The following is a 72,089-nucleotide window of genomic DNA, read 5'->3' as shown; positions in this document are numbered from 1 at the left end:
CATATTTTATGCACACAAGAACTAACTAGATTCCTTGGATAACTTGATAAAGTAGACTCTAACATAGAGCATAGCGCTCGATAGATTGATATACCTTTTTTTTCCGAGTATAATGTTTTATTTTTCCTAATGTTACTTTTTGGATTTTACATTCGGAAAAAAAATTATCGATTGTAACCTTTTGGAGGTTACACTCGTAAAACAAATTCCCGAATGTAACCCTGAAGCTTTTCCCGAATGTAACCTCCAGTCCGATGGTGACTTTGCTTGGGATAGTTTACGATACCAATAGTATTAAAAGTAATTTTCATTACAATTCCCTTCAGCAATGCCACGTTAGTCTTTCGTTGCGGGCACTTGACTACTAACGCAGCGACCCGGGTTCGATTCCCTCTGATAGCCTATTTTTTTTTTTCTTTATTTCTTTTTTAAAATATCGATACTTAATTATACTCTTCTTGGTGTGTCATGATAAAAAGAAGGTATAGGGACATTTTTATGTACTCTCAGCATCTTTGATGTGCTCATTCTTTGTTCAGGATCCTGTACATATTTTATGCACACAAGAACTAACTAGATTCCTTGGATAACTTGATTAAGTAGATTCTAACATAGAGCATAGCGCTCGATAGATTGATATACCTTTTTTTCCTAGTATACTGTTTTATTTTTTACTAATGTTACTTTTTGGAATTTACATTCGGAAAAAAATTATCGATTGTAACCTTTTGGAGGTTACACTCGTAAAACAAATTCCCGAATGTAACCCTGAAGCTTTTCCCGAATGTAACCTCCAGTCCGATGGTGACTTTGCTTGGGATAGTTTACGATACCAATAGTATTAAAAGTAATTTTCGTTACAATTCCCTTCAGCAATTCCACGTTAGTCTTTCGTTGCGGGCACTTGACTACTAACGCAGCGACCCGGGTTCGATTCCCGCTGATAGCCTATTTTTGTTTCTTTTTTTTTTTTTAAATATCGATACTTAATTATACTGTTCTTGGTGTGTCATGACATAAAAAGAAGGTATAGGGACATTTTTATGTACTCTCAGCATCTTTGATGTGCTCATGCTTTGTTCAGGATCCTGTACATATTTTATGCACACAAGAACTAACTAGATTCCTTGGATAACTTGATTAAGTAGATTCTAACATAGAGCATAGCGCTCGAAAAATTGATATACCTTTTTTTCCGAGTATACTGTTTTATTTTTCCTAATGTTACTTTTTGGAATTTACATTCGGAAAAAAAATATCGATTGTAACCTTTTGGAGGTTACTCTCGTAAAACAAATTCCCGAATGTAACCCTGAAGCTTTTCCCGAATGTAACCTCCAGTCCGATGGTGACTTTGCTTGGGATAGTTTACGATACCAATAGTATTAAAAGTAATTTTCATTACAATTCCCTTCAGCAAGGCCACATTAGTCTTTCAATGCGGGCACTTGACTACTAACGCAGCGACCCGGGTTCGATTCCCGCTGATAGCCTATTTTTTTTTCTTTTTTTTTTTTTTAAATATCTATACTTAATTATACTGTTCTTGGTGTGTCATGACATAAAAAGAAGGTATAGGGACATTTTTATGTACTCTCAGCATCTTTGATGTGCTCATGCTTTGTTCAGGATCCTGTACATATTTTATGCACACAAGAACTAACTAGATTCCTTGGATAACTTGATTAAGTAGATTCTAACATAGAGCATAGCGCTCGATAGATTGATATACCTTTTTTTTCCGAGTATAATGTTTTATTTTTCCTAATGTTAATTTTTGGATTTTACATTCGGAAAAAAAATTATCGATTGTAACCTTTTGGAGGTTACACTCGTAAAACAAATTCCCGAATGTAACCCTGAAGCTTTTCCCGAATGTAACCTCCAGTCCGATGGTGACTTTGCTTGGGATAGTTTACGATACCAATAGTATTAAAAGTAATTTTCATTACAATTCCCTTCAGCAATGCCACGTTAGTCTTTCGTTGCGGGCACTTGACTACTAACGCAGCGACCCGGGTTCGATTCCCGCTGATAGCCTATTTTTTTTTCTTTATTTCTTTTTTAAAATATCGATACTTAATTATACTGTTCTTGGTGTGTCATGATAAAAAGAAGGTATAGGGACATTTTTATGTACTCTCAGCATCTTTGATGTGCTCATGCTTTGTTCAGGATCCTGTACATATTTTATGCACACAAGAACTAACTAGATTCCTTGGATAACTTGATTAAGTAGATTCTAACATAGAGCATAGCGCTCGATAGATTGATATACCTTTTTTTCCTAGTATACTGTTTTATTTTTTACTAATGTTACTTTTTGGAATTTACATTCGGAAAAAAATTATCGATTGTAACCTTTTGGAGGTTACACTCGTAAAACAAATTCCCGAATGTAACCCTGAAGCTTTTCCCGAATGTAACCTCCAGTCCGATGGTGACTTTGCTTGGGATAGTTTACGATACCAATAGTATTAAAAGTAATTTTCGTTACAATTCTCTTCAGCAATTCCACGTTAGTCTTTCGTTGCGGGCACTTGACTACTAACGCAGCGACCCGGGTTCGATTCCCGCTGATAGCCTATTTTTGTTTCTTTTTTTTTTTTTTAAATATCGATACTTAATTATACTGTTCTTGGTGTGTCATGACATAAAAAGAAGGTATAGGGACATTTTTATGTACTCTCAGCATCTTTGATGTGCTCATGCTTTGTTCAGGATCCTGTACATATTTTATGCACACAAGAACTAACTAGATTCCTTGGATAACTTGATTAAGTAGATTCTAACATAGAGCATAGCGCTCGAAAAATTGATATACCTTTTTTTCCGAGTATACTGTTTTATTTTTCCTAATGTTACTTTTTGGAATTTACATTCGGAAAAAAAAATATCGATTGTAACCTTTTGGAGGTTACACTCGTAAAACAAATTCCCGAATGTAACCCTGAAGCTTTTCCCGAATGTAACCTCCAGTCCGATGGTGACTTTGCTTGGGATAGTTTACGATACCAATAGTATTAAAAGTAATTTTCGTTACAATTCCCTTCAGCAATTCCACGTTAGTCTTTCGTTGCGGGCACTTGACTACTAACGCAGCGACCCGGGTTCGATTCCCGCTGATAGCCTATTTTTGTTTCTTTTTTTTTTTTTAAATATCGATACTTAATTATACTGTTCTTGGTGTGTCATGACATAAAAAGAAGGTATAGGGACATTTTTATGTACTCTCAGCATCTTTGATGTGCTCATGCTTTGTTCAGGATCCTGTACATATTTTATGCACACAAGAACTAACTAGATTCCTTGGATAACTTGATTAAGTAGATTCTAACATAGAGCATAGCGCTCGAAAAATTGATATACCTTTTTTTCCGAGTATACTGTTTTATTTTTCCTAATGTTACTTTTTGGAATTTACATTCGGAAAAAAAAAATATCGATTGTAACCTTTTGGAGGTTACTCTCGTAAAACAAATTCCCGAATGTAACCCTGAAGCTTTTCCCGAATGTAACCTCCAGTCCGATGGTGACTTTGCTTGGGATAGTTTACGATACCAATAGTATTAAAAGTAATTTTCATTACAATTCCCTTCAGCAAGGCCACATTAGTCTTTCGATGCGGGCACTTGACTACTAACGCAGCGACCCGGGTTCGATTCCCGCTGATAGCCTATTTTTTTTTCTTACTTTTTTTTTTTAAATATCGATACTTAATTATACTGTTCTTGGTGTGTCATGACATAAAAAGAAGGTATAGGGACATTTTTATGTACTCTCAGCATCTTTGATGTGCTCATGCTTTGTTCAGGATCCTGTACATATTTTATGCACACCATAACTAACTAGATTCCTTGGATAACTTGATTAAGTAGATTCTAACATAGAGCATAGCGCTCGATAGATTGATATACCTTTTTTTCCGAGTATACTGTTTTATTTTTCCTAATGTTACTTTTTGGAATTTACATTCGGAAAAAAAGTTATCGATTGTAACCTTTTGGAGGTTACACTCGTAAAAACAAATTCCCGAATGTAACCCTGAAGCTTTTCCCGAATGTAACCTCCAGTCCGATGGTGACTTTGCTTGGGATAGTTTACGATACCAATAGTATTAAAAGTAATTTTCATTACAATTCCCTTCAGCAATGCCACGTTAGTCTTTCGTTGCGGGCACTTGACTACTAACGCAGCGACCCGGGTTCGATTCCCGCTGATAGCCTATTTTTTTTTCTTTATTTCTTTTTTAAAATATCGATACTTAATTATACTGTTCTTGGTGTGTCATGACATAAAAAGAAGGTATAGGGACATTTTTATGTACTCTCAGCATCTTTGATGTGCTCATGCTTTGTTCAGGATCCTGTACATATTTTATGCACACCATAACTAACTAGATTCCTTGGATAACTTGATTAAGTAGATTCTAACATAGAGCATAGCGCTCGATAGATTGATATACCTTTTTTTCCGAGTATACTGTTTTATTTTTCCTAATGTTACTTTTTGGAATTTACATTCGGAAAAAAAGTTATCGATTGTAACCTTTTGGAGGTTACACTCGTAAAAACAAATTCCCGAATGTAACCCTGAAGCTTTTCCCGAATGTAACCTCCAGTCTGATGGTGACTTTGCTTGGGATAGTTTACGATACCAATAGTATCAAAAGTAATTTTCATTACAATTCTCTTCAGCAATGCCACGTTAGTCTTTCGTTGCGTTCACTTGACTACTTACGCAGCGACCCGGGTTCGATTCCCGCTGATAGCCTATTTTTTTTTCTTTTTTTTTTTTTAAATATCGATACTTAATTATACTGTTCTTGGTGTGTCATGACATAAAAAGAAGGTATAGGGACATTTTTATGTACTCTCAGCATCTTTGATGTGCTCATGCTTTGTTCAGGATCCTGTACATATTTTATGCACACAAGAACTAACTAGATTCCTTGGATAACTTGATTTAGTAGATTTTAACATAGAGCATAGCGCTCGATAGATTGATATACCTTTTTTTTCCGAGTATAATGTTTTATTTTTCCTAATGTTACTTTTTGGATTTTACATTCGGAAAAAAAATTATCGATTGTAACCTTTTGGAGGTTACACTCGTAAAACAAATTCCCGAATGTAACCCTGAAGCTTTTCCCGAATGTAACCTCCAGTCCGATGGTGACTTTGCTTGGGATAGTTTACGATACCAATAGTATTAAAAGTAATTTTCATTACAATTCCCTTCAGCAAGGCCACATTAGTCTTTCGATGCGGGCACTTGACTACTAACGCAGCGACCCGGGTTCGATTCCCGCTGATAGCCTATTTTTTTTTCTTTCTTTTTTTTTTTAAATATCGATACTTAATTATACTGTTCTTGGTGTGTCATGACATAAAAAGAAGGTATAGGGACATTTTTATGTACTCTCAGCATCTTTGATGTGCTCATGCTTTGTTCAGGATCCTGTACATATTTTATGCACACCATAACTAACTAGATTCCTTGGATAACTTGATTAAGTAGATTCTAACATAGAGCATAGCGCTCGATAGATTGATATACCTTTTTTTCCGAGTATACTGTTTTATTTTTCCTAATGTTACTTTTTGGAATTTACATTCGGAAAAAAAGTTATCGATTGTAACCTTTTGGAGGTTACACTCGTAAAAACAAATTCCCGAATGTAACCCTGAAGCTTTTCCCGAATGTAACCTCCAGTCTGATGGTGACTTTGCTTGGGATAGTTTACGATACCAATAGTATTAAAAGTATTTTTCATTACAATTCCCTTCAGCAATTCCACGTTAGTCTTTCGTTGCGGGCACTTGACTACTAACGCAGCGACCCGGGTTCGATTCCCGCTGATAGCCTATTTTTTTTCTTTATTTCTTTTTTAAAATATCGATACTTAATTATACTGTTCTTGGTGTGTCATGATAAAAAGAAGGTATAGGGACATTTTTATGTACTCTCAGCATCTTTGATGTGCTCATTCTTTGTTCAGGATCCTGTACATATTTTATGCACACAAGAACTAACTAGATTCCTTGGATAACTTGATTAAGTAGATTCTAACATAGAGCATAGCGCTCGATAGATTGATATACCTTTTTTTCCTAGTATACTGTTTTATTTTTTACTAATGTTACTTTTTGGAATTTACATTCGGAAAAAAATTATCGATTGTAACCTTTTGGAGGTTACACTCGTAAAACAAATTCCCGAATGTAACCCTGAAGCTTTTCCCGAATGTAACCTCCAGTCCGATGGTGACTTTGCTTGGGATAGTTTACGATACCAATAGTATTAAAAGTAATTTTCATTACAATTCCCTTCAGCAATACCACGTTAGTCTTTCGTTGCGGGCACTTGACTACTAACGCAGCGACCCGGGTTCGATTCCCGCTGATAGCCTATTTTTTTTTCTTTCTTTTTTTTAAATATCGATACTTAATTATACTGTTCTTGGTGTGTCATGACATAAAAAGAAGGTATAAGGACATTTTTATGTACTCTCAGCATCTTTGATGTGCTCATGCTTTGTTCAGGATCCTGTACATATTTTATGCACACAAGAACTAACTAGATTCCTTGGATAACTTGATTAAGTAGATTCTAAATAGAGCATAGCGCTCGATAGATTGATATACCTTTTTTTCCAAGTATACTGTTTTATTTTTCCTAATGTTACTTTTTGGAATTTACATTCGGAAAAAAAAATTATCGATTGTAACCTTTTGGAGGTTACACTCGTAAAACAAATTCCCGAATGTAACCCTGAAGCTTTTCCCGAATGTAACCTCCAGTCTGATGGTGACTTTGCTTGGGATAGTTTACGATACAAATAGTATTAAAAGTAATTTTCATTACAATTCCCTTCAGCAATGCCACGTTAGTCTTTCGTTGCGGGCACTTGACTACTTACGCAGCGACCCGGGTTCGATTCCCGCTGATAGCCTATTTTTTTTTTCTTTTTTTTTTTTTTTAATATCGATACTTAATTATACTGTTCTTGGTGTGTCATGACATAAAAAGAAGGTATAGGGACATTTTTATGTACTCTCAGCATCTTTGATGTGCTCATGCTTTGTTCAGGATCCTGTACATATTTTATGCACACAAGAACTAACTAGATTCCTTAGATAACTTGATTAAGTAGATTCTAACATAGAGCATAGCGCTCGATAGATTGATATACCTTTTTTTTCCGTGTATAATGTTTTATTTTTCCTAATGTTACTTTTTGGAATTTACAAAAAAAAAATTATCGATTGTAACCTTTTTGAGGTTACTCTCGTAAAACAAATTCCCGAATGTAACCCTGAAGCTTTTCCCGAATGTAACCTCCAGTCCATGGTGACTTTGCTTGGGATAGTTTACGATACCAATAGTATTAAAAGTAATTTTCATTACAATTCCCTTCAGCAATGCCACGTTAGTCTTTCGTTGCGGGCACTTGACTACTAACGCAGCGACCCGGGTTCGATTCCCGCTGATAGCCTATTTTGTTTTATTTATTTTTTAAATATCAATACTTAATTATACTGTTCTTGGTGTGTCATGACATAAAAAGAAGGTATAGGGACATTTTATGTACTCTCAGCATCTTTGATGTGCTCATGCTTTGTTCAGGATCCTGTACATATTTTATGCACACAAGAACTAACTAGATTCCTTGGATAACTTGATTAAGTAGATTCTAACATAGAGCATAGCGCTCGATAGATTGATATACCTTTTTTTTCCGAGTATAATGTTTTATTTTTCCTAATGTTACTTTTTGGAATTTACAAAAAAAAATTATCGATTGTAACCTTTTGGAGGTTACTCTCGTAAAACAAATTCCCGAATGTAACCCTGAAGCTTTTCCCGAATGTAACCTCTAGTCCGATGGTGACTTTGCTTGGGATAGTTTACGATACCAATAGTATTAAAAGTAATTTTCATTACAATTCCCTTCAGCAATGCCACGTTAGTCTTTCGTTGCGGGCAATTGACTACTAACGCAGCGACGCGGGTTCGATTCCCGCTGATAGCCTATTTTTTTTTCTTTATTTTTTTTTTAATTATCGATACTTAATTATACTGTTCTTGGTGTGTCATGACATCAAAAGAAGGTATAGGGACATTTTATGTACTCTCAGCATCTTTGATGTGCTCATGCTTTGTTCAGGATCCAGTACATATTTTATGCACACAAGAACTAACTAGATTCCTTGGATAACTTGATTAAGTAGATTCTAACATAGAGCATAGCGCTCGATAGATTGATATACCTTTTTTTCCAAGTATACTGTTTTATTTTTCCTAATGTTACTTTTTGGAATTTACATTCGGAAAAAAAGTTATCGATTGTAACCTTTTGGAGTTTACACTCGTAAAAACAAATTCCCGAATGTAACCCTGAAGCTTTTCCCGAATGTAACCTCCAGTCTGATGGTGACTTTGCTTGGGATAGTCTACGATACCAATAGTATTAAAAGTAATTTTCATTACAATTCCCTTCAGCAATGCCACGTTAGTCTTTCGTTGCGGGCACTTGACTACTAACGCAGCGACCCGGGTTCGATTCCCGCTGATAGTCTATTTTTTTTTCTTAATTTTTTTTTTTTTAAATATCGATACTTAATTATACTGTTCGTGGTGTGTCATGACATAAAAAGAAGGTATAGGGACATTTTTATGTACTCTCAGCATCTTTGATGTGCTCATGCTTTGTTCAGGATCCTGTACATATTTTATGCACACAAGAACTAACTAGATTCCTTGGATAACTTGATTAAGTAGATTCTAACATAGAGCATAGCGCTCGATAGATTTATATACCTTTTTTTCCGAGTATACTGTTTTATTTTTCCTAATGTTACTTTTTGGAATTTACAAAAAAAAAATATCGATTGTAACCTTTTGGAGGTTACACTCGTAAAACAAATTCCCGAATGTAACCCTGAAGCTTTTCCCGAATATAACCTCCAGTCCGATGGTGACTTTGCTTGGGATAGTTTACGATACCAATAGTATTAAAAGAAATTTTCATTACAATTCCCTTCAGCAATGCCACGTTAGTCTTTCGTTGCGGGCACTTGACTACTAACGCAGCGACCCGGGTTCGATTCCCGCTGATAGCCTATTTTTTTTTTTTTTTTTTTTTTTTTAAATATCGATACTTAATTATACTGTTCTTGGTGTGTCATGACATAAAAAGAAGGTATAGGGACATTTTTATGTACTCTCAGCATCTTTGATGTGCTCATGCTTTGTTCAGGATCCTGTACATATTTTATGCACACAAGAACTAACTAGATTCCTTGGATAACTTGATTAAGTAGATTCTAACATAGAGCATAGCGCTCGATAGATTGATATACCTTTTTTTCCGAGTATACTGTTTTTTTTTTCCTAATGTTACTTTTTGAAATTTACAAAAAAAAATTTATCGATTGTAACCTTTTGGAGGTTACACTCGTAAAACAAATTCCCGAATGTAACCCTGAAGCTTTTCCCGAATGTAACCTCCAGTCTGATGGTGACTTTGCTTGGGATAGTTTACGATACCAATAGTATTAAAAGTAATTTTCGTCACAATTCCCTTCAGCAATTCCACGTTAGTCTTTCGTTGCGGGCACTTGACTACTAACGCAGCGACCCGCGTTCGATTCCCGCTTATAGCCTATTTTTGTTTCTTTTTTTTTTTTTTAAATATCGATACTTAATTATACTGTTCTTGGTGTGTCATGACATAAAAAGAAGGTATAGGGACATTTTTATGTACTCTCAGCATCTTTGATGTGCTCATGCTTTGTTCAGGATCCTGTACATATTTTATGCACACAAGAACTAACTAGATTCCTTGGATAACTTGATTAAGTAGATTCTAACATAGAGCATAGCGCTCGATAGATTGATATACCTTTTTTTCCGAGTATACTGTTTTTTTTTTCCTAATGTTACTTTTTGAAATTTACAAAAAAAAAATTATCGATTGTAACCTTTTGGAGGTTACACTCGTAAAACAAATTCCCGAATGTAACCCTGAAGCTTTTCCCGAATGTAACCTCAAGTCTGATGGTGACTTTGCTTGGGATAGTTTACGATACCAATAGTATTAAAAGTAATTTTCGTCACAATTCCCTTCAGCAATTCCACGTTAGTCTTTCGTTGCGGGCACTTGACTACTAACGCAGCGACCCGCGTTCGATTCCCGCTTATAGCCTATTTTTGTTTCTTTTTTTTTTTTTTAAATATCGATACTTAATTATACTGTTCTTGGTGTGTCATGACATAAAAAGAAGGTATAGGGACATTTTTATGTACTCTCAGCATCTTTGATGTGCTCATGCTTTGTTCAGGATCCTGTACATATTTTATGCACACAAGAACTAACTAGATTCCTTGGATAACTTGATTAAGTAGATTCTAACATAGAGCATAGCGCTGGATAGATTGATATACCTTTTTTTCCGAGTATACTGTTTTATTTTTCCTAATGTTACTTTTTGGAATTTACATTCGGAAAAAAAATTATCGATTGTAACCTTTTGGAGGTTACTCTCGTAAAACAAATTCCCGAATGTAACCCTGAAGTTTTTCCCGAATGTAACCTCCAGTCCGATGGTGACTTTGCTTGGGATAGTTTACGATACCAATAGTATTAAAAGTAATTTTCATTACAATTCCCTTCAGCAAGGCCACGTTAGTCTTTCGTTGCGGGCACTTGACTACTAACCCAGCCACCCGGGTTCGAGTCCCGCTGATAGCCTATTTTTTTTTCTTTTTTTTTTTTTTAAATATCGATACTTAATTATACTGTTCTTGGTGTGTCATGACATAAAAAGAAGGTATAGGGACATTTTTATGTACTCTCAGCATCTTTGATGTGCTCATGCTTTGTTCAGGATCCTGTACATATTTTATTCACACAAGAACTAACTAGATTCCTTGGATAACTTGATTAAGTAGATTCTAACATAGAGCATAGCGCTCGATAGATTGATATACCTTTTTTTCCGAGTATACTGTTTTATTTTTCCTAATGTTACTTTTTGAAATTTACATTCGGAAAAAAAAAATTATCGATTTTAACCTTTTGGAGGTTACACTCGTAAAACAAATTCCCGAATGTAACCCTGAAGCTTTTCCCGAATGTAACCTCCAGTCCGATGGTGACTTTGCTTGGGATAGTTTACGATACCAATAGTATTAAAAGTAATTTTCATTACAATTCCCTTCAGCAATGCCACATTAGTCTTTCGTTGCGGGCACTTGACTACTAACGCAGCCACCCGGGTTCGATTCCCGCTGATAGCCTATTTTTTTTTCTTTATTTTTTTTTTTAAATATCGATACTTAATTATACTGTTCTTGGTGTGTCATGACATAAAAAGAAGGTATAGGGACATTTTTATGTACTCTCAGCATCTTTGATGTGCTCATGCTTTGTTCAGGATCCTGTACATATTTTATTCACACAAGAACTAACTAGATTCCTTGGATAACTTGATTAAGTAGATTCTAACATAGAGCATAGCGCTCGATAGATTGATATACCTTTTTTTCCGAGTATACTGTTTTATTTTTCCTAATGTTACTTTTTGGAATTTACAAAAAAAAAATCATCGATTGTAACCTTTTGGAGGTTACACTCGTAAAACAAATTCCCGAATGTAACCCTGAAGCTTCTCCCGAATGTAACCTCTAGTCCGATGGTGACTTTGCTTGGGATAGTTTACGATACCAATAGTATTAAAAGTAATTTTCATTACAATTCACTTCAGCAATGCCACGTTAGTCTTTCGTTGCGGGCACTTGACTACTAACGCAGCGACCCGGGTTCGATTCCCGCTGATAGCCTATTTTTTTTTTTCTTTCTTTTATTTTTAAATATCGATACTTAATTATACTGTTCTTGGTGTGTCTTGACATAAAAAGAAGGTATAGGGACATTTTTATGTACTCTCAGCATCTTTGATGTGCTCATGCTTTGTTCAGGATCCTGTACATATTTTATGCACACAAGAACTAACTAGATTCCTTGGATAACTTGATTAAGTAGATTCTAACATAGAGCATAGCGCTCGATAGATTGATATACCTTTTTTTCCGAGTATACTGTTTTATTTTTCCTAATGTTACTTTTTGGAATTTACATTCGGAAAAAAAATTATCGATTGTAACCTTTTGGAGGTTACACTCGTAAAACAAATTCCCGAATGTAACACTGAAGCTTTTCCCGAATGTAACCTCCAGTCCGATGGTGACTTTGCTTGGGATAGTTTACGATACCAATAGTATTAAAAGTAATTTTCATTACAATTCCCTTCAGCAATTCCACGTTAGTCTTTCGTTGCGAGCACTTGACTACTAACTCAGCGACCCGTGTTCGATTCCCGCTGATAGCCTATTTTTTTTCTTTATTTTTTTTTAAATATCGATACTTAATTATACTGTTCTTGGTGTGTCATGACATAAAAAGAAGGTATAGGGACAATTTTATGTACTCTCAGCATCTTTGATGTGCTCATGCTTTGTTCAGGATCCTGTACATATTTTATGCACACAAGAACTAACTAGATTCCTTGGATAACTTAATTAAGTAGATTCTAACATAGAGCATAGCGCTCGATAGATTGATATACCTTTTTTTCCGAGTATACTGTTTTATTTTTCCTAATGTTACTTTTTGGAATTTACATTCGAAAAAAAAATTATCGATTGTAACCTTTTGGAGGTTACACTCGTAAAACAAATTCCCGAATGTAACCCTGAAGCTTTTCCCGAATGTAACCTCCAGTCCGATGGTGACTTTGCTTGGGATAGTTTACGATACCAATAGTATTAAAAGTAATTTTCATTACAATACCCTTCAGCAATGCCACGTTAGTCTTTCGTTGCGGGCACTTGACTACTAACGCAGCGACCCGAGTTCGATTCCCGCTGATAGCCTATTTTTTTTTCTTTATTTATTTTTTTTTAAATATCGATACTTAATTATACTGTACTTGGTGTGTCATGACATAAAAAGAAGGTATAGGGACATTTTTATGTACTCTCAGCATCTTTGATGTGCTCATGCTTTGTTCAGGATCCTGTACATATTTTATGCACACAAGAACTAACTAGATTCCTTGGATAACTTGATTAAGTAGATTCTAACATAGAGCATAGCGCTCGATAGATTGATATACCTTTTTTTCCGAGTATACTGTTTTATTTTTCCTAATGTTACTTTTTGGAATTTACATTCGGAAAAAAAATTATCGATTGTAACCTTTTGGAGGTTACACTCGTAAAACAAATTCCCGAATGTAACCCTGAAGCTTTTCCTGAATGTAACCTCCAGTCCGATGGTGAATTTGCTTGGGATAGTTTACGATACCAATAGTATTAAAAGTAATTTTCATTACAATTCCCTTCAGCAATGCCACGATAGTCTTTCGTTGCGGGCACTTGACTACTAACGCAGCGACCCGGGTTCGATTCCTGCTGATAGCCTATTTTTTTTTCTTTCTTTTTTTTTTTTAAATACCGATACTTAATTATACTGTTCTTGGTGTGTCATGACATAAAAAGAAGGTAAAGGGACATTTTTATGTACTCTCAGCATCTTTGATGTGCTCATGCTTTGTTCAGGATCCTGTACATATTTTATGCACACAAGAATTAACTAGATTCCTTGGATAACTTGATTAAGTAGATTCTAACATAGAGCATAGCGCTCGATAGATTGATATACCTTTTTTTTCGAGTATAATTTTTTATTTTTCCTAATGTTACTTTTTGGAATTTACAAAAAAAAAATTATCGATTGTAACCTTTTGGAGGTTACACTCGTAAAACAAATTCCCGAATGTAACCCTGAAGCTTTTCCCGAATGTAACCTCCAGTCCAATGGTGAATTTGCTTGGGATAGTTTACGATACCAATAGTATTAAAAGTAATTTTCATTACAATTCCCTTCAGCAATGCCACGATAGTCTTTCGTTGCGGGCACTTGACTACTAACGCAGCGACCCACGTTCGATTCCCGCTTATAGCCTATTTTTGTTTCTTTTTTTTTTTTTAAATATCGATACTTAATTATACTGTTCTTGGTGTGTCATGACATAAAAAGAAGGTATAGGGACATTTTTATGTACTCTCAGCATCTTTGATGTGCTCATGCTTTGTTCAGGATCCTGTACATATTTTATGCACACAAGAACTAACTAGGTTCCTTGGATAACTTGATTAAGTAGATTTTAACATAGAGCATAGCGCTGGATAGATTGATATACCTTTTTTTCCGAGTATACTGTTTTATTTTTCCTAATGTTACTTTTTGGAATTTACATTCCGAAAAAAAATTATCGATTGTAACCTTTTGGAGGTTACTCTCGTAAAACAAATTCCCGAATGTAACCCTGAAGTTTTTCCCGAATGTAACCTCCAGTCCGATGGTGACTTTGCTTGGGATAGTTTACGATACCAATAGTATTAAAAGTAATTTTCATTACAATTCCCTTCAGCAAGGCCACGTTAGTCTTTCGTTGCGGGCACTTGACTACTAACCCAGCCACCCGGGTTCGAGTCCCGCTGATAGCCTATTTTTTTTTCTTTTTTTTTTTTTTAAATATCGATACTTAATTATACTGTTCTTGGTGTGTCATGACATAAAAAGAAGGTATAGGGACATTTTTATGTACTCTCAGCATCTTTGATGTGCTCATGCTTTGTTCAGGATCCTGTACATATTTTATGCACACAAGAACTAACTAGATTCCTTAGATAACTTGATTAAGTAGATTCTAACATAGAGCATAGCGCTCGAAAAATTGATATACCTTTTTTTCCGAGTATACTGTTTTATTTTTCCTAATGTTACTTTTTGGAATTTACATTCGGAAAAAAAATTATCGATTGTAACCTTTTGGAGGTTACTCTCGTAAAACAAATTCCCGAATGTAACCCTGAAGCTTTTCCCGAATGTAACCTCCAGTCCGATGGTGACTTTGCTTGGGATAGTTTACGATACCAATAGTATTAAAAGTAATTTTCATTACAATTCCCTTCAGCAAGGCCACATTAGTCTTTCGATGCGGGCACTTGACTACTAACGCAGCGACCCGGGTTCGATTCCCGCTGATAGCCTATTTTTTTCTCTTTCTTTTTTTTTTTAAATATCGATACTTAATTATACTGTTCTTGGTGTGTCATGACATAAAAAGAAGGTATAGGGACATTTTTATGTACTCTCAGCATCTTTGATGTGCTCATGCTTTGTTCAGGATCCTGTACATATTTTATGCACACCATAACTAACTAGATTCCTTGGATAACTTGATTAAGTAGATTCTAACATAGAGCATAGCGCTCGATAGATTGATATACCTTTTTTTCCGAGTATACTGTTTTATTTTTCCTAATGTTACTTTTTGGAATTTACAAAAAAAAAATCATCGATTGTAACCTTTTGGAGGTTACACTCGTAAAACAAATTCCCGAATGTAACCCTGAAGCTTCTCCCGAATGTAACCTCTAGTCCGATGGTGACTTTGCTTGGGATAGTTTACGATACCAATAGTATTAAAAGTAATTTTCATTACAATTCACTTCAGCAATGCCACGTTAGTCTTTCGTTGCGGGCACTTGACTACTAACGCAGCGACCCGGGTTCGATTCCCGCTGATAGCCTATTTTTTTTTTTCTTTCTTTTATTTTTAAATATCGATACTTAATTATACTGTTCTTGGTGTGTCTTGACATAAAAAGAAGGTATAGGGACATTTTTATGTACTCTCAGCATCTTTGATGTGCTCATGCTTTGTTCAGGATCCTGTACATATTTTATGCACACAAGAACTAACTAGATTCCTTGGATAACTTGATTAAGTAGATTCTAACATAGAGCATAGCGCTCGATAGATTGATATACCTTTTTTTCCGAGTATACTGTTTTATTTTTCCTAATGTTACTTTTTGGAATTTACATTCGGAAAAAAAATTATCGATTGTAACCTTTTGGAGGTTACACTCGTAAAACAAATTCCCGAATGTAACACTGAAGCTTTTCCCGAATGTAACCTCCAGTCCGATGGTGACTTTGCTTGGGATAGTTTACGATACCAATAGTATTAAAAGTAATTTTCATTACAATTCCCTTCAGCAATTCCACGTTAGTCTTTCGTTGCGGGCACTTGACTACTAACTCAGCGACCCGTGTTCGATTCCCGCTGATAGCCTATTTTTTTTCTTTATTTTTTTTTAAATATCGATACTTAATTATACTGTTCTTGGTGTGTCATGACATAAAAAGAAGGTATAGGGACAATTTTATGTACTCTCAGCATCTTTGATGTGCTCATGCTTTGTTCAGGATCCTGTACATATTTTATGCACACAAGAACTAACTAGATTCCTTGGATAACTTAATTAAGTAGATTCTAACATAGAGCATAGCGCTCGATAGATTGATATACCTTTTTTTCCGAGTATACTGTTTTATTTTTCCTAATGTTACTTTTTGGAATTTACATTCGAAAAAAAAATTATCGATTGTAACCTTTTGGAGGTTACACTCGTAAAACAAATTCCCGAATGTAACCCTGAAGCTTTTCCCGAATGTAACCTCCAGTCCGATGGTGACTTTGCTTGGGATAGTTTACGATACCAATAGTATTAAAAGTAATTTTCATTACAATACCCTTCAGCAATGCCACGTTAGTCTTTCGTTGCGGGCACTTGACTACTAACGCAGCGACCCGAGTTCGATTCCCGCTGATAGCCTATTTTTTTTTCTTTATTTATTTTTTTTTAAATATCGATACTTAATTATACTGTACTTGGTGTGTCATGACATAAAAAGAAGGTATAGGGACATTTTTATGTACTCTCAGCATCTTTGATGTGCTCATGCTTTGTTCAGGATCCTGTACATATTTTATGCACACAAGAACTAACTAGATTCCTTGGATAACTTGATTAAGTAGATTCTAACATAGAGCATAGCGCTCGATAGATTGATATACCTTTTTTTCCGAGTATACTGTTTTATTTTTCCTAATGTTACTTTTTGGAATTTACATTCGGAAAAAAAATTATCGATTGTAACCTTTTGGAGGTTACACTCGTAAAACAAATTCCCGAATGTAACCCTGAAGCTTTTCCTGAATGTAACCTCCAGTCCGATGGTGAATTTGCTTGGGATAGTTTACGATACCAATAGTATTAAAAGTAATTTTCATTACAATTCCCTTCAGCAATGCCACGATAGTCTTTCGTTGCGGGCACTTGACTACTAACGCAGCGACCCGGGTTCGATTCCTGCTGATAGCCTATTTTTTTTTCTTTCTTTTTTTTTTAAATACCGATACTTAATTATACTGTTCTTGGTGTGTCATGACATAAAAAGAAGGTAAAGGGACATTTTTATGTACTCTCAGCATCTTTGATGTGCTCATGCTTTGTTCAGGATCCTGTACATATTTTATGCACACAAGAATTAACTAGATTCCTTGGATAACTTGATTAAGTAGATTCTAACATAGAGCATAGCGCTCGATAGATTGATATACCTTTTTTTTCGAGTATAATTTTTTATTTTTCCTAATGTTACTTTTTGGAATTTACAAAAAAAAAATTATCGATTGTAACCTTTTGGAGGTTACACTCGTAAAACAAATTCCCGAATGTAACCCTGAAGCTTTTCCCGAATGTAACCTCCAGTCCGATGGTGAATTTGCTTGGGATAGTTTACGATACCAATAGTATTAAAAGTAATTTTCATTACAATTCCCTTCAGCAATGCCACGATAGTCTTTCGTTGCGGGCACTTGACTACTAACGCAGCGACCCACGTTCGATTCCCGCTTATAGCCTATTTTTGTTTCTTTTTTTTTTTTTAAATATCGATACTTAATTATACTGTTCTTGGTGTGTCATGACATAAAAAGAAGGTATAGGGACATTTTTATGTACTCTCAGCATCTTTGATGTGCTCATGCTTTGTTCAGGATCCTGTACATATTTTATGCACACAAGAACTAACTAGGTTCCTTGGATAACTTGATTAAGTAGATTTTAACATAGAGCATAGCGCTGGATAGATTGATATACCTTTTTTTCCGAGTATACTGTTTTATTTTTCCTAATGTTACTTTTTGGAATTTACATTCCGAAAAAAAATTATCGATTGTAACCTTTTGGAGGTTACTCTCGTAAAACAAATTCCCGAATGTAACCCTGAAGTTTTTCCCGAATGTAACCTCCAGTCCGATGGTGACTTTGCTTGGGATAGTTTACGATACCAATAGTATTAAAAGTAATTTTCATTACAATTCCCTTCAGCAAGGCCACGTTAGTCTTTCGTTGCGGGCACTTGACTACTAACCCAGCCACCCGGGTTCGAGTCCCGCTGATAGCCTATTTTTTTTTCTTTTTTTTTTTTTTAAATATCGATACTTAATTATACTGTTCTTGGTGTGTCATGACATAAAAAGAAGGTATAGGGACATTTTTATGTACTCTCAGCATCTTTGATGTGCTCATGCTTTGTTCAGGATCCTGTACATATTTTATGCACACAAGAACTAACTAGATTCCTTGGATAACTTGATTAAGTAGATTCTAACATAGAGCATAGCGCTCGAAAAATTGATATACCTTTTTTTCCGAGTATACTGTTTTATTTTTCCTAATGTTACTTTTTGGAATTTACATTCGGAAAAAAAATTATCGATTGTAACCTTTTGGAGGTTACTCTCGTAAAACAAATTCCCGAATGTAACCCTGAAGCTTTTCCCGAATGTAACCTCCAGTCCGATGGTGACTTTGCTTGGGATAGTTTACGATACCAATAGTATTAAAAGTAATTTTCATTACAATTCCCTTCAGCAAGGCCACATTAGTCTTTCGATGCGGGCACTTGACTACTAACGCAGCGACCCGGGTTCGATTCCCGCTGATAGCCTATTTTTTTTTCTTTCTTTTTTTTTTTAAATATCGATACTTAATTATACTGTTCTTGGTGTGTCATGACATAAAAAGAAGGTATAGGGACATTTTTATGTACTCTCAGCATCTTTGATGTGCTCATGCTTTGTTCAGGATCCTGTACATATTTTATGCACACCATAACTAACTAGATTCCTTGGATAACTTGATTAAGTAGATTCTAACATAGAGCATAGCGCTCGATAGATTGATATACCTTTTTTTCCGAGTATACTGTTTTATTTTTCCTAATGTTACTTTTTGGAATTTACATTCGGAAAAAAAGTTATCGATTGTAACCTTTTGGAGGTTACACTCGTAAAAACAAATTCCCGAATGTAACCCTGAAGCTTTTCCCGAATGTAACCTCCAGTCCGATGGTGACTTTGCTTGGGATAGTTTACGATACCAATAGTATTAAAAGTAATTTTCATTACAATTCCCTTCAGCAATGCCACGATAGTCTTTCGTTGCGGGCACTTGACTACTAACGCAGCGACCCGGGTTCGATTCCTGCTGATAGCCTATTTTTTTTTCTTTCTTTTTTTTTTAAATACCGATACTTAATTATACTGTTCTTGGTGTGTCATGACATAAAAAGAAGGTAAAGGGACATTTTTATGTACTCTCAGCATCTTTGATGTGCTCATGCTTTGTTCAGGATCCTGTACATATTTTATGCACACAAGAATTAACTAGATTCCTTGGATAACTTGATTAAGTAGATTCTAACATAGAGCATAGCGCTCGATAGATTGATATACCTTTTTTTTCGAGTATAATTTTTTATTTTTCCTAATGTTACTTTTTGGAATTTACAAAAAAAAAATTATCGATTGTAACCTTTTGGAGGTTACACTCGTAAAACAAATTCCCGAATGTAACCCTGAAGCTTTTCCCGAATGTAACCTCCAGTCCGATGGTGAATTTGCTTGGGATAGTTTACGATACCAATAGTATTAAAAGTAATTTTCATTACAATTCCCTTCAGCAATGCCACGATAGTCTTTCGTTGCGGGCACTTGACTACTAACGCAGCGACCCACGTTCGATTCCCGCTTATAGCCTATTTTTGTTTCTTTTTTTTTTTTTAAATATCGATACTTAATTATACTGTTCTTGGTGTGTCATGACATAAAAAGAAGGTATAGGGACATTTTTATGTACTCTCAGCATCTTTGATGTGCTCATGCTTTGTTCAGGATCCTGTACATATTTTATGCACACAAGAACTAACTAGGTTCCTTGGATAACTTGATTAAGTAGATTTTAACATAGAGCATAGCGCTGGATAGATTGATATACCTTTTTTTCCGAGTATAATGTTTTATTTTTCCTAATGTTACTTTTTGGAATTTACATTCCGAAAAAAAATTATCGATTGTAACCTTTTGGAGGTTACTCTCGTAAAACAAATTCCCGAATGTAACCCTGAAGTTTTTCCCGAATGTAACCTCCAGTCCGATGGTGACTTTGCTTGGGATAGTTTACGATACCAATAGTATTAAAAGTAATTTTCATTACAATTCCCTTCAGCAAGGCCACGTTAGTCTTTCGTTGCGGGCACTTGACTACTAACCCAGCCACCCGGGTTCGAGTCCCGCTGATAGCCTATTTTTTTTTCTTTTTTTTTTTTTTAAATATCGATACTTAATTATACTGTTCTTGGTGTGTCATGACATAAAAAGAAGGTATAGGGACATTTTTATGTACTCTCAGCATCTTTGATGTGCTCATGCTTTGTTCAGGATCCTGTACATATTTTATGCACACAAGAACTAACTAGATTCCTTGGATAACTTGATTAAGTAGATTCTAACATAGAGCATAGCGCTCGAAAAATTGATATACCTTTTTTTCCGAGTATACTGTTTTATTTTTCCTAATGTTACTTTTTGGAATTTACATTCGGAAAAAAAATTATCGATTGTAACCTTTTGGAGGTTACTCTCGTAAAACAAATTCCCGAATGTAACCCTGAAGCTTTTCCCGAATGTAACCTCCAGTCCGATGGTGACTTTGCTTGGGATAGTTTACGATACCAATAGTATTAAAAGTAATTTTCATTACAATTCCCTTCAGCAAGGCCACATTAGTCTTTCGATGCGGGCACTTGACTACTAACGCAGCGACCCGGGTTCGATTCCCGCTGATAGCCTATTTTTTTTTCTTTCTTTTTTTTTTTAAATATCGATACTTAATTATACTGTTCTTGGTGTGTCATGACATAAAAAGAAGGTATAGGGACATTTTTATGTACTCTCAGCATCTTTGATGTGCTCATGCTTTGTTCAGGATCCTGTACATATTTTATGCACACCATAACTAACTAGATTCCTTGGATAACTTGATTAAGTAGATTCTAACATAGAGCATAGCGCTCGATAGATTGATATACCTTTTTTTCCGAGTATACTGTTTTATTTTTCCTAATGTTACTTTTTGGAATTTACATTCGGAAAAAAAGTTATCGATTGTAACCTTTTGGAGGTTACACTCGTAAAAACAAATTCCCGAATGTAACCCTGAAGCTTTTCCCGAATGTAACCTCCAGTCTGATGTTGACTTTGCTTGGGATAGTTTACGATACCAATAGTATCAAAAGTAATTTTCATTACAATTCCCTTCAGCAATGCCACGTTAGTCTTTCGTTGCGGGCACTTGACTACTTACGCAGCGACCCGGGTTCGATTCCCGCTGATAGCCTATTTTTTTTTTCTTTTTTTTTTTTTTTTAAATATCGATACTAAATTATACTGTTCTTGGTGTGTCATGACATAAAAAAAAGGTATAGGGACATTTTTATGTACTCTCAGCATCTTTGATGTGCTCATGCTTTGTTCAGGATCCTGTACATATTTTATGCACACAAGAACTAACTAGATTCCTTGGATAACTTGATTAAGTAGACTCTAACATAGAGCATAGCGCTCGATAGATTGATATACCTTTTTTTTCCGAGTATAATGTTTTATTTTTCCTAATGTTACTTTTTGGATTTTACATTCGGAAAAAAAATTATCGATTGTAACCTTTTGGAGGTTACACTCGTAAAACAAATTCCCGAATGTAACCCTGAAGCTTTTCCCGAATGTAACCTCCAGTCCGATGGTGACTTTGCTTGGGATAGTTTACGATACCAATAGTATTAAAAGTAATTTTCATTACAATTCCCTTCAGCAATGCCACGTTAGTCTTTCGTTGCGGGCACTTGACTACTAACGCAGCGACCCGGGTTCGATTCCCGCTGATAGCCTATTTTTTTTTTTCTTTATTTCTTTTTTAAAATATCGATACTTAATTATACTGTTCTTGGTGTGTCATGATAAAAAGAAGGTATAGGGACATTTTTATGTACTCTCAGCATCTTTGATGTGCTCATTCTTTGTTCAGGATCGTGTACATATTTTATGCACACAAGAACTAACTAGATTCCTTGGATAACTTGATTAAGTAGATTCTAACATAGAGCATAGCGCTCGATAGATTGATATACCTTTTTTTCCTAGTATACTGTTTTATTTTTTACTAATGTTACTTTTTGGAATTTACATTCGGAAAAAAATTATCGATTGTAACCTTTTGGAGGTTACACTCGTAAAACAAATTCCCGAATGTAACCCTGAAGCTTTTCCCGAATGTAACCTCCAGTCCGATGGTGACTTTGCTTGGGATAGTTTACGATACCAATAGTATTAAAAGTAATTTTCGTTACAATTCCCTTCAGCAATTCCACGTTAGTCTTTCGTTGCGGGCACTTGACTACTAACGCAGCGACCCGGGTTCGATTCCCGCTGATAGCCTATTTTTGTTTCTTTTTTTTTTTTTAAATATCGATACTTAATTATACTGTTCTTGGTGTGTCATGACATAAAAAGAAGGTATAGGGACATTTTTATGTACTCTCAGCATCTTTGATGTGCTCATGCTTTGTTCAGGATCCTGTACATATTTTATGCACACAAGAACTAACTAGATTCCTTGGATAACTTGATTAAGTAGATTCTAACATAGAGCATAGCGCTCGAAAAATTGATATACCTTTTTTTCCGAGTATACTGTTTTATTTTTCCTAATGTTACTTTTTGGAATTTACATTCGGAAAAAAAAATATCGATTGTAACCTTTTGGAGGTTACTCTCGTAAAACAAATTCCCGAATGTAACCCTGAAGCTTTTCCCGAATGTAACCTCCAGTCCGATGGTGACTTTGCTTGGGATAGTTTACGATACCAATAGTATTAAAAGTAATTTTCATTACAATTCCCTTCAGCAAGGCCACATTAGTCTTTCGATGCGGGCACTTGACTACTAACGCAGCGACCCGGGTTCGATTCCCGCTGATAGCCTATTTTTTTTTCTTTCTTTTTTTTTTTAAATATCGATACTTAATTATACTGTTCTTGGTGTGTCATGACATAAAAAGAAGGTATAGGGACATTTTTATGTACTCTCAGCATCTTTGATGTGCTCATGCTTTGTTCAGGATCCTGTACATATTTTATGCACACCATAACTAACTAGATTCCTTGGATAACTTGATTAAGTAGATTCTAACATAGAGCATAGCGCTCGATAGATTGATATACCTTTTTTTCCGAGTATACTGTTTTATTTTTCCTAATGTTACTTTTTGGAATTTACATTCGGAAAAAAAGTTATCGATTGTAACCTTTTGGAGGTTACACTCGTAAAAACAAATTCCCGAATGTAACCCTGAAGCTTTTCCCGAATGTAACCTCCAGTCTGATGGTGACTTTGCTTGGGATAGTTTACGATACCAATAGTATCAAAAGTAATTTTCATTACAATTCCCTTCAGCAATGCCACGTTAGTCTTTCGTTGCGGGCACTTGACTACTTACGCAGCGACCCGGGTTCGATTCCCGCTGATAGCCTATTTTTTTTTAAAATATCGATACTTAATTATACTGTTCTTGGTGTGTCATGACATAAAAAGAAGGTATAGGGACATTTTTATGTACTCTCAGCATCTTTGATGTGCTCATGCTTTGTTCAGGATCCTGTACATATTTTATGCACACAAGAACTAACTAGATTCCTTGGATAACTTGATTAAGTAGATTCTAACATAGAGCATAGCGCTCGATAGATTGATATACCTTTTTTTTCCGAGTATAATGTTTTATTTTTCCTAATGTTACTTTTTGGATTTTACATTCGGAAAAAAAATTATCGATTGTAACCTTTTGGAGGTTACACTCGTAAAACAAATTCCCGAATGTAACCCTGAAGCTTTTCCCGAATGTAACCTCCAGTCCGATGGTGACTTTGCTTGGGATAGTTTACGATACCAATAGTATTAAAAGTAATTTTCATTACAATTCCCTTCAGCAATGCCACGTTAGTCTTTCGTTGCGGGCACTTGACTACTAACGCAGCGACCCGGGTTCGATTCCCGCTGATAGCCTATTTTTTTTTCTTTATTTCTTTTTTAAAATATCGATACTTAATTATACTGTTCTTGGTGTGTCATGATAAAAAGAAGGTATAGGGACATTTTTATGTACTCTCAGCATCTTTGATGTGCTCATGCTTTGTTCAGGATCCTGTACATATTTTATGCACACCATAACTAACTAGATTCCTTGGATAACTTGATTAAGTAGATTCTAACATAGAGCATAGCGCTCGATAGATTGATATACCTTTTTTTCCGAGTATACTGTTTTATTTTTCCTAATGTTACTTTTTGGAATTTACATTCGGAAAAAAAGTTATCGATTGTAACCTTTTGGAGGTTACACTCGTAAAAACAAATTCCCGAATGTAACCCTGAAGCTTTTCCCGAATGTAACCTCCAGTCTGATGGTGACTTTGCTTGGGATAGTTTACGATACCAATAGTATCAAAAGTAATTTTCATTACAATTCCCTTCAGCAATGCCACGTTAGTCTTTCGTTGCGTTCACTTGACTACTTACGCAGCGACCCGGGTTCGATTCCCGCTGATAGCCTATTTTTTTTTCTTTTTTTTTTTTTAAATATCGATACTTAATTATACTGTTCTTGGTGTGTCATGACATAAAAAGAAGGTATAGGGACATTTTTATGTACTCTCAGCATCTTTGATGTGCTCATGCTTTGTTCAGGATCCTGTACATATTTTATGCACACAAGAACTAACTAGATTCCTTGGATAACTTGATTTAGTAGATTTTAACATAGAGCATAGCGCTCGATAGATTGATATACCTTTTTTTTCCGAGTATAATGTTTTATTTTTCCTAATGTTACTTTTTGGATTTTACATTCGGAAAAAAAATTATCGATTGTAACCTTTTGGAGGTTACACTCGTAAAACAAATTCCCGAATGTAACCCTGAAGCTTTTCCCGAATGTAACCTCCAGTCCGATGGTGACTTTGCTTGGGATAGTTTACGATACCAATAGTATTAAAAGTAATTTTCATTACAATTCCCTTCAGCAAGGCCACATTAGTCTTTCGATGCGGGCACTTGACTACTAACGCAGCGACCCGGGTTCGATTCCCGCTGATAGCCTATTTTTTTTTTTCTTTCTTTTTTTTTTTAAATATCGATACTTAATTATACTGTTCTTGGTGTGTCATGACATAAAAAGAAGGTATAGGGACATTTTTATGTACTCTCAGCATCTTTGATGTGCTCATGCTTTGTTCAGGATCCTGTACATATTTTATGCACACCATAACTAACTAGATTCCTTGGATAACTTGATTAAGTAGATTCTAACATAGAGCATAGCGCTCGATAGATTGATATACCTTTTTTTCCGAGTATACTGTTTTATTTTTCCTAATGTTACTTTTTGGAATTTACATTCGGAAAAAAAGTTATCGATTGTAACCTTTTGGAGGTTACACTCGTAAAAACAAATTCCCGAATGTAACCCTGAAGCTTTTCCCGAATGTAACCTCCAGTCTGATGGTGACTTTGCTTGGGATAGTTTACGATACCAATAGTATTAAAAGTAATTTTCATTACAATTCCCTTCAGCAATTCCACGTTAGTCTTTCGTTGCGGGCACTTGACTACTAACGCAGCGACCCGGGTTCGATTCCCGCTGATAGCCTATTTTTTTTTCTTTATTTCTTTTTTAAAATATCGATACTTAATTATACTGTTCTTGGTGTGTCATGATAAAAAGAAGGTATAGGGACATTTTTATGTACTCTCAGCATCTTTGATGTGCTCATGCTTTGTTCAGGATCCTGTACATATTTTATGCACACAAGAACTAACTAGATTCCTTGGATAACTTGATTAAGTAGATTCTAACATAGAGCATAGCGCTCGATAGATTGATATACCTTTTTTTCCTAGTATACTGTTTTATTTTTTACTAATGTTACTTTTTGGAATTTACATTCGGAAAAAAATTATCGATTGTAACCTTTTGGAGGTTACACTCGTAAAACAAATTCCCGAATGTAACCCTGAAGCTTTTCCCGAATGTAACCTCCAGTCCGATGGTGACTTTGCTTGGGATAGTTTACGATACCAATAGTATTAAAAGTAATTTTCATTACAATTCCCTTCAGCAATACCACGTTAGTCTTTCGTTGCGGGCACTTGACTACTAACGCAGCGACCCGGGTTCGATTCCCGCTGATAGCCTATTTTTTTTTCTTTCTTTTTTTTTTTAAATATCGATACTTAATTATACTGTTCTTGGTGTGTCATGACATAAAAAGAAGGTATAGGGACATTTTTATGTACTCTCAGCATCTTTGATGTGCTCATGCTTTGTTCAGGATCCTGTACATATTTTATGCACACCATAACTAACTAGATTCCTTGGATAACTTGATTAAGTAGATTCTAACATAGAGCATAGCGCTCGATAGATTGATATACCTTTTTTTCCGAGTATACTGTTTTATTTTTCCTAATGTTACTTTTTGGAATTTACATTCGGAAAAAAAGTTATCGATTGTAACCTTTTGGAGGTTACACTCGTAAAAACAAATTCCCGAATGTAACCCTGAAGCTTTTCCCGAATGTAACCTCCAGTCTGATGGTGACTTTGCTTGGGATAGTTTACGATACCAATAGTATCAAAAGTAATTTTCATTACAATTCCCTTCAGCAATGCCACGTTAGTCTTTCGTTGCGGGCACTTGACTACTTACGCAGCGACCCGGGTTCGATTCCCGCTGATAGCCTATTTTTTTTTAAAATATCGATACTTAATTATACTGTTCTTGGTGTGTCATGACATAAAAAGAAGGTATAGGGACATTTTTATGTACTCTCAGCATCTTTGATGTGCTCATGCTTTGTTCAGGATCCTGTACATATTTTATGCACACAAGAACTAACTAGATTCCTTGGATAACTTGATTAAGTAGATTCTAACATAGAGCATAGCGCTCGATAGATTGATATACCTTTTTTTTCCGAGTATAATGTTTTATTTTTCCTAATGTTACTTTTTGGATTTTACATTCGGAAAAAAAATTATCGATTGTAACCTTTTGGAGGTTACACTCGTAAAACAAATTCCCGAATGTAACCCTGAAGCTTTTCCCGAATGTAACCTCCAGTCCGATGGTGACTTTGCTTGGGATAGTTTACGATACCAATAGTATTAAAAGTAATTTTCATTACAATTCCCTTCAGCAATGCCACGTTAGTCTTTCGTTGCGGGCACTTGACTACTAACGCAGCGACCCGGGTTCGATTCCCGCTGATAGCCTATTTTTTTTTCTTTATTTCTTTTTTAAAATATCGATACTTAATTATACTGTTCTTGGTGTGTCATGATAAAAAGAAGGTATAGGGACATTTTTATGTACTCTCAGCATCTTTGATGTGCTCATGCTTTGTTCAGGATCCTGTACATATTTTATGCACACCATAACTAACTAGATTCCTTGGATAACTTGATTAAGTAGATTCTAACATAGAGCATAGCGCTCGATAGATTGATATACCTTTTTTTCCGAGTATACTGTTTTATTTTTCCTAATGTTACTTTTTGGAATTTACATTCGGAAAAAAAGTTATCGATTGTAACCTTTTGGAGGTTACACTCGTAAAAACAAATTCCCGAATGTAACCCTGAAGCTTTTCCCGAATGTAACCTCCAGTCTGATGGTGACTTTGCTTGGGATAGTTTACGATACCAATAGTATCAAAAGTAATTTTCATTACAATTCCCTTCAGCAATGCCACGTTAGTCTTTCGTTGCGTTCACTTGACTACTTACGCAGCGACCCGGGTTCGATTCCCGCTGATAGCCTATTTTTTTTTCTTTTTTTTTTTTTTTAAATATCGATACTTAATTATACTGTTCTTGGTGTGTCATGACATAAAAAGAAGGTATAGGGACATTTTTATGTACTCTCAGCATCTTTGATGTGCTCATGCTTTGTTCAGGATCCTGTACATATTTTATGCACACAAGAACTAACTAGATTCCTTGGATAACTTGATTTAGTAGATTTTAACATAGAGCATAGCGCTCGATAGATTGATATACCTTTTTTTTCCGAGTATAATGTTTTATTTTTCCTAATGTTACTTTTTGGATTTTACATTCGGAAAAAAAATTATCGATTGTAACCTTTTGGAGGTTACACTCGTAAAACAAATTCCCGAATGTAACCCTGAAGCTTTTCCCGAATGTAACCTCCAGTCCGATGGTGACTTTGCTTGGGATAGTTTACGATACCAATAGTATTAAAAGTAATTTTCATTACAATTCCCTTCAGCAAGGCCACATTAGTCTTTCGATGCGGGCACTTGACTACTAACGCAGCGACCCGGGTTCGATTCCCGCTGATAGCCTATTTTTTTTTCTTTCTTTTTTTTTTTAAATATCGATACTTAATTATACTGTTCTTGGTGTGTCATGACATAAAAAGAAGGTATAGGGACATTTTTATGTACTCTCAGCATCTTTGATGTGCTCATGCTTTGTTCAGGATCCTGTACATATTTTATGCACACCATAACTAACTAGATTCCTTGGATAACTTGATTAAGTAGATTCTAACATAGAGCATAGCGCTCGATAGATTGATATACCTTTTTTTCCGAGTATACTGTTTTATTTTTCCTAATGTTACTTTTTGGAATTTACATTCGGAAAAAAAGTTATCGATTGTAACCTTTTGGAGGTTACACTCGTAAAAACAAATTCCCGAATGTAACCCTGAAGCTTTTCCCGAATGTAACCTCCAGTCTGATGGTGACTTTGCTTGGGATAGTTTACGATACCAATAGTATTAAAAGTAATTTTCATTACAATTCCCTTCAGCAATTCCACGTTAGTCTTTCGTTGCGGGCACTTGACTACTAACGCAGCGACCCGGGTTCGATTCCCGCTGATAGCCTATTTTTTTTTCTTTATTTCTTTTTTAAAATATCGATACTTAATTATACTGTTCTTGGTGTGTCATGATAAAAAGAAGGTATAGGGACATTTTTATGTACTCTCAGCATCTTTGATGTGCTCATGCTTTGTTCAGGATCCTGTACATATTTTATGCACACAAGAACTAACTAGATTCCTTGGATAACTTGATTAAGTAGATTCTAACATAGAGCATAGCGCTCGATAGATTGATATACCTTTTTTTCCTAGTATACTGTTTTATTTTTTACTAATGTTACTTTTTGGAATTTACATTCGGAAAAAAATTATCGATTGTAACCTTTTGGAGGTTACACTCGTAAAACAAATTCCCGAATGTAACCCTGAAGCTTTTCCCGAATGTAACCTCCAGTCCGATGGTGACTTTGCTTGGGATAGTTTACGATACCAATAGTATTAAAAGTAATTTTCATTACAATTCCCTTCAGCAATACCACGTTAGTCTTTCGTTGCGGGCACTTGACTACTAACGCAGCGACCCGGGTTCGATTCCCGCTGATAGCCTATTTTTTTTTCTTTCTTTTTTTTAAATATCGATACTTAATTATACTGTTCTTGGTGTGTCATGACATAAAAAGAAGGTATAAGGACATTTTTATGTACTCTCAGCATCTTTGATGTGCTCATGCTTTGTTCAGGATCCTGTACATATTTTATGCACACAAGAACTAACTAGATTCCTTGGATAACTTGATTAAGTAGATTCTAAATAGAGCATAGCGCTCGATAGATTGATATACCTTTTTTTCCAAGTATACTGTTTTATTTTTCCTAATGTTACTTTTTGGAATTTACATTCGGAAAAAAATTATCGATTGTAACCTTTTGGAGGTTACACTCGTAAAACAAATTCCCGAATGTAACCCTGAAGCTTTTCCCGAATGTAACCTCCAGTACGATGGTGACTTTGCTTGGGATAGGTTACGATACCAATAGTATTAAAAGTAATTTTCATTACAATTCCCTTCAGCAATGCCACGTTAGTCTTTCGTTGCGGGCACTTGACTACTAACGCAGCGACCCGGGTTCGATTCCCGCTGATAGCCTATTTTTTTTTTCTTTATTTCTTTTTTAAAATATCGATACTTAATTATACTGTTCTTGGTGTGTCATGACATAAAAAGAAGGTATAGGGACATTTTTATGTACTCTCAGCATCTTTGATGTGCTCATGCTTTGTTCAGGATCCTGTACATATTTTATGCACACAAGAACTAACTAGATTCCTTAGATAACTTGATTAAGTAGATTCTAACATAGAGCATAGCGCTCGATAGATTGATATACCTTTTTTTCCTAGTATACTGTTTTATTTTTTACTAATGTTACTTTTTGGAATTTACATTCGGAAAAAAATTATCGATTGTAACCTTTTGGAGGTTACACTCGTAAAACAAATTCCCGAATGTAACCCTGAAGCTTTTCCCGAATGTAACCTCCAGTCCGATGGTGACTTTGCTTAGAATAGTTTACGATACCAATAGTATTAAAAGTAATTTTCATTACAATTCCCTTCAGCAATACCACGTTAGTCTTTCGTTGCGGGCACTTGACTACTAACGCAGTGACCCGGGTTCGATTCCCGCTGATAGCCTATTTTTTTTTCTTTCTTTTTTTTTAAATATCGATACTTAATTATACTGTTCTTGGTGTGTCATGACATAAAAAGAAGGTATAGGGACATTTTTATGTACTCTCAGCATCTTTGATGTGCTCATGCTTTGTTCAGGATCCTGTACATATTTTATGCACACAAGAACTAACTAGATTCCTTGGATAACTTGATTTAGTAGATTTTAACATAGAGCATAGCGCTCGATAGATTGATATACCTTTTTTTTCCGAGTATAATGTTTTATTTTTCCTAATGTTACTTTTTGGATTTTACATTCGGAAAAAAAATTATCGATTGTAACCTTTTGGAGGTTACACTCGTAAAACAAATTCCCGAATGTAACCCTGAAGCTTTTCCCGAATGTAACCTCCAGTCCGATGGTGACTTTGCTTGGGATAGTTTACGATACCAATAGTATTAAAAGTAATTTTCATTACAATTCCCTTCAGCAAGGCCACATTAGTCTTTCGATGCGGGCACTTGACTACTAACGCAGCGACCCGGGTTCGATTCCCGCTGATAGCCTATTTTTTTTTCTTTCTTTTTTTTTTTAAATATCGATACTTAATTATACTGTTCTTGGTGTGTCATGACATAAAAAGAAGGTATAGGGACATTTTTATGTACTCTCAGCATCTTTGATGTGCTCATGCTTTGTTCAGGATCCTGTACATATTTTATGCACACCATAACTAACTAGATTCCTTGGATAACTTGATTAAGTAGATTCTAACATAGAGCATAGCGCTCGATAGATTGATATACCTTTTTTTCCGAGTATACTGTTTTATTTTTCCTAATGTTACTTTTTGGAATTTACATTCGGAAAAAAAGTTATCGATTGTAACCTTTTGGAGGTTACACTCGTAAAAACAAATTCCCGAATGTAACCCTGAAGCTTTTCCCGAATGTAACCTCCAGTCTGATGGTGACTTTGCTTGGGATAGTTTACGATACCAATAGTATTAAAAGTAATTTTCATTACAATTCCCTTCAGCAATTCCACGTTAGTCTTTCGTTGCGGGCACTTGACTACTAACGCAGCGACCCGGGTTCGATTCCCGCTGATAGCCTATTTTTTTTTCTTTATTTCTTTTTTAAAATATCGATACTTAATTATACTGTTCTTGGTGTGTCATGATAAAAAGAAGGTATAGGGACATTTTTATGTACTCTCAGCATCTTTGATGTGCTCATGCTTTGTTCAGGATCCTGTACATATTTTATGCACACAAGAACTAACTAGATTCCTTGGATAACTTGATTAAGTAGATTCTAACATAGAGCATAGCGCTCGATAGATTGATATACCTTTTTTTCCTAGTATACTGTTTTATTTTTTACTAATGTTACTTTTTGGAATTTACATTCGGAAAAAAATTATCGATTGTAACCTTTTGGAGGTTACACTCGTAAAACAAATTCCCGAATGTAACCCTGAAGCTTTTCCCGAATGTAACCTCCAGTCCGATGGTGACTTTGCTTGGGATAGTTTACGATACCAATAGTATTAAAAGTAATTTTCATTACAATTCCCTTCAGCAATACCACGTTAGTCTTTCGTTGCGGGCACTTGACTACTAACGCAGCGACCCGGGTTCGATTCCCGCTGATAGCCTATTTTTTTTTCTTTCTTTTTTTTAAATATCGATACTTAATTATACTGTTCTTGGTGTGTCATGACATAAAAAGAAGGTATAAGGACATTTTTATGTACTCTCAGCATCTTTGATGTGCTCATGCTTTGTTCAGGATCCTGTACATATTTTATGCACACAAGAACTAACTAGATTCCTTGGATAACTTGATTAAGTAGATTCTAAATAGAGCATAGCGCTCGATAGATTGATATACCTTTTTTTCCAAGTATACTGTTTTATTTTTCCTAATGTTACTTTTTGGAATTTACATTCGGAAAAAAATTATCGATTGTAACCTTTTGGAGGTTACACTCGTAAAACAAATTCCCGAATGTAACCCTGAAGCTTTTCCCGAATGTAACCTCCAGTACGATGGTGACTTTGCTTGGGATAGGTTACGATACCAATAGTATTAAAAGTAATTTTCATTACAATTCCCTTCAGCAATGCCACGTTAGTCTTTCGTTGCGGGCACTTGACTACTAACGCAGCGACCCGGGTTCGATTCCCGCTGATAGCCTATTTTTTTTTTCTTTATTTCTTTTTTAAAATATCGATACTTAATTATACTGTTCTTGGTGTGTCATGACATAAAAAGAAGGTATAGGGACATTTTTATGTACTCTCAGCATCTTTGATGTGCTCATGCTTTGTTCAGGATCCTGTACATATTTTATGCACACAAGAACTAACTAGATTCCTTAGATAACTTGATTAAGTAGATTCTAACATAGAGCATAGCGCTCGATAGATTGATATACCTTTTTTTCCTAGTATACTGTTTTATTTTTTACTAATGTTACTTTTTGGAATTTACATTCGGAAAAAAATTATCGATTGTAACCTTTTGGAGGTTACACTCGTAAAACAAATTCCCGAATGTAACCCTGAAGCTTTTCCCGAATGTAACCTCCAGTCCGATGGTGACTTTGCTTAGAATAGTTTACGATACCAATAGTATTAAAAGTAATTTTCATTACAATTCCCTTCAGCAATACCACGTTAGTCTTTCGTTGCGGGCACTTGACTACTAACGCAGTGACCCGGGTTCGATTCCCGCTGATAGCCTATTTTTTTTTCTTTCTTTTTTTTTAAATATCGATACTTAATTATACTGTTCTTGGTGTGTCATGACATAAAAAGAAGGTATAAGGACATTTTTATGTACTCTCAGCATCTTTGATGTGCTCATGCTTTGTTCAGGATCCTGTACATATTTTATGCACACAAGAACTAACTAGATTCCTTGGATAACTTGATTAAGTAGATTCTAAATAGAGCATAGCGCTCGATAGATTGATATACCTTTTTTTCCAAGTATACTGTTTTATTTTTCCTAATGTTACTTTTTGGAATTTACATTCGGAAAAAAAATTATCGATTGTAACCTTTTGGAGGTTACACTCGTAAAACAAATTCCCGAATGTAACCCTGAAGCTTTTCCCGAATGTAACCTCCAGTCTGATGGTGACTTTGCTTGGGATAGTTTACGATACCAATAGTATTAAAAGTAATTTTCATTACAATTCCCTTCAGCAATTCCACGTTAGTCTTTCGTTGCGGGCACTTGACTACTAACGCAGCGACCCGGGTTCGATTCCCGATAATAGCCTATTTTTTTTTTTTCTTTATTTTTTTTTTTTAATATCGATACTTAATTATACTGTTCTTGGTGTGTCATGACATAAAAAGAAGGTATAAGGACATTTTTATGTACTCTCAGCATCTTTGATGTGCTCATGCTTTGTTCAGGATCCTGTACATATTTTATGCACACAAGAACTAACTAGATTCCTTGGATAACTTGATTAAGTAGATTCTAAATAGAGCATAGCGCTCGATAGATTGATATACCTTTTTTTCCAAGTATACTGTTTTATTTTTCCTAATGTTACATTTTGGAATTTACATTCGGAAAAAAAATTATCGATTGTAACCTTTTGGAGGTTACACTCGTAAAACAAATTCCCGAATGTAACCCTGAAGCTTTTCCCGAATGTAACCTCCAGTCTGATGGTGACTTTGCTTGGGATAGTTTACGATACCAATAGTATTAAAAGTAATTTTCATTACAATTCCCTTCAGCAATTCCACGTTAGTCTTTCGTTGCGGGCACTTGACTACTAACGCAGCGACCCGGGTTCGATTCCCGATAATAGCCTATTTTTTTTTTTCTTTATTTTTTTTTTTAATATCGATACTTAATTATACTGTTCTTGGTGTGTCATGACATAAAAAGAAGGTATAGGGACATTTTTATGTACTCTCAGCATCTTTGATGTGCTCATGCTTTGTTCAGGATCCTGTACATATTTTATGCACACAAGAACTAACTAGATTCCTTGGATAACTTGATTAAGTAGATTCTAACATAGAGCATAGCGCTCGAAAGATTGATATACCTTTTTTTCCTAGTATACTGTTTTATTTTTTACTAATGTTACTTTTTGGAATTTACATTCGGAAAAAAATTATCGATTGTAACCTTTTGGAGGTTACACTCGTAAAACAAATTCCCGAATGTAACCCTGAAGCTTTTCCCGAATGTAACCTCCAGTCCGATGGTGACTTTGCTTGGGATAGTTTACGATACCAATAGTATTAAAAGTAATTTTCATTACAATTCCCTTCAGCAATACCACGTTAGTCTTTCGTTGCGGGCACTTGACTACTAACGCAGCGACCCGGGTTCGATTCCCGCTGATAGCCTATTTTTTTTTCTTTCTTTTTTTTTAAATATCGATACTTAATTATACTGTTCTTGGTGTGTCATGACATAAAAAGAAGGTATAAGGACATTTTTATGTACTCTCAGCATCTTTGATGTGCTCATGCTTTGTTCAGGATCCTGTACATATTTTATGCACACAAGAACTAACTAGATTCCTTGGATAACTTGATTAAGTAGATTCTAAATAGAGCATAGCGCTCGATAGATTGATATACCTTTTTTTCCAAGTATACTGTTTTATTTTTCCTAATGTCACTTTTTGGAATTTACATTCGGAAAAAAAATTATCGATTGTAACCTTTTGGAGGTTACACTCGTAAAACAAATTCCCGAATGTAACCCTGAAGCTTTTCCCGAATGTAACCTCCAGTCTGATGGTGACTTTGCTTGGGATAGTTTACGATACCAATAGTATTAAAAGTAATTTTCATTACAATTCCCTTCAGCAATACCACGTTAGTCTTTCGTTGCGGGCACTTGACTACTAACGCAGCGACCCGGGTTCGATTCCCGCTGATAGCCTATTTTTTTTTCTTTCTTTTTTTTTAAATATCGATACTTAATTATACTGTTCTTGGTGTGTCATGACATAAAAAGAAGGTATAAGGACATTTTTATGTACTCTCAGCATCTTTGATGTGCTCATGCTTTGTTCAGGATCCTGTACATATTTTATGCACACAAGAACTAACTAGATTCCTTGGATAACTTGATTAAGTAGATTCTAAATAGAGCATAGCGCTCGATAGATTGATATACCTTTTTTTCCAAGTATACTGTTTTATTTTTCCTAATGTTACTTTTTGGAATTTACATTCGGAAAAAAAATTATCGATTGTAACCTTTTGGAGGTTACACTCGTAAAACAAATTCCCGAATGTAACCCTGAAGCTTTTCCCGAATGTAACCTCCAGTCCCATGGTGACTTTGCTTGGGATAGTTTACGATACCAATAGTATTAAAAGTAATTTTCGTTACAATTCCCTTCAGCAATTCCACGTTAGTCTTTCGTTGCGGGCACTTGACTACTAACGCAGCGACCCGGGTTCGATTCCCGCTGATAGCCTATTTTTGTTTCTTTTTTTTTTTTTTAAATATCGATACTTAATTATACTGTTCTTGGTGTGTCATGACATAAAAAGAAGGTATAGGGACATTTTTATGTACTCTCAGCATCTTTGATGTGCTCATGCTTTGTTCAGGATCCTGTACATATTTTATGCACACAAGAACTAACTAGATTCCTTGGATAACTTGATTAAGTAGATTCTAACATAGAGCATAGCGCTCGAAAAATTGATATACCTTTTTTTCCGAGTATACTGTTTTATTTTTCCTAATGTTACTTTTTGGAATTTACATTCGGAAAAAAAGTTATCGATTGTAACCTTTTGGAGGTTACACTCGTAAAAACAAATTCCCGAATGTAACCCTGAAGCTTTTCCCGAATGTAACCTCCAGTCTGATGGTGACTTTGCTTGGGATAGTTTACGATACCAATAGTATCAAAAGTAATTTTCATTACAATTCCCTTCAGCAATGCCACGTTAGTCTTTCGTTGCGGGCACTTGACTACTTACGCAGCGACCCGGGTTCGATTCCCGCTGATAGCCTATTTTTTTTTCTTTTTTTTTTTTTTAAATATCGATACTTAATTATACTGTTCTTGGTGTGTCATGACATAAAAAGAAGGTATAGGGACATTTTTATGTACTCTCAGCATCTTTGATGTGCTCATGCTTTGTTCAGGATCCTGTACATATTTTATGCACACAAGAACTAACTAGATTCCTTGGATAACTTGATTAAGTAGATTCTAACATAGAGCATAGCGCTCGATAGATTGATATACCTTTTTTTTCCGAGTATAATGTTTTATTTTTCCTAATGTTACTTTTTGGATTTTACATTCGGAAAAAAAATTATCGATTGTAACCTTTTGGAGGTTACACTCGTAAAACAAATTCCCGAATGTAACCCTGAAGCTTTTCCCGAATGTAACCTCCAGTCCGATGGTGACTTTGCTTGGGATAGTTTACGATACCAATAGTATTAAAAGTAATTTTCATTACAATTCCCTTCAGCAATGCCACGTTAGTCTTTCGTTGCGGGCACTTGACTACTAACGCAGCGACCCGGGTTCGATTCCCGCTGATAGCCTATTTTTTTTTTCTTTATTTCTTTTTTAAAATATCGATACTTAATTATACTGTTCTTGGTGTGTCATGATAAAAAGAAGGTATAGGGACATTTTTATGTACTCTCAGCATCTTTGATGTGCTCATTCTTTGTTCAGGATCCTGTACATATTTTATGCACACAAGAACTAACTAGATTCCTTGGATAACTTGATTAAGTAGATTTTAACATAGAGCATAGCGCTCGATAGATTGATATACCTTTTTTTCCTAGTATACTGTTTTATTTTTTACTAATGTTACTTTTTGGAATTTACATTCGGAAAAAAATTATCGATTGTAACCTTTTGGAGGTTACACTCGTAAAACAAATTCCCGAATGTAACCCTGAAGCTTTTCCCGAATGTAACCTCCAGTCCGATGGTGACTTTGCTTGGGATAGTTTACGATACCAATAGTATTAAAAGTAATTTTCATTACAATTCCCTTCAGCAATACCACGTTAGTCTTTCGTTGCGGGCACTTGACTACTAACGCAGCGACCCGGGTTCGATTCCCGCTGATAGCCTATTTTTTTTTCTTTCTTTTTTTTTTAAATATCGATACTTAATTATACTGTTCTTGGTGTGTCATGACATAAAAAGAAGGTATAAGGACATTTTTATGTACTCTCAGCATCTTTGATGTGCTCATGCTTTGTTCAGGATCCTGTACATATTTTATGCACACAAGAACTAACTAGATTCCTTGGATAACTTGATTAAGTAGATTCTAAATAGAGCATAGCGCTCGATAGATTGATATACCTTTTTTTCCAAGTATACTGTTTTATTTTTCCTAATGTTACTTTTTGGAATTTACATTCGGAAAAAAAATTATCGATTGTAACCTTTTGGAGGTTACACTCGTAAAACAAATTCCCGAATGTAACCCTGAAGCTTTTCCCGAATGTAACCTCCAGTCCCATGGTGACTTTGCTTGGGATAGTTTACGATACCAATAGTATTAAAAGTAATTTTCGTTACAATTCCCTTCAGCAATTCCACGTTAGTCTTTCGTTGCGGGCACTTGACTACTAACGCAGCGACCCGGGTTCGATTCCCGCTGATAGCCTATTTTTGTTTCTTTTTTTTTTTTTAAATATCGATACTTAATTATACTGTTCTTGGTGTGTCATGACATAAAAAGAAGGTATAGGGACATTTTTATGTACTCTCAGCATCTTTGATGTGCTCATGCTTTGTTCAGGATCCTGTACATATTTTATGCACACAAGAACTAACTAGATTCCTTGTATAACTTGATTAAGTAGATTCTAACATAGAGCATAGCGCTCGAAAAATTGATATACCTTTTTTTCCGAGTATACTGTTTTATTTTTCCTAATGTTACTTTTTGGAATTTACATTCGGAAAAAAAGTTATCGATTGTAACCTTTTGGAGGTTACACTCGTAAAAACAAATTCCCGAATGTAACCCTGAAGCTTTTCCCGAATGTAACCTCCAGTCTGATGGTGACTTTGCTTGGGATAGTTTACGATACCAATAGTATTAAAAGTAATTTTCATTACAATTCCCTTCAGCAATGCCACGTTAGTCTTTCGTTGCGGGCACTTGACTACTAACGCAGCGACCCGGGTTCGATTCCCGCTGATAGCCTATTTTTTTTTTTCATTATTTCTTTTTTAAAATATCGATACTTAATTATACTGTTCTTGGTGTGTCATGATAAAAAGAAGGTATAGGGACATTTTTATGTACTCTCAGCATCTTTGATGTGCTCATTCTTTGTTCAGGATCCTGTACATATTTTATGCACACAAGAACTAACTAGATTCCTTGGATAACTTGATTAAGTAGATTCTAACATAGAGCATAGCGCTCGATAGATTGATATACCTTTTTTTCCTAGTATACTTTTTTACTAATGTTACTTTTTGGAATTTACATTCGGAAAAAAATTATCGATTGTAACCTTTTGGAGGTTACACTCGTAAAACAAATTCCCGAATGTAACCTCCAGTCCGATGGTGACTTTGCTTGGGATAGTTTACGATACCAATAGTATTAAAAGTAATTTTCATTACAATTCCCTTCAGCAATACCACGTTAGTCTTTCGTTGCGGGCACTTGACTACTAACGCAGCTACCCGGGTTCGATTCCCGCTGATAGCCTATTTTTTTTTCTTTCTTTTTTTTTAAATATCGATACTTAATTATACTGTTCTTGGTGTCTCATGACATAAAAAGAAGGTATAGGGACATTTTTATGTACTCTCAGCATCTTTGATGTGCTCATGCTTTGTTCAGGATCCTGTACATATTTTATGCACACCATAACTAACTAGATTCCTTGGATAACTTGATTAAGTAGATTCTAACATAGAGCATAGCGCTCGATAGATTGATATACCTTTTTTTCCGAGTATACTGTTTTATTTTTCCTAATGTTACTTTTTGGAATTTACATTCGGAAAAAAAGTTATCGATTGTAACCTTTTGGAGGTTACACTCGTAAAAACAAATTCCCGAATGTAACCCTGAAGCTTTTCCCGAATGTAACCTCCAGTCTGATGGTGACTTTGCTTGGGATAGTTTACGATACCAATAGTATCAAAAGTAATTTTCATTACAATTCCCTTCAGCAATGCCACGTTAGTCTTTCGTTGCGGGCACTTGACTACTTACGCAGCGACCCGGGTTCGATTCCCGCTGATAGCCTATTTTTTTTTCTTTTTTTTTTTTTTTAAATATCGATACTTAATTATACTGTTCTTGGTGTGTCATGACATAAAAAGAAGGTATAGGGACATTTTTATGTACTCTCAGCATCTTTGATGTGCTCATGCTTTGTTCAGGATCCTGTACATATTTTATGCACACAAGAACTAACTAGATTCCTTGGATAACTTGATTAAGTAGATTCTAACATAGAGCATAGCGCTCGATAGATTGATATACCTTTTTTTTCCGAGTATAATGTTTTATTTTTCCTAATGTTACTTTTTGGATTTTACATTCGGAAAAAAAATTATCGATTGTAACCTTTTGGAGGTTACACTCGTAAAACAAATTCCCGAATGTAACCCTGAAGCTTTTCCCGAATGTAACCTCCAGTCCGATGGTGACTTTGCTTGGGATAGTTTACGATACCAATAGTATTAAAAGTAATTTTCATTACAATTCCCTTCAGCAATACCACGTTAGTCTTTCGTTGCGGGCACTTGACTACTAACGCAGCGACCCGGGTTCGATTCCCGCTGATAGCCTATTTTTTTTTCTTTCTTTTTTTTAAATATCGATACTTAATTATACTGTTCTTGGTGTGTCATGACATAAAAAGAAGGTATAAGGACATTGTTATGTACTCTCAGCATCTTTGATGTGCTCATGCTTTGTTCAGGATCCTGTACATATTTTATGCACACAAGAACTAACTAGATTCCTTGGATAACTTGATTAAGTAGATTCTAAATAGAGCATAGCGCTCGATAGATTGATATACCTTTTTTTCCAAGTATACTGTTTTATTTTTCCTAATGTTACTTTTTGGAATTTACATTCGGAAAAAAATTTATCGATTGTAACCTTTTGGAGGTTACACTCGTAAAACAAATTCCCGAATGTAACCCTGAAGCTTTTCCCGAATGTAACCTCCAGTCTGATGGTGACTTTGCTTGGGATAGTTTACGATACCAATAGTATTAAAAGTAATTTTCATTACAATTCCCTTCAGCAATTCCACGTTAGTCTTTCGTTGCGGGCACTTGACTACTAACGCAGCGACCCGGGTTCGATTCCCGATAATAGCCTATTTTTTTTTTCTTTATTTTTTTTTTTTAATATCGATACTTAATTATACTGTTCTTGGTGTGTCATGACATAAAAAGAAGGTATAGGGACATTTTTATGTACTCTCAGCATCTTTGATGTGCTCATGCTTTGTTCAGGATCCTGTACATATTTTATGCACACAAGAACTAACTAGATTCCTTGGATAACTTGATTAAGTAGATTCTAACATAGAGCATAGCTCTCAATAGATTGATATACCTTTTTTTCCGAGTATACTGTTTTATTTTTCCTAATGTTACTTTTTGGAATTTACATTCGGAAAAAAAATTATCGATTGTAACCTTTTGGAGGTTACTCTCGTAAAACAAATTCCCGAATGTAACCCTGAAGCTTTTTCCCGAATGTAACCTCCAGTCCGATGGTGACTTTGCTTGGGATAGTTTACGATACCAATAGTATTAAAAGTAATTTTCATTACAATTCCCTTCAGCAAGGCCACGTTAGTCTTTCGATGCGGGCACTTGACTACTAACGCAGCGACCCGGGTTCGATTCCCGCTGATAGCCTATTTTTTTTTCTTTATTTCTTTCTTAAAATATCGATACTTAATTATACTGTTCTTGGTGTGTCATGATAAAAAGAAGGTATAGGGACATTTTTATGTACTCTCAGCATCTTTGATGTGCTCATTCTTTGTTCAGGATCCTGTACATATTTTATGCACACAAGAACTAACTAGATTCCTTGGATAACTTGATTAAGTAGATTCTAACATAGAGCATAGCGCTCGATAGATTGATATACCTTTTTTTCCTAGTATACTGTTTTATTTTTTACTAATGTTACTTTTTGGAATTTACATTCGGAAAAAAATTATCGATTGTAACCTTTTGGAGGTTACACTCGTAAAACAAATTCCCGAATGTAACCCTGAAGCTTTTCCCGAATGTAACCTAAAGTCCGATTGTGACTTTGCTTGGGATAGTTTACGATACCAATAGTATTAAAAGTAATTTTCATTACAATTCCCTTCAGCAATACAACGTTAGTCTTTCGTTGCGGGCACTTGACTACTAACGCAGCGACCCGGGTTCGATTCCCGCTGATAGCCTATTTTTTTTTCTTTCTTTTTTTTAAATATCGATACTTAATTATACTGTTCTTGGTGTGTCATGACATAAAAAGAAGGTATAAGGACATTGTTATGTACTCTCAGCATCTTTGATGTGCTCATGCTTTGTTCAGGATCCTGTACATATTTTATGCACACAAGAACTAACTAGATTCCTTGGATAACTTGATTAAGTAGATTCTAAATAGAGCATAGCGCTCGATAGATTGATATACCTTTTTTTCCAAGTATACTGTTTTATTTTTCCTAATGTTACTTTTTGGAATTTACATTCGGAAAAAAAGTTATCGATTGTAACCTTTTGGAGGTTACACTCGTAAAACAAATTCCCGAATGTAACCCTGAAGCTTTTCCCGAATGTAACCTCCAGTCTGATGGTGACTTTGCTTGGGATAGTTTACGATACCAATAGTATCAAAAGTAATTTTCATTACAATTCCCTTCAGCAATGCCACGTTAGTCTTTCGTTGCGGGCACTTGACTACTTACGCAGCGACCCGGGTTCGATTCCCGCTGATAGCCTATTTTTTTTTCTTTTTTTTTTTTTTAAATATCGATACTTAATTATACTGTTCTTGGTGTGTCATGACATAAAAAGAAGGTATAGGGACATTTTTATGTACTCTCAGCATCTTTGATGTGCTCATGCTTTGTTCAGGATCCTGTACATATTTTATGCACACAAGAACTAACTAGATTCCTTGGATAACTTGATTAAGTAGATTCTAACATAGAGCATAGCGCTCGATAGATTGATATACCTTTTTTTCCGAGTATAATGTTTTATTTTTCCTAATGTTACTTTTTGGATTTTACATTCGGAAAAAAAATTATCGATTGTAACCTTTTGGAGGTTACACTCGTAAAACAAATTCCCGAATGTAACCCTGAAGCTTTTCCCGAATGTAACCTCCAGTCTGATGGTGACTTTGCTTGGGATAGTTTACGATACCAATAGTATTAAAAGTAATTTTCATTACAATTCCCTTCAGCAATGCCACGTTAGTCTTTCGTTGCGGGCACTTGACTACTAACGCAGCGACCCGGGTTCGATTCCCGCTGATAGCCTATTTTTTTTTTCTTTATTTCTTTTTTAAAATATCGATACTTAATTATACTGTTCTTGGTGTGTCATGATAAAAAGAAGGTATAGGGACATTTTTATGTACTCTCAGCATCTTTGATGTGCTCATTCTTTGTTCAGGATCCTGTACATATTTTATGCACACAAGAACTAACTAGATTCCTTGGATAACTTGATTAAGTAGATTTTAACATAGAGCATAGCGCTAGATAGATTGATATACCTTTTTTTCCTAGTATACTGTTTTATTTTTTACTAATGTTACTTTTTGGAATTTACATTCGGAAAAAAATTATCGATTGTAACCTTTTGGAGGTTACACTCGTAAAACAAATTCCCGAATGTAACCCTGAAGCTTTTCCCGAATGTAACCTCCAGTCCGATGGTGACTTTGCTTGGGATAGTTTACGATACCAATAGTATTAAAAGTAATTTTCATTACAATTCCCTTCAGCAATACCACGTTAGTCTTTCGTTGCGGGCACTTGACTACTAACGCAGCGACCCGGGTTCGATTCCCGCTGATAGCCTATTTTTTTTTCTTTCTTTTTTTTTTAAATATCGATACTTAATTATACTGTTCTTGGTGTGTCATGACATAAAAAGAAGGTATAAGGACATTTTTATGTACTCTCAGCATCTTTGATGTGCTCATGCTTTGTTCAGGATCCTGTACATATTTTATGCACACAAGAACTAACTAGATTCCTTGGATAACTTGATTAAGTAGATTCTAAATAGAGCATAGCGCTCGATAGATTGATATACCTTTTTTTCCAAGTATACTGTTTTATTTTTCCTAATGTTACTTTTTGGAATTTACATTCGGAAAAAAAATTATCGATTGTAACCTTTTGGAGGTTACACTCGTAAAACAAATTCCCGAATGTAACCCTGAAGCTTTTCCCGAATGTAACCTCCAGTCCCATGGTGACTTTGCTTGGGATAGTTTACGATACCAATAGTATTAAAAGTAATTTTCGTTACAATTCTATTCAGCAATTCCACGTTAGTCTTTCGTTGCGGGCACTTGACTACTAACGCAGCGACCCGGGTTCGATTCCCGCTGATAGCCTATTTTTGTTTCTTTTTTTTTTTTTTAAATATCGATACTTAATTATACTGTTCTTGGTGTGTCATGACATAAAAAGAAGGTATAGGGACATTTTTATGTACTCTCAGCATCTTTGATGTGCTCATGCTTTGTTCAGGATCCTGTACATATTTTATGCACACAAGAACTAACTAGATTCCTTGGATAACTTGATTAAGTAGATTCTAACATAGAGCATAGCGCTCGAAAAATTGATATACCTTTTTTTCCGAGTATACTGTTTTATTTTTCCTAATGTTACTTTTTGGAATTTACATTCGGAAAAAAAGTTATCGATTGTAACCTTTTGGAGGTTACACTCGTAAAAACAAATTCCCGAATGTAACCCTGAAGCTTTTCCCGAATGTAACCTCCAGTCTGATGGTGACTTTGCTTGGGATAGTTTACGATACCAATAGTATTAAAAGTAATTTTCATTACAATTCCCTTCAGCAATGCCACGTTAGTCTTTCGTTGCGGGCACTTGACTACTAACGCAGCGACCCGGGTTCGATTCCCGCTGATAGCCTATTTTTTTTTTCTTTATTTCTTTTTTAAAATATCGATACTTAATTATACTGTTCTTGGTGTGTCATGATAAAAAGAAGGTATAGGGACATTTTTATGTACTCTCAGCATCTTTGATGTGCTCATTCTTTGTTCAGGATCCTGTACATATTTTATGCACACAAGAACTAACTAGATTCCTTGGATAACTTGATTAAGTAGATTCTAACATAGAGCATAGCGCTCGATAGATTGATATACCTTTTTTTCCTAGTATACTTTTTTACTAATGTTACTTTTTGGAATTTACATTCGGAAAAAAATTATCGATTGTAACCTTTTGGAGGTTACACTCGTAAAACAAATTCCCGAATGTAACCTCCAGTCCGATGGTGACTTTGCTTGGGATAGTTTACGATACCAATAGTATTAAAAGTAATTTTCATTACAATTCCCTTCAGCAATACCACGTTAGTCTTTCGTTGCGGGCACTTGACTACTAACGCAGCTACCCGGGTTCGATTCCCGCTGATAGCCTATTTTTTTTTCTTTCTTTTTTTTTAAATATCGATACTTAATTATACTGTTCTTGGTGTCTCATGACATAAAAAGAAGGTATAGGGACATTTTTATGTACTCTCAGCATCTTTGATGTGCTCATGCTTTGTTCAGGATCCTGTACATATTTTATGCACACCATAACTAACTAGATTCCTTGGATAACTTGATTAAGTAGATTCTAACATAGAGCATAGCGCTCGATAGATTGATATACCTTTTTTTCCGAGTATACTGTTTTATTTTTCCTAATGTTACTTTTTGGAATTTACATTCGGAAAAAAAGTTATCGATTGTAACCTTTTGGAGGTTACACTCGTAAAAACAAATTCCCGAATGTAACCCTGAAGCTTTTCCCGAATGTAACCTCCAGTCTGATGGTGACTTTGCTTGGGATAGTTTACGATACCAATAGTATCAAAAGTAATTTTCATTACAATTCCCTTCAGCAATGCCACGTTAGTCTTTCGTTGCGGGCACTTGACTACTTACGCAGCGACCCGGGTTCGATTCCCGCTGATAGCCTATTTTTTTTTCTTTTTTTTTTTTTTTAAATATCGATACTTAATTATACTGTTCTTGGTGTGTCATGACATAAAAAGAAGGTATAGGGACATTTTTATGTACTCTCAGCATCTTTGATGTGCTCATGCTTTGTTCAGGATCCTGTACATATTTTATGCACACAAGAACTAACTAGATTCCTTGGATAACTTGATTAAGTAGATTCTAACATAGAGCATAGCGCTCGATAGATTGATATACCTTTTTTTTCCGAGTATAATGTTTTATTTTTCCTAATGTTACTTTTTGGATTTTACATTCGGAAAAAAAATTATCGATTGTAACCTTTTGGAGGTTACACTCGTAAAACAAATTCCCGAATGTAACCCTGAAGCTTTTCCCGAATGTAACCTCCAGTCCGATGGTGACTTTGCTTGGGATAGTTTACGATACCAATAGTATTAAAAGTAATTTTCATTACAATTCCCTTCAGCAATGCCACGTTAGTCTTTCGTTGCGGGCACTTGACTACTAACGCAGCGACCCGGGTTCGATTCCCGCTGATAGCCTATTTTTTTTTTCTTTATTTTTTTTTTAAAATATCGATACTTAATTATACTGTTCATGGTGTGTCATGATAAAAAGAAGGTATAGGGACATTTTTATGTACTCTCAGCATCTTTGATGTGCTCATTCTTTGTTCAGGATCCTGTACATATTTTATGCACACAAGAACTAACTAGATTCCTTGGATAACTTGATTAAGTAGATTCTAACATAGAGCATAGCGCTCGATAGATTGATATACCTTTTTTTCCTAGTATACTGTTTTATTTTTTACTAATGTTACTTTTTGGAATTTACATTCGGAAAAAAATTATCGATTGTAACCTTTTGGAGGTTACACTCGTAAAACAAATTCCCGAATGTAACCCTGAAGCTTTTCCCGAATGTAACCTCCAGTCCGATGGTGACTTTGCTTGGGATAGTTTACGATACCAATAGTATTAAAAGTAATTTTCATTACAATTCCCTTCAGCAATACCACGTTAGTCTTTCGTTGCGGGCACTTGACTACTAACGCAGCGACCCGGGTTCGATTCCCGCTGATAGCCTATTTTTTTTTCTTTCTTTTTTTTAAATATCGATACTTAATTATACTGTTCTTGGTGTGTCATGACATAAAAAGAAGGTATAAGGACATTGTTATGTACTCTCAGCATCTTTGATGTGCTCATGCTTTGTTCAGGATCCTGTACATATTTTATGCACACAAGAACTAACTAGATTCCTTGGATAACTTGATTAAGTAGATTCTAAATAGAGCATAGCGTTTGATAGATTGATATACCTTTTTTTCCAAGTATACTGTTTTATTTTTCCTAATGTTACTTTTTGGAATTTACATTCGGAAAAAAATTTATCGATTGTAACCTTTTGGAGGTTACACTCGTAAAACAAATTCCCGAATGTAACCCTGAAGCTTTTCCCGAATGTAACCTCCAGTCTGATGGTGACTTTGCTTGGGATAGTTTACGATACCAATAGTATTAAAAGTAATTTTCATTACAATTCCCTTCAGCAATTCCACGTTAGTCTTTCGTTGCGGGCACTTGACTACTAACGCAGCGACCCGGGTTCGATTCCCGATAATAGCCTATTTTTTTTTTCTTTATTTTTTTTTTTTAATATCGATACTTAATTATACTGTTCTTGGTGTGTCATGACATAAAAAGAAGGTATAGGGACATTTTTATGTACTCTCAGCATCTTTGATGTGCTCATGCTTTGTTCAGGATCCTGTACATATTTTATGCACACAAGAACTAACTAGATTCCTTGGATAACTTGATTAAGTAGATTCTAACATAGAGCATAGCTCTCAATAGATTGATATACCTTTTTTTCCGAGTATACTGTTTTATTTTTCCTAATGTTACTTTTTGGAATTTACATTCGGAAAAAAAATTATCGATTGTAACCTTTTGGAGGTTACTCTCGTAAAACAAATTCCCGAATGTAACCCTGAAGCTTTTTCCCGAATGTAACCTCCAGTCCGATGGTGACTTTGCTTGGGATAGTTTACGATACCAATAGTATTAAAAGTAATTTTCATTACAATTCCCTTCAGCAAGGCCACGTTAGTCTTTCGATGCGGGCACTTGACTACTAACGCAGCGACCCGGGTTCGATTCCCGCTGATAGCCTATTTTTTTTTCTTTATTTCTTTCTTAAAATATCGATACTTAATTATACTGTTCTTGGTGTGTCATGATAAAAAGAAGGTATAGGGACATTTTTATGTACTCTCAGCATCTTTGATGTGCTCATTCTTTGTTCAGGATCCTGTACATATTTTATGCACACAAGAACTAACTAGATTCCTTGGATAACTTGATTAAGTAGATTCTAACATAGAGCATAGCGCTCGATAGATTGATATACCTTTTTTTCCTAGTATACTGTTTTATTTTTTACTAATGTTACTTTTTGGAATTTACATTCGGAAAAAAATTATCGATTGTAACCTTTTGGAGGTTACACTCGTAAAACAAATTCCCGAATGTAACCCTGAAGCTTTTCCCGAATGTAACCTCCAGTCCGATGGTGACTTTGCTTGGGATAGTTTACGATACCAATAGTATTAAAAGTAATTTTCATTACAATTCCCTTCAGCAATACCACGTTAGTCTTTCGTTGCGGGCACTTGACTACTAACGCAGCGACCCGGGTTCGATTCCCGCTGATAGCCTATTTTTTTTTCTTTCTTTTTTTTAAATATCGATACTTAATTATACTGTTCTTGGTGTGTCATGACATAAAAAGAAGGTATAAGGACATTGTTATGTACTCTCAGCATCTTTGATGTGCTCATGCTTTGTTCAGGATCCTGTACATATTTTATGCACACAAGAACTAACTAGATTCCTTGGATAACTTGATTAAGTAGATTCTAACATAGAGCATAGCTCTCAATAGATTGATATACCTTTTTTTCCGAGTATACTGTTTTATTTTTCCTAATGTTACTTTTTGGAATTTACATTCGGAAAAAAAATTATCGATTGTAACCTTTTGGAGGTTACTCTCGTAAAACAAATTCCCGAATGTAACCCTGAAGCTTTTTCCCGAATGTAACCTCCAGTCCGATGGTGACTTTGCTTGGGATAGTTTACGATACCAATAGTATTAAAAGTAATTTTCATTACAATTCCCTTCAGCAAGGCCACGTTAGTCTTTCGATGCGGGCACTTGACTACTAACGCAGCGACCCGGGTTCGATTCCCGCTGATAGCCTATTTTTTTTTCTTTATTTCTTTCTTAAAATATCGATACTTAATTATACTGTTCTTGGTGTGTCATGATAAAAAGAAGGTATAGGGACATTTTTATGTACTCTCAGCATCTTTGATGTGCTCATTCTTTGTTCAGGATCCTGTACATATTTTATGCACACAAGAACTAACTAGATTCCTTGGATAACTTGATTAAGTAGATTCTAACATAGAGCATAGCGCTCGATAGATTGATATACCTTTTTTTCCTAGTATACTGTTTTATTTTTTACTAATGTTACTTTTTGGAATTTACATTCGGAAAAAAATTATCGATTGTAACCTTTTGGAGGTTACACTCGTAAAACAAATTCCCGAATGTAACCCTGAAGCTTTTCCCGAATGTAACCTCCAGTCCGATGGTGACTTTGCTTGGGATAGTTTACGATACCAATAGTATTAAAAGTAATTTTCATTACAATTCCCTTCAGCAATACCACGTTAGTCTTTCGTTGCGGGCACTTGACTACTAACGCAGCGACCCGGGTTCGATTCCCGCTGATAGCCTATTTTTTTTTCTTTCTTTTTTTTAAATATCGATACTTAATTATACTGTTCTTGGTGTGTCATGACATAAAAAGAAGGTATAAGGACATTGTTATGTACTCTCAGCATCTTTGATGTGCTCATGCTTTGTTCAGGATCCTGTACATATTTTATGCACACAAGAACTAACTAGATTCCTTGGATAACTTGATTAAGTAGATTCTAAATAGAGCATAGCGCTCGATAGATTGATATACCTTTTTTTCCAAGTATACTGTTTTATTTTTCCTAATGTTACTTTTTGGAATTTACATTCGGAAAAAAATTTATCGATTGTAACCTTTTGGAGGTTACACTCGTAAAACAAATTCCCGAATGTAACCCTGAAGCTTTTCCCGAATGTAACCTCCAGTCTGATGGTGACTTTGCTTGGGATAGTTTACGATACCAATAGTATTAAAAGTAATTTTCATTACAATTCCCTTCAGCAATTCCACGTTAGTCTTTCGTTGCGGGCACTTGACTACTAACGCAGCGACCCGGGTTCGATTCCCGATAATAGCCTATTTTTTTTTTCTTTATTTTTTTTTTTAATATCGATACTTAATTATACTGTTCTTGGTGTGTCATGACATAAAAAGAAGGTATAGGGACATTTTTATGTACTCTCAGCATCTTTGATGTGCTCATGCTTTGTTCAGGATCCTGTACATATTTTATGCACACAAGAACTAACTAGATTCCTTGGATAACTTGATTAAGTAGATTCTAACATAGAGCATAGCTCTCAATAGATTGATATACCTTTTTTTCCGAGTATACTGTTTTATTTTTCCTAATGTTACTTTTTGGAATTTACATTCGGAAAAAAAATTATCGATTGTAACCTTTTGGAGGTTACTCTCGTAAAACAAATTCCCGAATGTAACCCTGAAGCTTTTTCCCGAATGTAACCTCCAGTCCGATGGTGACTTTGCTTGGGATAGTTTACGATACCAATAGTATTAAAAGTAATTTTCATTACAATTCCCTTCAGCAAGGCCACGTTAGTCTTTCGATGCGGGCACTTGACTACTAACGCAGCGACCCGGGTTCGATTCCCGCTGATAGCCTATTTTTTTTTCTTTATTTCTTTCTTAAAATATCGATACTTAATTATACTGTTCTTGGTGTGTCATGATAAAAAGAAGGTATAGGGACATTTTTATGTACTCTCAGCATCTTTGATGTGCTCATGCTTTGTTCAGGATCCTGTACATATTTTATGCACACAAGAACTAACTAGATTCCTTGGATAACTTGATTAAGTAGATTCTAACATAGAGCATAGCGCTCGATAGATTGATATACCTTTTTTTCCTAGTATACTGTTTTATTTTTTACTAATGTTACTTTTTGGAATTTACATTCGGAAAAAAATTATCGATTGTAACCTTTTGGAGGTTACACTCGTAAAACAAATTCCCGAATGTAACCCTGAAGCTTTTCCCGAATGTAACCTCCAGTCCGATGGTGACTTTGCTTGGGATAGTTTACGATACCAATAGTATTAAAAGTAATTTTCATTACAATTCCCTTCAGCAATACCACGTTAGTCTTTCGTTGCGGGCACTTGACTACTAACGCAGCGACCCGGGTTCGATTCCCGCTGATAGCCTATTTTTTTTTTTCTTTTTTTTTAAATATCGATACTTAATTATACTGTTCTTGGTGTGTCATGACATAAAAAGAAGGTATAAGGACATTTTTATGTACTCTCAGCATCTTTGATGTGCTCATGCTTTGTTCAGGATCCTGTACATATTTTATGCACACAAGAACTAACTAGATTCCTTGGATAACTTGATTAAGTAGATTCTAAATAGAGCATAGCGCTCGATAGATTGATATACCTTTTTTTCCAAGTATACTGTTTTATTTTTCCTAATGTTACTTTTTGGAATTTACATTCGGAAAAAAAATTATCGATTGTAACCTTTTGGAGGTTACACTCGTAAAACAAATTCCCGAATGTAACCCTGAAGCTTTTCCCGAATGTAACCTCCAGTCCCATGGTGACTTTGCTTGGGATAGTTTACGATACCAATAGTATTAAAAGTAATTTTCATTACAATTCCCTTCAGCAATTCCACGTTAGTCTTTCGTTGCGGGCACTTGACTACTAACGCAGCGACCCGGGTTCGATTCCCGATAATAGCCTATTTTTTTTTTCTTTATTTTTTTTTTTTAATATCGATACTTAATTATACTGTTCTTGGTGTGTCATGACATAAAAAGAAGGTATAGGGACATTTTTATGTACTCTCAGCATCTTTGATGTGCTCATGCTTTGTTCAGGATCCTGTACATATTTTATGCACACAAGAACTAACTAGATTCCTTGGATAACTTGATTAAGTAGATTCTAACATAGAGCATAGCGCTCGATAGATTGATATACCTTTTTTTCCGAGTATACTGTTTTATTTTTCCTAATGTTACTTTTTGGAATTTACATTCGGAAAAAAAGTTATCGATTGTAACCTTTTGGAGGTTACACTCGTAAAAACAAATTCCCGAATGTAACCCTGAAGCTTTTCCCGAATGTAACCTCCAGTCTGATGGTGACTTTGCTTGGGATAGTTTACGATACCAATAGTATCAAAAGTAATTTTCATTACAATTCCCTTCAGCAATGCCACGTTAGTCTTTCGTTGCGGGCACTTGACTACTTACGCAGCGACCCGGGTTCGATTCCCGCTGATAGCCTATTTTTTTTTTCTTTTTTTTTTTTTTAAATATCGATACTTAATTATACTGTTCTTGGTGTGTCATGACATAAAAAGAAGGTATAGGGACATTTTTATGTACTCTCAGCATCTTTGATGTGCTCATGCTTTGTTCAGGATCCTGTACATATTTTATGCACACAAGAACTAACTAGATTCCTTGGATAACTTGATTAAGTAGATTCTAACATAGAGCATAGCGCTCGATAGATTGATATACCTTTTTTTTCCGAGTATAATGTTTTATTTTTCCTAATGTTACTTTTTGGATTTTACATTCGGAAAAAAAATTATCGATTGTAACCTTTTGGAGGTTACACTCGTAAAACAAATTCCCGAATGTAACCCTGAAGCTTTTCCCGAATGTAACCTCCAGTCCGATGGTGACTTTGCTAAGGATAGTTTACGATACCAATAGTATTAAAAGTAATTTTCATTACAATTCCCGTCAGCAATGCCACGTTAGTCTTTCGTTGCGGGCACTTGACTACTAACGCAGCGACCCGGGTTCGATTCCCGCTGATAGCCTATTTTTTTTTTCTTTATTTCTTTTTTAAAATATCGATACTTAATTATACTGTTCTTGGTGTGTCATGATAAAAAGAAGGTATAGGGACATTTTTATGTACTCTCAGCATCTTTGATGTGCTCATTCTTTGTTCAGGATCCTGTACATATTTTATGCACACAAGAACTAACTAGATTCCTTGGATAACTTGATTAAGTAGATTCTAACATAGAGCATAGCGCTCGATAGATTGATATACCTTTTTTTCCTAGTATACTGTTTTATTTTTTACTAATGTTACTTTTTGGAATTTACATTCGGAAAAAAATTATCGATTGTAACCTTTTGGAGGTTACACTCGTAAAACAAATTCCCGAATGTAACCCTGAAGCTTTTCCCGAATGTAACCTCCAGTCCGATGGTGACTTTGCTTGGGATAGTTTACGATACCAATAGTATTAAAAGTAATTTTCATTACAATTCCCTTCAGCAATACCACGTTAGTCTTTTGTTGCGGGCACTTGACTACTAACGCAGCGACCCGGGTTCGATTCCCGCAGATAGCCTATTTTTTTTTCTTTCTTTTTTTTTAAATATCGATACTTAATTATACTGTTCTTGGTGTGTCATGACATAAAAAGAAGGTATAAGGACATTTTTATGTACTCTCAGCATCTTTGATGTGCTCATGCTTTGTTCAGGATCCTGTACATATTTTATGCACACAAGAACTAACTAGATTCCTTGGATAACTTGATTAAGTAGATTCTAAATAGAGCATAGCGCTCGATAGATTGATATACCTTTTTTTCCAAGTATACTGTTTTATTTTTCCTAATGTTACTTTTTGGAATTTACATTCGGAAAAAAAATTATCGATTGTAACCTTTTGGAGGTTACACTCGTAAAACAAATTCCCGAATGTAACCCTGAAGCTTTTCCCGAATGTAACCTCCAGTCTGATGGTGACTTTGCTTGGGATAGTTTACGATACCAATAGTATTAAAAGTAATTTTCATTACAATTCCCTTCAGCAATTCCACGTTAGTCTTTCGTTGCGGGCACTTGACTACTAACGCAGCGACCCGGGTTCGATTCCCGATAATAGCCTATTTTTTTTTTCTTTATTTTTTTTTTTTTAATATCGATACTTAATTATACTGTTCTTGGTGTGTCATGACATAAAAAGAAGGTATAGGGACATTTTTATGTACTCTCAGCATCTTTGATGTGCTCATGCTTTGTTCAGGATCCTGTACATATTTTATGCACACAAGAACTAACTAGATTACTTGGATAACTTGATTAAGTAGATTCTAACATAGAGCATAGCGCTCGATAGATTGATATACCTTTTTTTCCGAGTATACTGTTTTATTTTTCCTAATGTTACTTTTTGGAATTTACATTCGGAAAAAAAATTATCGATTGTAACCTTTTGGAGGTTACTCTCGTAAAACAAATTCCCGAATGTAACCCTGAAGCTTTTCCCGAATGTAACCTCCAGTCCGATGGTGACTTTGCTTGGGATAGTTTACGATACCATTAGTATTAAAAGTAATTTTCATTACAATTCCCTTCAGCAAGGCCACGTTAGTCTTTCGATGCGGGCACTTGACTACTAACGCAGCGACCCGGGTTCGATTCCCGCTGATAGCCTATTTTTTTTTTCTTTATTTCTTTTTTAAAATATCGATACGTAATTATACTGTTCTTGGTGTGTCATGATAAAAAGAAGGTATAGGGACATTTTTATGTACTCTCAGCATCTTTGATGTGCTCATGCTTTGTTCAGGATCCTGTACATATTTTATGCACACAAGAACTAACTAGATTCCTTGGATAACTTGATTAAGTAGATTCTAACATAGAGCATAGCGCTCGATAGATTGATATACCTTTTTTTCCTAGTATACTGTTTTATTTTTTACTAATGTTACTTTTTGGAATTTACATTCGGAAAAAAATTATCGATTGTAACCTTTTGGAGGTTACACTCGTAAAACAAATTCCCGAATGTAACCCTGAAGCTTTTCCCGAATGTAACCTCCAGTCCGATGGTGACTTTGCTTGGGATAGTTTACGATACCAATAGTATTAAAAGTAATTTTCATTACAATTCCCTTCAGCAATACCACGTTAGTCTTTCGTTGCGGGCACTTGACTACTAACGCAGCGACCCGGGTTCGATTCCCGCTGATAGCCTATTTTTTTTCTTTCTTTTTTTTTAAATATCGATACTTAATTATACTGTTCTTGGTGTGTCATGACATAAAAAGAAGGTATAAGGACATTTTTATGTACTCTCAGCATCTTTGATGTGCTCATGCTTTGTTCAGGATCCTGTACATATTTTATGCACACAAGAACTAACTAGATTCCTTGGATAACTTGATTAAGTAGATTCTAAATAGAGCATAGCGCTCGATAGATTGATATACCTTTTTTTCCAAGTATACTGTTTTATTTTTCCTAATGTTACTTTTTGGAATTTACATTCGGAAAAAAAATTATCGATTGTAACCTTTTGGAGGTTACACTCGTAAAACAAATTCCCGAATGTAACCCTGAAGCTTTTCCCGAATGTAACCTCCAATCCGATGGTGACTTTGCTTGGGATAGTTTACGATACCAATAGTATTAAAAGTAATTTTCATTACAATTCCCTTCAGCAAAGCCACGTTAGTCTTTCGTTGCGGGCACTTGACTACTAACGCAGCGACCCGGATTCGATTCCCGCTGATAGCCTATTTTTTTTTCTTTATTTTTTTTTTAAATATCGATACTTAATTATACTGTTCTTGGTGTGTCATGACATAAAAAGAAGGTATAGGGACATTTTTATGTACTCTCAGCATCTTTGATGTGCTCATTCTTTGTTCAGGATCCTGTACATATTTTATGCACACAAGAACTAACTAGATTCCTTGGATAACTTGATTAAGTAGATTCTAACATAGAGCATAGCGCTCGATAGATTGATATACCTTTTTTTCCTAGTATACTGTTTTATTTTTTACTAATGTTACTTTTTGGAATTTACATTCGGAAAAAAATTATCGATTGTAACCTTTTGGAGGTTACACTCGTAAAACAAATTCCCGAATGTAACCCTGAAGCTTTTCCCGAATGTAACCTCCAGTCCGATGGTGACTTTGCTTGGGATAGTTTACGATACCAATAGTATTAAAAGTAATTTTCATTACAATTCCCTTCAGCAATACCACGTTAGTCTTTTGTTGCGGGCACTTGACTACTAACGCAGCGACCCGGGTTCGATTCCCGCAGATAGCCTATTTTTTTTTCTTTCTTTTTTTTTAAATATCGATACTTAATTATACTGTTCTTGGTGTGTCATGACATAAAAAGAAGGTATAAGGACATTTTTATGTACTCTCAGCATCTTTGATGTGCTCATGCTTTGTTCAGGATCCTGTACATATTTTATGCACACAAGAACTAACTAGATTCCTTGGATAACTTGATTAAGTAGATTCTAAATAGAGCATAGCGCTCGATAGATTGATATACCTTTTTTTCCAAGTATACTGTTTTATTTTTCCTAATGTTACTTTTTGGAATTTACATTCGGAAAAAAAATTATCGATTGTAACCTTTTGGAGGTTACACTCGTAAAACAAATTCCCGAATGTAACCCTGAAGCTTTTCCCGAATGTAACCTCCAGTCTGATGGTGACTTTGCTTGGGATAGTTTACGATACCAATAGTATTAAAAGTAATTTTCATTACAATTCCCTTCAGCAATTCCACGTTAGTCTTTCGTTGCGGGCACTTGACTACTAACGCAGCGACCCGGGTTCGATTCCCGATAATAGCCTATTTTTTTTTTCTTTATTTTTTTTTTTTTAATATCGATACTTAATTATACTGTTCTTGGTGTGTCATGACATAAAAAGAAGGTATAGGGACATTTTTATGTACTCTCAGCATCTTTGATGTGCTCATGCTTTGTTCAGGATCCTGTACATATTTTATGCACACAAGAACTAACTAGATTACTTGGATAACTTGATTAAGTAGATTCTAACATAGAGCATAGCGCTCGATAGATTGATATACCTTTTTTTCCGAGTATACTGTTTTATTTTTCCTAATGTTACTTTTTGGAATTTACATTCGGAAAAAAAATTATCGATTGTAACCTTTTGGAGGTTACTCTCGTAAAACAAATTCCCGAATGTAACCCTGAAGCTTTTCCCGAATGTAACCTCCAGTCCGATGGTGACTTTGCTTGGGATAGTTTACGATACCATTAGTATTAAAAGTAATTTTCATTACAATTCCCTTCAGCAAGGCCACGTTAGTCTTTCGATGCGGGCACTTGACTACTAACGCAGCGACCCGGGTTCGATTCCCGCTGATAGCCTATTTTTTTTTTCTTTATTTCTTTTTTAAAATATCGATACGTAATTATACTGTTCTTGGTGTGTCATGATAAAAAGAAGGTATAGGGACATTTTTAAGTACTCTCAGCATCTTTGATGTGCTCATGCTTTGTTCAGGATCCTGTACATATTTTATGCACACAAGAACTAACTAGATTCCTTGGATAACTTGATTAAGTAGATTCTAACATAGAGCATAGCGCTCGATAGATTGATATACCTTTTTTTCCTAGTATACTGTTTTATTTTTTACTAATGTTACTTTTTGGAATTTACATTCGGAAAAAAATTATCGATTGTAACCTTTTGGAGGTTACACTCGTAAAACAAATTCCCGAATGTAACCCTGAAGCTTTTCCCGAATGTAACCTCCAGTCCGATGGTGACTTTGCTTGGGATAGTTTACGATACCAATAGTATTAAAAGTAATTTTCATTACAATTCCCTTCAGCAATACCACGTTAGTCTTTCGTTGCGGGCACTTGACTACTAACGCAGCGACCCGGGTTCGATTCCCGCTGATAGCCTATTTTTTTTCTTTCTTTTTTTTTAAATATCGATACTTAATTATACTGTTCTTGGTGTGTCATGACATAAAAAGAAGGTATAAGGACATTTTTATGTACTCTCAGCATCTTTGATGTGCTCATGCTTTGTTCAGGATCCTGTACATATTTTATGCACACAAGAACTAACTAGATTCCTTGGATAACTTGATTAAGTAGATTCTAAATAGAGCATAGCGCTCGATAGATTGATATACCTTTTTTTCCAAGTATACTGTTTTATTTTTCCTAATGTTACTTTTTGGAATTTACATTCGGAAAAAAAATTATCGATTGTAACCTTTTGGAGGTTACACTCGTAAAACAAATTCCCGAATGTAACCCTGAAGCTTTTCCCGAATGTAACCTCCAATCCGATGGTGACTTTGCTTGGGATAGTTTACGATACCAATAGTATTAAAAGTAATTTTCATTACAATTCCCTTCAGCAAAGCCACGTTAGTCTTTCGTTGCGGGCACTTGACTACTAACGCAGCGACCCGGATTCGATTCCCGCTGATAGCCTATTTTTTTTTCTTTATTTTTTTTTTAAATATCGATACTTAATTATACTGTTCTTGGTGTGTCATGACATAAAAAGAAGGTATAGGGACATTTTTATGTACTCTCAGCATCTTTGATGTGCTCATGCTTTGTTCAGGATCCTGTACATATTTTATGCACACAAGAACTAACTAGATTCCTTGGATAACTTGATTAAGTAGATTCTAACAAAGAGCATAGCGCTCGATAGATTGATATACCTTTTTTCCGAGTATACTGTTTTATTTTTCCTAATGTTACTTTTTGGAATTTACATTCGGAAAAAAATTTATCGATTGTAACCTTTTGGAGGTTACACTTGTAAAAACAAATTCCCGAATGTAACCCTGAAGCTTCTCCCGAATGTAACCTCCAGTCCGATGGTGACTTTGCTTGGGATAGTTTAAGATACCAATAGTATTAAAAGTAATTTTCATTACAATTCCCTTCAGCAATGCCACGTTAGTCTTTCGTTGCGGGCACTTGACTACTAACGCAGCCACCCGGGTTCGATTCCTGCTGATAGCCTATTTTTTTCTTTCTTTTTTTTTAAATATCGATACTTAATTATACTGTTTTTGGTGTGTCACGACATAAAAAGAAGGTATAGGGACATTTTTATGTACTCTCAGCATCTTTGATGTGCTCATGCTTTGTTCTGGATCCTGTACATATTTTATGCACACAAGAACTAACTAGATTCCTTGGATAACTTGATTAAGTAGATTCTAACATAGAGCATAGCGCTCGATAGATTGATATACCTTTTTTTCCGAGTATACTGTTTTATTTTTCCTAATGTTACTTTTTGTTATTTACATTCGGAAAAAAAATTATCGATTGTAACCTTTTGGAGGTTACACTCGTAAAACAAATTCCAGAATGTGACCCTGAAGCTTTTCCCGAATGTAACCTCCAGTCCGATGGTGACTTTGCTTGGGATAGTTTACGATACCAATAGTATTAAAAGTAATTTTCATCACAATTCCCTTCAGCAATGCCACGTTAGTCTTTCGTTGCGGGCACTTGCCTACTAACGCAGCGACCCGGGTTCGATTCCCGCTGATAGCCTATTTTTTTTTCTTTCTTTTTTTTAAATATCGATACTTAATTATACTGTTCTAGGTGTGTCATGACATAGAAAGAAGGTATAGGGACATTTTTATGTACTCTCAGCATCTTTGATGTGCTCATGCTTTGTTCAGGATCCTGTACATATTTTATGCACACAAGAACTAACTAGATTCCTTGGATAACTTGATTAAGTAGATTCTAACATAGAGCATAGCGCTCGATAGATTGATATACCTTTTTTTCCGACTATACTGTTTTATTTTTCCTAATGTTACTTTTTGGAATTTACATTCGGAAAAAAAAATTATCGATTGTAACCTTTTGGAGGTTACACTCGTAAAACAAATTCCCGAATGTAACCCTGAAGCTTTTCCCGAATGTAACCTCCAGTCTGATTGTGACTTTGCTTGGGATAGTTTACGATACCAATAGTATTAAAAGTAATTTTCGTTACAATTCCCTTCAGCAATTCCACGTTAGTCTTTCGTTGCGGGCACTTGACTACTAACGCAGCGACCCGGGTTCGATTCCCGCTGATAGCCTATTTTTGTTTCTTTTTTTTTTTTTAAATATGGATACTTAATTATACTGTTCTTGGTGTGTCATGACATAAAAAGAAGGTATAGGGACATTTTTATGTACTCTCAGCATCTTTGATGTGCTCATGCTTTGTTCAGGATCCTGTACATATTTTATGCACACAAGAACTAACTAGATTCCTTGGATAACTTGATTAAGTAGATTCTAACATAGAGCATAGCGCTCGATAGATTGATATACCTTTTTTTCCGAGTATACTGTTTTTTTTTTCCTAATGTTACTTTTTGAAATTTACAAAAAAAAAAAATTATCGATTGTAACCTTTTGGAGGTTACACTCGTAAAACAAATTCCCGAATGTAACCCTGAAGCTTTTCCCGAATGTAACCTCCAGTCTGATGGTGACTTTGCTTGGGATAGTTTACGATACCAATAGTATTAAAAGTAATTTTCGTTACAATTCCCTTCAGCAATTCCACGTTAGTCTTTCGTTGCGGGCACTTGACTACTAACGCCGCGACCCGGGTTCGATTCCCGCTGATAGCCTATTTTTGTTTCTTTTTTTTTTTTTAAATATCGATACTTAATTATACTGTTCTTGGTGTGTCATGACATAAAAAGAAGGTATAGGGACATTTTTATGTACTCTCAGCATCTTTGATGTGCTCATGCTTTGTTCAGGATCCTGTAAATATTTTATGCACACAAGAACTAACTAGATTCCTTGGATAACTTGATTAAGTAGATTCTAACATAGAGCATAGCGCTCGATAGATTGATATACCTTTTTTTCCGAGTATACTGTTTTATTTTTCCTAATGTTACTTTTTGGAATTTACATTCGGAAAAAAAAATATCGATTGTAACCTTTTGGAGGTTACTCTCGTAAAACAAATTCCCGAATGTAACCCTGAAGCTTTTCCCGAATGTAACCTCCAGTCCGATGGTGACTTTGCTTGGGATAGTTTACGATACCAATAGTATTAAAAGTAATTTTCATTACAATTCCCTTCAGCAAGGCCACGTTAGTCTTTCGATGCGGGCACTTGACTACTAACGCAGCGACCCGGTTTCGATTCCCGCTGATAGCCTATTTTTTTTTTCTTTCTTTTTTTTTTTTTAAAATATCGATACTTAATTATACTGTTCTTGGTGTGTCATGACATAAAAAGAAGGTATAGGGACATTTTTATGTACTCTCAGCATCTTTGATGTGCTCATGCTTTGTTCAGGATCCTGTACATATTTTATGCACACCATAACTAACTAGATTCCTTGGATAACTTGATTAAGTAGATTCTAACATAGAGCATAGCGCTCGATAGATTGATATACCTTTTTTTCCGAGTATACTGTTCTATTTTTCCTAATGTTACTTTTTGGAATTTACATTCGGAAAAAAAGTTATCGATTGTAACCTTTTGGAGGTTACACTCGTAAAAACAAATTCCCGAATGTAACCCTGAAGCTTTTCCCGAATGTAACCTCCAGTCTGATGGTGACTTTGCTTGGGATAGTTTACGATACCAATAGTATTAAAAGTAATTTTCATTACAATTCCCTTCAGAAATGCCACGTTAGTCTTTCGTTGCGGGCACTTGACTACTTACGCAGCGACCCGGGTTCGATTCCCGCTGATAGCCTATTTTTTTTTTCTTTTTTTTTTTTTTTAATATCGATACTTAATTATACTGTTCTTGGTGTGTCATGACATAAAAAGAAGGTATAGGGACATTTTTATGTACTCTCAGCATCTTTGATGTGCTCATGCTTTGTTCAGGATCCTGTACATATTTTATGCACACAAGAACTAACTAGATTCCTTAGATAACTTTATTAAGTAGATTCTAACATCGAGCATAGCGCTCGATAGATTGATATACCTTTTTTTTCCGTGTATAATGTTTTATTTTTCCTAATGTTACTTTTTGGAATTTACAAAAAAAAAATTATCGATTGTAACCTTTTTGAGGTTACTCTCGTAAAACAAATTCCCGAATGTAACCCTGAAGCTTTTCCCGAATGTAACCTCCAGTCCATGGTGACTTTGCTTGGGATAGTTTACGATACCAATAGTATTAAAAGTAATTTTCATTACAATTCCCTTCAGCAATGCCACGTTAGTCTTTCGTTGCGGGCACTTGACTACTAACGCAGCGACCCGGGTTCGATTCCCGCTGATAGCCTATTTTGTTTTATTTATTTTTTAAATATCAATACTTAATTATACTGTTCTTGGTGTGTCATGACATAAAAAGAAGGTATAGGGACATTTTATGTACTCTCAGCATCTTTGATGTGCTCATGCTTTGTTCAGGATCCTGTACATATTTTATGCACACAAGAACTAACTAGATTCCTTGGATAACTTGATTAAGTAGATTCTAACATAGAGCATAGCGCTCGATAGATTGATATACCTTTTTTTTCCGAGTATAATGTTTTATTTTTCCTAATGTTACTTTTTGGAATTTACAAAAAAAAATTATCGATTGTAACCTTTTGGAGGTTACTCTCGTAAAACAAATTCCCGAATGTAACCCTGAAGCTTTTCCCGAATGTAACCTCCAGTCCGATGGTGACTTTGCTTGGGATAGTTTACGATACCAATAGTATTAAAAGTAATTTTCATTACAATTCCCTTCAGCAATGCCACGTTAGTCTTTCGTTGCGGGCAATTGACTACTAACGCAGCGACGCGGGTTTGATTCCCGCTGATAGCCTATTTTTTTTTCTTTATTTTTTTTTTTTAATTATCGATACTTAATTATACTGTTCTTGGTGTGTCATGACATCAAAAGAAGGTATAGGGACATTTTATGTACTCTCAGCATCTTTGATGTGCTCATGCTTTGTTCAGGATCCAGTACATATTTTATGAACACAAGAACTAACTAGATTCCTTAGATAACTTTATTAAGTAGATTCTAACATAGAGCATAGCGCTCGATAGATTGATATACCTTTTTTTTCCGTGTATAATGTTTTATTTTTCCTAATGTTACTTTTTGGAATTTACAAAAAAAAAATTATCGATTGTAACCTTTTTGAGGTTACTCTCGTAAAACAAATTCCCGAATGTAACCCTGAAGCTTTTCCCGAATGTAACCTCCAGTCCATGGTGACTTTGCTTGGGATAGTTTACGATACCAATAGTATTAAAAGTAATTTTCATTACAATTCCCTTCAGCAATGCCACGTTAGTCTTTCGTTGCGGGCACTTGACTACTAACGCAGCGACCCGGGTTCGATTCCCGCTGATAGCCTATTTTGTTTTATTTATTTTTTAAATATCAATACTTAATTATACTGTTCTTGGTGTGTCATGACATAAAAAGAAGGTATAGGGACATTTTATGTACTCTCAGCATCTTTGATGTGCTCATGCTTTGTTCAGGATCCTGTACATATTTTATGCACACAAGAACTAACTAGATTCCTTGGATAACTTGATTAAGTAGATTCTAACATAGAGCATAGCGCTCGATAGATTGATATACCTTTTTTTTCCGAGTATAATGTTTTATTTTTCCTAATGTTACTTTTTGGAATTTACAAAAAAAAATTATCGATTGTAACCTTTTGGAGGTTACTCTCGTAAAACAAATTCCCGAATGTAACCCTGAAGCTTTTCCCGAATGTAACCTCCAGTCCGATGGTGACTTTGCTTGGGATAGTTTACGATACCAATAGTATTAAAAGTAATTTTCATTACAATTCCCTTCAGCAATGCCACGTTAGTCTTTCGTTGCGGGCAATTGACTACTAACGCAGCGACGCGGGTTTGATTCCCGCTGATAGCCTATTTTTTTTTCTTTATTTTTTTTTTTAATTATCGATACTTAATTATACTGTTCTTGGTGTGTCATGACATCAAAAGAAGGTATAGGGACATTTTATGTACTCTCAGCATCTTTGATGTGCTCATGCTTTGTTCAGGATCCAGTACATATTTTATGCACACAAGAACTAACTAGATTCCTTGGATAACTTGATTAAGTAGATTCTAACATAGAGCATAGCGCTCGATAGATTGATATACCTTTTTTTCCAAGTATACTGTTTTATTTTTCCTAATGTTACTTTTTGGAATTTACATTCGGAAAAAAAGTTATCGATTGTAACCTTTTGGAGTTTACACTCGTAAAAACAAATTCCCGAATGTAACCCTGAAGCTTTTCCCGAATGTAACCTCCAGTCTGATGGTGACTTTGCTTGGGATAGTCTACGATACCAATAGTATTAAAAGTAATTTTCATTACAATTCCCTTCAGCAATGCCACGTTAGTCTTTCGTTGCGGGCACTTGACTACTAACGCAGCGACCCGGGTTCGATTCCCGCTGATAGTCTATTTTTTTTTCTTAATTTTTTTTTTTTTTAAATATCGATACTTAATTATACTGTTCGTGGTGTGTCATGACATAAAAAGAAGGTATAGGGACATTTTTATGTACTCTCAGCATCTTTGATGTGCTCATGCTTTGTTCAGGATCCTGTACATATTTTATGCACACAAGAACTAACTAGATTCCTTGGATAACTTGATTAAGTAGATTCTAACATAGAGCATAGCGCTCGATAGATTGATATACCTTTTTTTCCGACTATACTGTTTTATTTTTCCTAATGTTACTTTTTGAAATTTACAAAAAAAAAATTATCGATTGTAACCTTTTGGAGGTTACACTCGTAAAACAAATTCCCGAATGTAACCCTGAAGCTTTTCCCGAATGTAACCTCCAGTCTGATGGTGACTTTGCTTGGGATAGTTTACGATACCAATAGTATTAAAAGTAATTTTCGTCACAATTCCCTTCAGCAATTCCACGTTAGTCTTTCGTTGCGGGCACTTGACTACTAACGCAGCGACCCGCGTTCGATTCCCGCTTATAGCCTATTTTTGTTTCTTTTTTTTTTTTTAAATATCGATACTTAATTATACTGTTCTTGGTGTGTCATGACATAAAAAGAAGGTATAGGGACATTTTTATGTACTCTCAGCATCTTTGATGTGCTCATGCTTTGTTCAGGATCCTGTACATATTTTATGCACACAAGAACTAACTAGATTCCTTGGATAACTTGATTAAGTAGATTCTAACATAGAGCATAGCGCTGGATAGATTGATATACCTTTTTTTCCGAGTATACTGTTTTATTTTTCCTAATGTTACTTTTTGGAATTTACATTCGGAAAAAAAATTATCGATTGTAACCTTTTGGAGGTTACTCTCGTAAAACAAATTCCCGAATGTAACCCTGAAGTTTTTCCCGAATGTAACCTCCAGTCCGATGGTGACTTTGCTTGGGATAGTTTACGATACCAATAGTATTAAAAGTAATTTTCATTACAATTCCCTTCAGCAAGGCCACGTTAGTCTTTCGTTGCGGGCACTTGACTACTAACCCAGCCACCCGGGTTCGAGTCCCGCTGATAGCCTATTTTTTTTTCTTTTTTTTTTTTTTAAATATCGATACTTAATTATACTGTTCTTGGTGTGTCATGACATAAAAAGAAGGTATAGGGACATTTTTATGTACTCTCAGCATCTTTGATGTGCTCATGCTTTGTTCAGGATCCTGTACATATTTTATTCACACAATAACTAACTAGATTCCTTGGATAACTTGATTAAGTAGATTCTAACATAGAGCATAGCGCTCGATAGATTGATATACCTTTTTTTCCGAGTATACTGTTTTATTTTTCCTAATGTTACTTTTTGAAATTTACATTCGGAAAAAAAAAATTATCGATTGTAACCTTTTGGAGGTTACACTCGTAAAACAAATTCCCGAATGTAACCCTAAAGCTTTTCCCGAATGTAACCTCCAGTCCGATGGTGACTTTGCTTGGGATAGTTTACGATACCAATAGTATTAAAAGTAATTTTCATTACAATTCCCTTCAGCAATGCCACATTAGTCTTTCGTTGCGGGCACTTGACTACTAACGCAGCCACCCTGGTTCGATTCCCGCTGATAGCCTATTTTTTTTTCTTTATTTTTTTTTTTAAATATCGATACTTAATTATACTGTTCTTGGTGTGTCATGACATAAAAAGAAGGTATAGGGACATTTTTATGTACTCTCAGCATCTTTGATGTGCTCATGCTTTGTTCAGGATCCTGTACATATTTTATTCACACAAGAACTAACTAGATTCCTTGGATAACTTGATTAAGTAGATTCTAACATAGAGCATAGCGCTCGATAGATTGATATACCTTTTTTTCCGAGTATACCCTTTTTTTTTTTTCCTAATGTTACTTTTTGGAATTTACAAAAAAAAAATTATCGATTGTAACCTTTTGGAGGTTACACTCGTAAAACAAATTCCCGAATGTAACCCTGAAGCTTCTCCCGAATGTAACCTCTAGTCCGATGGTGACTTTGCTTGGGATAGTTTACGATACCAATAGTATTAAAAGTAATTTTCATTACAATTCACTTCAGCAATGCCACGTTAGTCTTTCGTTGCGGGCACTTGACTACTAACGCAGCGACCCGGGTTCGATTCCCGCTGATAGCCTATTTTTTTTTTCTTTCTTTTATTTTTAAATATCGATACTTAATTATACTGTTCTTGGTGTGTCTTGACATAAAAAGAAGGTATAGGGACATTTTTATGTACTCTCAGCATCTTTGATGTGCTCATGCTTTGTTCAGGATCCTGTACATATTTTATGCACACAAGAACTAACTAGATTCCTTGGATAACTTGATTAAGTAGATTCTAACATAGAGCATAGCGCTCGATAGATTGATATACCTTTTTTTCCGAGTATACTGTTTTATTTTTCCTAATGTTACTTTTTGGAATTTACATTCGGAAAAAAAATTATCGATTGTAACCTTTTGGAGGTTACACTCGTAAAACAAATTCCCGAATGTAACACTGAAGCTTTTCCCGAATGTAACCTCCAGTCCGATGGTGACTTTGCTTGGGATAGTTTACGATACCAATAGTATTAAAAGTAATTTTCATTACAATTCCCTTCAGCAATTCCACGTTAGTCTTTCGTTGCGGGCACTTGACTACTAACTCAGCGACCCGTGTTCGATTCCCGCTGATAGCCTTTTTTTTTTTTCTTTATTTTTTTTTTAAATGTCGATACTTAATTATACTGTTCTTGGTGTGTCATGACATAAAAAGAAGGTATAGGGACAATTTTATGTACTCTCAGCATCTTTGATGTGCTCATGCTTTGTTCAGGATCCTGTACATATTTTATGCACACAAGAACTAACTAGATTCCTTGGATAACTTAATTAAGTAGATTCTAACATAGAGCATAGCGCTCGATAGATTGATATACCTTTTTTTCCGAGTATACTGTTTTATTTTTCCTAATGTTACTTTTTGGAATTTACATTCGAAAAAAAAATTATCGATTGTAACCTTTTGGAGGTTACACTCGTAAAACAAATTCCCGAATGTAACCCTGAAGCTTTTCCCGAATGTACCCTCCAGTCCGATGGTGACTTTGCTTGGGATAGTTTACGATACCAATAGTATTAAAAGTAATTTTCATTACAATACCCTTCAGCAATGCCACGTTAGTCTTTTGTTGCGGGCACTTGACTACTAACGCAGCGACCCGGGTTCGATTCCCGCTGATAGCCTATTTTTTTTTCTTTATTTATTTTTTTTTAAATATCGATACTTAATTATACTGTACTTGGTGTGTCATGACATAAAAAGAAGGTATAGGGACATTTTTATGTACTCTAAGCATCTTTGATGTGCTCATGCTTTGTTCAGGATCCTGTACATATTTTATGCACACAAGAACTAACTAGATTCCTTGGATAACTTGATTAAGTAGATTCTAACATAGAGCATAGCGCTCGATAGATTGATATACCTTTTTTTCCGAGTATACTGTTTTATTTTTCCTAATGTTACTTTTTGGAATTTACATTCGGAAAAAAAATTATCGATTGTAACCTTTTGGAGGTTACACTCGTAAAAACAAATTCCCGAATGTAACCCTGAAGCTTCTCCCGAATGTAACCTCTAGTCCGATGGTGACTTTGCTTGGGATAGTTTACGATACCAATAGTATTAAAAGTAATTTTCATTACAATTCACTTCAGCAATGCCACGTTAGTCTTTCGTTGCGGGCACTTGACTACTAACGCAGCGACCCGGGTTCGATTCCCGCTGATAGCCTATTTTTTTTTTCTTTCTTTTATTTTTAAATATCGATACTTAATTATACTGTTCTTGGTGTGTCTTGACATAAAAAGAAGGTATAGGGACATTTTTATGTACTCTCAGCATCTTTGATGTGCTCATGCTTTGTTCAGGATCCTGTACATATTTTATGCACACAAGAACTAACTAGATTCCTTGGATAACTTGATTAAGTAGATTCTAACATAGAGCATAGCGCTCGATAGATTGATATACCTTTTTTTCCGAGTATACTGTTTTATTTTTCCTAATGTTACTTTTTGGAATTTACATTCGGAAAAAAAATTATCGATTGTAACCTTTTGGAGGTTACACTCGTAAAACAAATTCCCGAATGTAACACTGAAGCTTTTCCCGAATGTAACCTCCAGTCCGATGGTGACTTTGCTTGGGATAGTTTACGATACCAATAGTATTAAAAGTAATTTTCATTACAATTCCCTTCAGCAATTCCACGTTAGTCTTTCGTTGCGGGCACTTGACTACTAACTCAGCGACCCGTGTTCGATTCCCGCTGATAGCCTTTTTTTTTTTTCTTTATTTTTTTTTTAAATGTCGATACTTAATTATACTGTTCTTGGTGTGTCATGACATAAAAAGAAGGTATAGGGACAATTTTATGTACTCTCAGCATCTTTGATGTGCTCATGCTTTGTTCAGGATCCTGTACATATTTTATGCACACAAGAACTAACTAGATTCCTTGGATAACTTAATTAAGTAGATTCTAACATAGAGCATAGCGCTCGATAGATTGATATACCTTTTTTTCCGAGTATACTGTTTTATTTTTCCTAATGTTACTTTTTGGAATTTACATTCGAAAAAAAAATTATCGATTGTAACCTTTTGGAGGTTACACTCGTAAAACAAATTCCCGAATGTAACCCTGAAGCTTTTCCCGAATGTACCCTCCAGTCCGATGGTGACTTTGCTTGGGATAGTTTACGATACCAATAGTATTAAAAGTAATTTTCATTACAATACCCTTCAGCAATGCCACGTTAGTCTTTTGTTGCGGGCACTTGACTACTAACGCAGCGACCCGGGTTCGATTCCCGCTGATAGCCTATTTTTTTTTCTTTATTTATTTTTTTTTAAATATCGATACTTAATTATACTGTACTTGGTGTGTCATGACATAAAAAGAAGGTATAGGGACATTTTTATGTACTCTCAGCATCTTTGATGTGCTCATGCTTTGTTCAGGATCCTGTACATATTTTATGCACACAAGAACTAACTAGATTCCTTGGATAACTTGATTAAGTAGATTCTAACATAGAGCATAGCGCTCGATAGATTGATATACCTTTTTTTCCGAGTATACTGTTTTATTTTTCCTAATGTTACTTTTTGGAATTTACATTCGGAAAAAAAATTATCGATTGTAACCTTTTGGAGGTTACACTCGTAAAAACAAATTCCCGAATGTAACCCTGAAGCTTTTCCCGAATGTAACCTCCAGTCTGATGGTGACTTTGCTTGGGATAGTTTACGATACCAATAGTATTAAAAGTAATTTTCATTACAATTCCCTTCAGCAATGCCACGTTAGTCTTTCGTTGCGGGCACTTGACTACTTACGCAGCGACAATGGTTCGATTCCCGCTGATAGCCTATTTTTTTTTTTCTTTTTTTTTTTTTTTTAATATCGATACTTAATTATACTGTTCTTGGTGTGTCATGACATAAAAAGAAGGTATAGGGACATTTTTATGTACTCTCAGCATCTTTGATGTGCTCATGCTTTGTTCAGGATCCTGTACATATTTTATGCACACAAGAACTAACTAGATTCCTTAGATAACTTGATTAAGTAGATTCTAACATAGAGCATAGCGCTCGATAGATTGATATACCTTTTTTTTCCGTGTATAATGTTTTATTTTTCCTAATGTTACTTTTTGGAATTTACAAAAAAAAAATTATCGATTGTAACCTTTTTGAGGTTACTCTCGTAAAACAAATTCCCGAATGTAACCCTGAAGCTTTTCCCGAATGTAACCTCCAGTCCATGGTGACTTTGCTTGCGATAGTTTACGATACCAATAGTATTAAAAGTAATTTTCATTACAATTCCCTTCAGCAATGCCACGTTAGTCTTTCGTTGCGGGCACTTGACTACTAACGCAGCGACCCGGGTTCGATTCCCGCTGATAGCCTATTTTGTTTTATTTATTTTTTAAATATCAATACTTAATTATACTGTTCTTGGTGTGTCATGACATAAAAAGAAGGTATAGGGACATTTTATGTACTCTCAGCATCTTTGATGTGCTCATGCTTTGTTCAGGATCCTGTACATATTTTATGCACACAAGAACTAACTAGATTCCTTGGATAACTTGATTAAGTAGATTCTAACATAGAGCATAGCGCTCGATAGATTGATATACCTTTTTTTTCCGAGTATAATGTTTTATTTTTCCTAATGTTACTTTTTGGAATTTACAAAAAAAAATTATCGATTGTAACCTTTTGGAGGTTACTCTCGTAAAACAAATTCCCGAATGTAACCCTGAAGCTTTTCCCGAATGTAACCTCCAGTCCGATGGTGACTTTGCTTGGGATAGTTTACGATACCAATAGTATTAAAAGTAATTTTCATTACAATTCCCTTCAGCAATGCCACGTTAGTCTTTCGTTGCGGGCAATTGACTACTAACGCAGCGACGCGGGTTCGATTCCCGCTGATAGCCTATTTTTTTTTCTTTATTTTTTTTTTTAATTATCGATACTTAATTATACTGTTCTTGGTGTGTCATGACATCAAAAGAAGGTATAGGGACATTTTATGTACTCTCAGCATCTTTGATGTGCTCATGCTTTGTTCAGGATCCAGTACATATTTTATGCACACAAGAACTAACTAGATTCCTTGGATAACTTGATTAAGTAGATTCTAACATAGAGCATAGCGCTCGATAGATTGATATACCTTTTTTTCCAAGTATACTGTTTTATTTTTCCTAATGTTACTTTTTGGAATTTACATTCGGAAAAAAAGTTATCGATTGTAACCTTTTGGAGTTCACACTCGTAAAAACAAATTCCCGAATGTAACCCTGAAGCTTTTCCCGAATGTAACCTCCAGTCTGATGGTGACTTTGCTTGGGATAGTCTACGATACCAATAGTATTAAAAGTAATTTTCATTACAATTCCCTTCAGCAATGCCACGTTAGTCTTTCGTTGCGGGCACTTGACTACTAACGCAGCGACCCGGGTTCGATTCCCGCTGATAGTCTATTTTTTTTTCTTAATTTTTTTTTTTTTAAATATCGATACTTAATTATACTGTTCGTGGTGTGTCATGACATAAAAAGAAGGTATAGGGACATTTTTATGTACTCTCAGCATCTTTGATGTGCTCATGCTTTGTTCAGGATCCTGTACATATTTTATGCACACAAGAACTAACTAGATTCCTTGGATAACTTGATTAAGTAGATTCTATTATAGAGCATAGCGCTCGATAGATTTATATACCTTTTTTTCCGAGTATACTGTTTTATTTTTCCTAATGTTACTTTTTGGAATT

Source organism: Nematostella vectensis, chromosome 3, assembly GCF_932526225.1.
Source record: "Nematostella vectensis chromosome 3, jaNemVect1.1, whole genome shotgun sequence".
NCBI classification, from domain to species: domain Eukaryota; kingdom Metazoa; phylum Cnidaria; class Anthozoa; order Actiniaria; family Edwardsiidae; genus Nematostella; species Nematostella vectensis.
The sequence above is the reverse complement of the archived record's forward strand: the minus strand, read 5'-3'. Positions refer to the sequence as shown.